We start from the raw sequence: 72,089 nt of genomic DNA, 5'->3' as shown, positions 1-72,089 counted from the left end.
CATCTGAATTCAATAATTAACAGGTGTGGCCAAATACTTTTGTCCATATAGTGTATATGTGAATTATTACATTTTTTTTGGAATGAGGAATCAGTACTTTTTGCAAAAAGTAATGAGAAATGTGTGTAATTGTATGATCATTTGAAATTACCATTTGCAAACAATCATTCTGAAGAACTCTGAGCCAACACAGTGTGGGCTAAGCACATTTGAACATAACCAGTGAAAACACAGTAAGACTGGTGTGCATTTACAGTTTTTTGCAATTGCTAAGACACAAAAACTGGTACTTGTGGCACAATTATTGAAACCACTAACTCATGTAGCCTATATATTGACCAAGTATGCTAAATCATAAGCACTTTGTCTGCTTTACACTAAGTTTGAAATTCTAAAACACACTTGCAAATACCTAAACACGGTTATCTACATTAGTCACATCATTCAAAACTAAAAACCTGTGTGTGTTGTTTGCTAAACACTGCCATTGAAATACCACACTCATTTATCAATTACCTGCACCCAGAATGCACATGTGAAAATGCTTGAACACTATAAATAGGATTCAGGCTTGCTCTTTGGTGTGCACATCAATGGAGACTAATTTTGGAGAGAGAGTTAGAGGAAGAAGTGTTCAAGTAGAGGAGGATGAGGACTAGGAAGAAAAGGAAGACAAGGAAGAGGAGGAGGATGAGGAAAAGGAGGAAGAGGAGCAAGAGGAAAAGAAGGAAGAGGAAGATGATGAGAAGGAAGAGGAACAAGATGAGAAGAAGGAAGAGGAAGAGGAGGAGGAGGAGGAGGAGGAGGAGGAAGAGGACACAGAGGAAGAGGACACAGAGGACAAAGAGTGGCGAGAGGACAAGTCAGAAGAAGTAGGAGATCCGGGCTACTTTGGTTGACCATGTAATCAACCATGGGTTGAGTCTACAGGAGGCTGGTCAGAGGGTCCGGCCTAATTTGAGCTGCTACACTGTAGCAGGTGTCATCTGGACATTTCGAAATGATAACAAGTAAGAAATCCTACCCTCTATATGATTTTACAGTATTTCATAAGAAGGAGATCTTAGACCCTAAACATTCGCATTCTGTTTTTGCAGAATTGCAAGGTGACCCCTCACAGGAGGAAGAAATCACCTGTTGACACAAGAACAGGAACAACACATCATAAACATGGCCATTGCAAACAACAGCATACTTTTGCGACAACTGCAACACCACATCATCACTGACAACACAACATTCAGCACATAAACAGCGTAAGTTTATCCACACTGGGCCATCTACTGAAGCGGCATCAACTTCAGATGAAACAGCTGTAGCAGAGTGTCATTTGAAAGAAACTCTGAACGAGTGAAACAACTGCGCCATGAATATGTACAAGTAAGTTACATTTTACTGTATTAGCCTGTTACAATATTGGTACTGTATTCCAGTTTACTGTTGTTAGGAGACAGTTTTGTGGAACGGCATGGTATTTGATCCGGAGACACGCAATGTGTATTTGAATACAAACGCTGGAGACAGGCGATGTGTATTCGAATACAAAGCGATGTCGTTACATCCGACCAGAGCCAAACGGCACCTCTTTTGAACCCTACGGAGCCAATTAGGTTACAGGGCTCAGGAAATATCCAAATAGAGAGGGAGCTGTTTAGCTATGCACAGCTCCACAAAACCAATCAGAAACAGCACCCCTGCTGGTCATCATAACTCATATGTAAATGTGCCTGCTGTTACAGTTTTTTTGAAATTTTGAAAACAGGGCCCGGTTTTTCAAAACACTTCACACAATTAGCACAACACTACACCAAAGTAGCACAACACCTCAGATCATTTGCAAAATGGAACACTTTAGTCAAAACTATACAATTTCTTATAAAAACCCTATTTTTTGTCATAATATAAACACATCCATCATATGGTCTGATTCTGTTTGAGTCAGTTAAACACTCCTGTGCTCAACCTAAAACACTTTTATCATTTACACAGAGAAAGTGTAAAAATAAATTCACCAACACTACATGACATCAATTGTGCAGACTAATGAAAATATTTATTTCTTTTCATATACTCTAGTCAGTCAATACTGAACATTTCAACAAAACATTCATAACAAAACATTTTCCAGTTTTCATACAGTATTACTGAACGTACCATTGCACTGTAAGCTTACAGTAGTACTGTAACATAAATTACGTATCCAGTTCAGTACTGAAATCATCTCTCTGCCTAGCTGGATCTGGCCACAGGGCCTCGTCAACATCACAGGCTATATTTTCATTTGCAAGGCAATGTGAGAAGAATCTACTGGAGTGACGAATCCACCCTTGTATTGATGCTGCATCAATTTGATCACATACTTCCTCCATAGCTTGAATGAGGGGCGTCTGGACATAGGGCCAGAGATCACAAACCTTCCACCACCATGCTGAGAAGAACTCCTCGATGGGGTTTAGGAAGGGGCAGTATGGTGGAAGGTATTGAACTGTAAATTGTGGGTGTTGATGAAACCAGTTTTGGACCAGAGCAAAACGATGGAAAGATAAATTGTCCCAGATGACAATGTATTGCATCTGGTCCCTTTGGTTTGCTGCTGTGATAATATTGTGTAATCTGTCTAAAAATGTAAGAATGAGGTCAGTGTTGTAAGGACCCAAGTTGGCATGGTGGTGGAGGACCCCATTCTGTGTAATGGCAGCACAAAGGGTAATGTTACTCCCACATTGCCCTGGTACATTGACAATAGCCCTGTGGCCAATGATGTTTCTTCCCCTTCTTCTCACTGTTGTCAGGTTAAATCCAACCTCATCAATGTATATAAACTCATGCGGGACATCCTCCGCATCCATTTGCAAAACTCTCTGAAACACAGCAAAAGATCACATTGTGTAGATCAATATACTGTAGGTCTGCTATACAGTAAAATTACATGTACAGTAAAAAGGTTATGTGTGCAGTACACAATACTACAGTCAGTGAACAAAACCTACCTCCACATTTTCACACCGCAGGACTTTCACCCTGTCTGAATTTCTTTCAAATGGCACTCTATACAGTTGTTATATATGATATTATATATTATATATTATATATTGATATAGCACATGCAGTAAGCTATGGATTTTCTGGACTTCTCACCTGTGCTCTTGATGAAATGTCCGAACTGTTGATGTCACTGTGTACCCGCTTAGGTTAGGCTGTACTCTCAGTCCAGCCTTCCTCAGTGTTAGTCCATGGTTTATTACACGGTCCACAAGTGTAGCACAAATTTCATTAGACAGATTTGGTTGTCTTCTTCTTTGTGCACGTCCTACCCCTCCTCCAGGTCTTCCTCTCCCTCTACCTCTTCCTCTTCCTCTTCCTCTACCTTGGCCTCTACCTCGGCCTCTTCCTCTACCTTGTTCTCTCCAGATTCCCAACTCATCCGCACTCTCCCCCTTCCTCTGACACCGTCTATTTTTCTTGAAGACAGGTGAACTTACCTGTTGCCTTTTTATAGTGCTTAAACCTGATTGGTGTGTCTACAATTAAGCACCTGTGTGTGTGCACACCTGGTGGCTGTATTTAACCAATTGGTTCATGGGTGTGTTCATTTGAAAGCCTTTGCTTTGAAATTGCAAGGAAATGACATCATGATAAATTTCTGTGTCAAATGTATACAAGTGTGTTTAATGTTTTGCAAATCACTGTGTAGAGTTTTGCAAAAAGTGTGAAGCAGACAATGTGCTTACAGTTGTGCAAATCTGGGCCGGTGTTTTGCTCCTTGAGTGTAAGGTTTTGCTAATTGTGGCAAAGTTTTAATTTTAGTGTGTAAGCAATCGTAAAAACTGTAACTGTATAAAAATTAACTAAATGCTATACCTGTTGAACTTCTGCTCAATGCTGATGTTCCCACAGCCGGCTGTGCAAATAAACCTTCCTGTCTTTTTCTACGAACATTGAATCTGCTTCTTTGTCGGATCGAAACACGTTTTGGTGCTCGGGACTTTTACTAACACTGTATTACTGTGCTACACTATATGGAATGATATCTGTATCCTTTCTGTCATACAATATGCTTTTTCCTGACTGTTTCAGAGAGTCATGGAGCTAGATGCTGCTGCAGACCAGCATGTTTATATACATATTGATGAAGTTGGCTTCAATCTAGCCAAAAACAGATGCCGGGGAAGAAACATCATCGGGCAGCGTGCCTTTGTCCATGTTCCTGCTGCAATTGGCCAGAATGGTGTCCTTCACCACCATGCCACTCTTGGTCCATATAACACAGCTCATATTATCATATTCCTTGACACCCTGCATGACATCCTCATTCCCAATGACCAGAGGAATGTGCCAGCGTACTCCAGGTTTGTTGTCATATGGAACAACGTACGTTTCCACCGGGCTGCTGTGGTCCATAATTAGTTCAACAATCACCCACAATTTCAAGTTTTCCACCTTCCACCTTACTCTTCTTTCCTGAGCCCTACTGAGGAGTTGTTTTCGGCGTGGCATTGGAAGGTATATGACCGCCAACCCCACCAACGTGCAACTCTCCTTCAGGCAATGGAAGAGGCCTGTGGCGACATTAATGTGGAGGCATGCCAGGACTGAATACCCCACTCAAGATGGTTCTTCCCCCGATGTTTGGCCAGAGAGGACATCGTTTGTGATGTTGATAAGATGCTGTGGCCATTGAAGACAGGAATGACTGTAATTGCAATATACTGTATTTTGTTTACAACCCTATCTTACTGAATGTTTTTCCTGGTTTTCTCCTGTTGGGTATGTAAAGTGTTACATACAAAACATATGTGTTCCAAAATGCCAGACTCTAGATAATAGTGTTTTATTCTTAGCACATCAGTGTGCAGGTGACATGTGGAAAGAGCTGTTTATTTGGTGTTTGTGTGTAAAGTGTGATGTAAAAATACCATTTTTAGAAGAATTTATACAGTTTTGAATAAAGTGTTTGCTTTTGCAAGAGATGTAAGATATTTTGTATTTTGTGTATATGTTTTTGGTTTTTGTGTGTAGAGTTTCGACAAAGAGGGCCCTAGTTTTCAGAAATTGTGTTTTAGCAATAGTAAAAAACTGTATTAGTGTCCATAACTTTGGGAAATACATTTCAACAAGAATTGCTTTTTGTAACACTTGTTGAGTTTTGAAGTCACTGATATCAAGGGAAAACACTGAAGAAAAAAATGTAACATTTCAATGTGTTACTCAGAGTTAAGGATGTAGTGTGTTGTGTTTGGATTGAAATTGGGTCTAAGGCCTTGACTCGTGTGATGTAGTCTAATACAAACACAAACCACAGAACTCACTCATAATGGGATGTCTGTATATCTACCTCCATTACATCAATACATATACAACAAAGCGAAAAGCTGATGGAGTATTCTGATGAGTGTGTGTGTGTGCGCTCTTTTTTGTGGTTGTCTTTGTGTGTGTATGTGTGTGTATGCGCGTGCGTGCATGTGTGTGTGATTTTTGTGCATGTGTGTGTGTGTGTGTGTGTGTGGGTGTGAGTGTGCATGTCATTGTGTGTGTGTGTGTGTGTGTGTGTGTGTGTGAGTGAGCGTGTGTGGATGTGTGTGTGATTTTGTGCATGTGTGTGTTTGTGTGTATGTGTGTGTGTGGATGGGTGTGAGTGTGCGTGTCATTGTGCGTGCGTGTGTGCTTGTTTGTGTTTGTCTTTGTATGTATGCGTGTGTATGCGCGTGCATGCACATGTGTGTGATTTTTGTGCATGTGTGCATGTTCATATGTATATGTGTGTGTGTGTGTGTATGTTTGTGGGTGTGAGTGTGCATGTCATTGTGTGCGTGTGTGTGTGTGTGTGTGTGTGAGAGTGTATGTGTGGTTGCGTGAGTGCCTGTATGTGGGAACCAACCAGGGTGACTATGTTCTGTCATTCCTGGGAGGCCCAAACCACATACATGTTGCAAATGACACAGTATGCCTGTAAGGAAATTCTGTGATTCTGTGAGTCATTTTAGCCAGTAATGTTTTGCTGTCCTCTGAGGAAGCCACACCTAAGCATAAAACCCCACTGTTTCTAAAGGCAGTTGCAGACAACTGATTTTATACAGGCGTTTTATAAACATTCTCATCAGTCATGACAGGAGGTCCAGATTAATCATGATATCCTGCATCACAGATTATCAATTACACAGAAAGTTAGTGGGAAGTTCCCAGCTGCAACACCCATGATAGTTCCAGTTAAAGCATATCTGAAAACCCTCTAGATACTCATGACACATCAGCTGCTCAGTTTTGGAGTTTTGTGGTTCTTTGTTGGCACTTTCGTATGCTGCATTTGTGTATGGCCATGACGGCATAGTTTAGCTGTCACCTTGATTTCTGTTTGTCACCATGATGCTGTCTGAAATACACAAAACTTTGCTCATCACACCTTCCATTGTTACAGGCATTTATTACAGTCCATTACACTTCCCCTGCAGGCTCTCTCTGCTTTTTCTCATTCATTTTTCCACTGATGGATACCATCAACGTCCTACTTTATTATATTAATACTATGCAACGCTTTAATCCAACCACATTCAGAGAACTGTGTCCTGTTCTGAGTGCCACACTATCAGAACCCCCTAAAAAGGAGTTCATAAAAGCACTGAGAATGGCAACAAGACTGGTGTCAAAGCGTACACATTATGAAGAAAGACGTACGTTATGAATACATAGATTGGTTTACCAGAACATGTAGTGGAAGCAAAGACTGGGGTTAGGCTAGGTGGAATGGCTTCTATTCATTATCGTCTCATAGTATAACACAGTCGCAAGAGATTAGAACCGGCAAGAGGCCCAACTCCCACCATCACTTTCTTATTTCATTACCTTCACTTGTATTTGTCCATTCTGTAACGGCCACAAAGTTCCTGATTTTCAGGTGGCAACCTTTGTTTCATTTTCGATCCAAATGGGGAATTCCATCAAATCACCATGGACTTTGTGCAGTTTATGTTTCAAGCCTTAGAGAACATTTTGATTACATTTCAGAGGGCACTGATGGCGTGTGAGACTTGAAACCACATAACACTCCCTTTACTTTAATTTAATGACAAAGCACGATTATGGTCAGATGTAATATTCCGAATCAAATCTTTAACAAATGTGTATCTTAAATACTCTGCATACTTCAAGATTATTTGTGTTCAGAGGAAAGCAGCTATAAATATGATTTTGCTTGGTCAACATGGCTACTTTTAATGTCTGTGAACTATAGTGGAAAGGAATAATATTTACACAGGATCCTGTCCTCTTCTAAACACGGTGTTACGCTTCTAAACACAGTGAGTGTCCCTTTAACTGTGTACATTGCCATGTGTTTACATTAGAGGTTAATCCTTTGGGATTTGGGTGAAAGCGATATAGAACGTTTTTGAGAAACAACAATGAATTATGGGTTTTTTTTCTCCTTTTGCACCCCCCCCCCCCCCCCCCCCTCCCTTTGCACAGGAAATTAAAGTGGAGAGGAGAACTCATCCCAGTTCAAGAAGACTTTCATTTCAATGGTTGATACGATTCTGTGCCAAGGACAAGTCTTCCCAGGCCGACCTTAATCAAAAAATGATTAATCTCTGAAGTTCAAAAATCTGGGAGACAATAGTCATGTGGAGTGAATGCACCATCAGATCAAAGGACTTCAGTGAGCCATCAGCATTTGAGGTCACGTTTGATTGCAGTGGACAAGAAAATAATTCTTGATCTGAAGGCTTCTGTTTCACTGACCCTCACATACCCCATCCTAAAGTAGCATTTTCCCTGAAGGAAAAATCAAAACAAAAAATCTGAGAGGGTTAAAGGGGGTCATGTGTTGGAACAAAAAATAAGAAATCACTGCAAAAATATTATAGAAAGAATGACATATCAACAACACTGCCAAACCAGGTTGATTTTCAGCATGGCAAAAATGTCAAATGACCTAATCCCTGGCTAGTGGTCACTGCTGGGGGCAGCAGTGAGCCATACTAACATAAGGTATTGGACCTAAATTTCTTCAATATCCAGATGCATAAATTGACAATTTGTATGTGCTGTAATTTGCTCTGCTTATGGGTTTCAGCTAAGCAAATAAATGTGTAATTGCCTAAATATGTAATTACCTGCGTGTGTCAGCTATGCTTTTTATCCCAGAAAGGGCTGTGTTGAGGTAAGGTGATGGAAGTGTTATTTTGTAATGCGTGAAAGGAAAGGCTGGCCTGACTTGCACGTCATCTGTCAACATTCCGCTGTATTCTGCGGCTTGGCAAACAGGTCATTGTGCAACTTCATGCGCGGAAATGACTGACAGGAAAACAGATAAGTCATTATTAATCTACTTCCTACCGATTTTAGATACATACCACACTTCATTCATATCAACTGAATGCACTGATAGAGAAATGCTCAAATATATGTGAAATGAATATACTCACTAAAATAATCACTTCAAAACATACTTCATAAGTGCCTCTCAAATAAGCAATACAAATTTGTAAAATTTGACTAAATTTGACAAAAAATTGGACTGAATAAATACATTCAATGTGTCAGGAATACCACAACAAATGGTACTATTGTACTGAAAAAGGCAAGATGGAGGGGTGTAATCAGGGCCCGGATCATGGTCCTGTGAGGCCCCTGGCCACATGTCTTTTGGAGGCCCACCCCCCGGCTTTCCTATATTGGTGTCTGCCTGGGGTCAGCTCACGCTTTAAGCACCAAGGGGCCTCACATTGTAAGCGCTGCTTGGCCCAGGGGCCCTAGTGGTCAGCTCATGCTTTAAGCACGGAGGGGCCCAGGGACCCCCAGAATGTAGGTGCCAAGGGGCCCAGGGGCCCTAGTGGTCAGCTCACTCTTTAAACACCAAGGGGCCTGGGGGCCCTCACACTATAAGTGCTGAGGGGCTCAGGGACCCTAGTGGTCAGCTCACGTTTTAAACACCAAGGGGCCTGGGGGCCCTCACACTATAAGTGCTGAGGGGCTCAGGGACCCTAGTGGTCAGCTCATGTTTTAAACACCAAGGGGTCTGGGGGGCCCTAGTGGTGAGCTCACGCTATAAGCACCCTGGGTCCTAGTGGTCAGCTTGCGCTGTGCGCACTGAGGGCCCTGGCATTCAACTTCCTTCGGAAGTCTTGGGCCAAGCACCGCACATGGCCTGAGGGTTGGAGCCCCCCTGGCATTCTGAGGCCGTGAGGCACTGGCCCCACTGGCCCGGTCCATAATTCAGCCCTGGGTGTAATACAGGACCGAGGCAGAGTCGTTATACAAACTGTTGCGCCAAGCAATCCACCCATCCTAATTGGCCCATGTGTGTAACATCACAGTTGTGGCGACAGAGCAAATAGTCCAATGAGGAAGACTACTTGTCTATGACAATTGGAGAGATGCGGTGAATGCTAAATTGTCCCAGTGAAAGGGCTAAATTGTCTCCTTATCGGAAGAGCAACCATAATAAACATCTTTAATGAAGGTCAACACTTTTACTTGGAAGTGGTAGTAGCTTTAATCAACTGCATTGATAAAAATAAAGTGCTTGTACTACGCCTACTTAATAAAATTAAGGCAACTATTTGCATCATATTTTTATTTTGCTCCAGAAAACGCAGTCTTCGTATCACCTAGGCCTACTCAAGTTTTTGTTCTTCAGAAATGCTTTCTTGAGTACAACCGACTTGATTTTACCAGTTCCACAGCCATTACTTTGAGTGTAGGATCTACTTAATTATCAGAGTTATTTCCACCAAATGTGGAAATACACCATCTGGATCGACTTCAGCTAAAATCCCCAGAGAAAACATCAGCTGCAACAAGTAATAATACTAAAAATGGACCCCTTTTTTTCTTTGTGCCAAATGTATTGAGACTGACTCAAAATGACTACCCCCACACACAATATTTGTTTAGTAGGTATGTTCATCCAGATATCATCTGTTTTATGAAGCTGCATATTCAGGTTAAGCGTATCACCAAGGGTTACATCAGCAGTGCCCAGCCTGGGAACTGAACCCATGTCCTTTGAGTTACAAGCCCTACTCCTTATTATCACGACAAGGTCTTAATGTTTCCAGCCTATATGTGAAATCCCTTTCCTGTAAGAGTCTCATGCCTCAGTGAAATCACCTCAGCCATCAAACCCTGTTAAATTCTGTCAGTGCTGATGTGCTGTCCTTATTGGGAGAGCAGTTATTATCGGGTCTTGAATCCACCCTTAAATTTTCCCTCTTCTGTTTGACCGTTGGGTAACCTGCCATATTTGTTTAATTCTACTTTAATGTGTTACTGTTTTCAAGGTGTTGGCGTGTGTATTGTGGCATCCCTGTTTTGTTATCTGGTTTTATTTTGTGAAGCGCTTTAGGATGACCCTGAGGATGAGGATTTTTGAGACGACAAGGTTTATGAAGATGTTATATATACGTATATTTAATACCCCTAGAAAAGACTGCCACGTGAGGGCAGTGTAGTTGTAAGGTTGGGTCCGGCTTCAAACGCTCTAACGGAAGGCTAAAGTTGGGCAAGTTACTAAACTAGACGGTAGATGGCAGCAAAACCTTCCAGCGATGAAAGTCATTAAGATGACCATCAATAAGCTGGCTGCCCTTTTAGGTAACAAAAGTTTATTAAATCAAGAGTTTGATACATATGGAAAGTTGGATGCATTCAAGGGGCGGAAGATGAAACACATGGCGTGCTGTCAATGCCTTGGATTCTCGCGGGCGCCGATGCCTTTCTCTCTCATACTATCAGGGGGGTGCGCCTGACAGGTACGTGACACCGGCGTCTACCGCCTCGTGTGCGGTGGGACTTGCGCTGTGAAAGGTGTACGCCCTCTGGCCCCGCTCCCCGACATGGGCTCATAGATGCGTTATTAGCGACGAATGCTCGGTGAAAAAAAGAGGCGAAAACAAACAAACAAACAAAAAACCAAAATGCAGTCATGTGACAAATGAATTATTCGACATGTGCAAATGGTATTACTACACGTTCACCTTACTCCGGACATCATCACTTACGGCAAGTCATTTTCACAACAGTACAGAATGCCCTTTAGAGGTTCATTCAGAGAGGCATCGATTCCTCATCACGTTTCTTCATCCTTGTTTATTTCCCTTTTTCTTGGTGAGAGCTCTTTAGAATGTACACAAACACACAAAAGATGTATATTATTATTGTTATTGTTAAAGGAGTGGAAAATTTACCACCTTTATCGCACTTCTCACTGTTTGATCATTTAACAAGATATAAGTAGATAACATACAATATCTAAACTTTTCGTAGAAAAGGGGAACTATAAACTGACTTGATACCCCATTCAGGAAATGTTCATGATTTCGTGAAGGAATGTTTTGCAATCGAAGAAATACAGTTTCATTTCTACAGGTCCTGCTTGAATATGATAGTATTTTGATTTTTGGGTGATCTTTGCTGTGGGAGAGTTTAAAAATTCATTGTTGCATCAGGTTCGTTAAGTTCTTCTCAGGGGTCAATTAGAAAGTTAACTCTTTAACACAGGCAAAGAGATAAAGACATTACAGCACATATGGGCGGAACATTAAACATTTCCGGTCATGAGGGGCTCCCGAGTGGCTCAGTCGGTAAAAGCACTCGTTCATACACTCGTTCGAGTGTAGACTGATTTCTGCGGCCCGGGTTCAACTTCAAACCCGACCAGCCGACAGTGACCGGGAGCTTACAGGCGGAACACCTTGGCTTCGTACCGCGGAGGATAGGGGTGGATACGTCGGCAGGGGCTTCGGTCCCATTAGCAACAGCGACCCCTGCTGGTCGATCGGGCGTCTGTGGTCCACGTGCCAAAGCTGCATAGGAAATGTCTTCTTCTGACTTGTGCTAGCTTAGCATGTGGACCGCAGTGCGAAAAGAAGCAGCGGCTGACATCACGTGTCTCGGCGGAGGGCACGTGCTTGTTCACGCTCTCCCGGATTGACAATGGGGGTTGTGCCATGGAACCGAACCGAAATCGGACATTCCAGAATTCGTGGAATTGGCCGTTCCAAATTGGGGAGAAAATGGGAAAAAAAAAACATTTCCTATCATGCATTCCAAAATATATATTATATTCAATGTAAAATTCCTTGAGGATAAAATAATAAAATTATTGCAGATGTCCCCAAATGCAATAACAACCTGTTTCTGTCTGTCGACAGACTGTTGACAAAGCATTTTAAAGTTGCTATGGCGCTGGATTATTACTGGGGGGGAATTTCACATCACACAGTGAAAGGCCACACACAACACCAGCCAAGCCTAACAATTTTAGGGATGATCAGAGATCAGCAATAATTAAAGGGATGATTTCCTTATGTTTTCAGACTTATTTCTCACTGCAAAACGAGGTGTGGCATCGCTTAAAGCAATTACATCCACGCCTCATCTACCTGCATTCCAGTACCTTCCCATCTTAATTTCCAGAGTCATTAAAATGTCTGCAGAGTAAGAGGAGGGGAGAAGTGATTTAGAGTGGGATGTGTATTTATGGCCAAAGATTTCCTTTTGGGTTTGAAACAATAGGCATGCATTTGGCCGTTGTTGCTGTGAAGAGGCCAGCGCTACCATAATTTTTGAGTTAAATAGGCTACACACTACACAATGACACTAAACTGAGCAAGTGCCTCTACACATACCTTACACACGGTATCCTCTATGCTGAAAATAGAGTTGTACTTTAATCCTCCACACTACTGATATTCTACCAGGACTGTAACATTAAAATTTTTTTCAACTAGCCTATGCAGTTTCGTGAAATTTCCTGCAACCCACAGACAAACAGAATGTCGAATGGAAGCAAGCCGAAATGTGGCGTATTTATTTTACACATAAGTGTATTTTACGGTGAATGCTTATTAAAATATCACTGCACAGCTACAGAATGATACTGATACTACACACCATGTTAAATATTCTTCCTTTATTCGTGAGCTAATTTAAATAGATAAGACCTCTCCCATGATCCTCTTGAGGATGATGTCGCCTTCGCTCTGCTGAAATAACCAATTACTTGGCAGTCTCTCCTCAGACGTCGTGCGCGTCTCTCCCTAGGCGCCTCTGAATTACCACTCCTTTCTCTATCTGCATTGTTCGTGTTTGAAGTATTTCAGAGCGACCCATCTGACAGAAAACATATTGATTTAATTAGGCTTTCCAGAGTCTGATACCCGCAGTCGTTAACTAGCTTGGCGTGCAACTGGCTAGCTTTGTTTGGACATTCCAACGAATCGGAGAGCTACCTGGCAACCCTGCGAGCTTTCTCTGCCAGCCTTTCCCAAAACCACTTCTTTCACACCACAGATCGCTAGACGAAATTCTAAGTATTCGCCACCTGGGAGCAAAGGCATGGACTTCATGAAAATTGTTCTGGACAAGACCGTGCATAATGAATAAATTTAATATATATGTAAAGACATATGTTCCTTTCTTTCTAAGGTGGTGGGGTGTTGGGAGGCTGGTATGGTATTTTTCAAATTCGCCACAGCAGGCGTGAACCACGGTGCACAAGGGGAAAATAAAAGTTCTTGAATCACAGTGGATGGTTGTTAGGGTGCTGATGATCTGTTACACCGATCTGGTAATTTGTTCCGTTTCCCTGATGGGGGAAGGGGAATGCACTGCTCTGAATCAGCGAGGAGAACCGGCTCACTCCTGCACAACAGTCACAACCTTCTTTAAAAGTTCATGACGGCCACACACGCTGATACTTCCGTTTGAAAAAGCTCATTACTTTCACAACAGGACTTGAACCATAAGGATACTGGTTTGCATGTCAGGATCTATAGGTCTTTTGCAGCCTTGAGCCTTGTACTGAACTTAAATTATTTCAATAATTTTCTGACTTTAAATCCATGATGATGAACCTGAGACCAAAAAATGTAACTTTATATAATGAGAACTCTTGGATTACCCATGGTGTTGATCTCTTGGGTGGACTAATTGTACATTTCAGCCTTCAGTATATTTAATTTATTGTGACATCCCTGGCTTGGCACTGCTTCTGCACTGGACTGGCTACTCCCATGAGCCTTTGCACAGTTGTGCTGTATTTTTGTGTTATGTGGGAATATTTTGGGGATGGAGTTGTTTGTTTTATTGGTTTGGGGTGGGCTTTGTGTTTCACTAAACATAGTGGAAGAGTTGTCATTGTCATGGTGTCACTTTGTTTTCTATGCGTTTCTGTCTATTCATTGCTCAGTTATGTGGAATTCCACTCAGTATACATGTATAAAAGCTGTGGGATTGTGTAAATTTAAGTTACCGCACAGGTGAAGTCACCATTATATTTTACAACACGTCTATGTTTTATACTTTAGATATTGTGCGTTCTGTATGGTATGTAATTTTGGTGATTGCTGTCTTGGTTCAGGTCTCTTTGTCAGTACTTCAGCCCCCTAGCTGTTGTTTTTGTCGCCTGGTCTGCGTTTGAGACCATGCCTGTGCCTTGACACTCTTCTGAAAGAGATTTTTTACTGGAACTACCTGGTAAAATAAAGGTTAAATTAATAAAATAACTTCATATCCAGGCATATAAATTTAAACAGATAGATGGATAGAATCCATTCTATAAATAGAATGTATAAAATATCAGCAACATTTCTTCAGACAAGAGATAACAGCAACAACAGCAGAGCATCTGGGAAGAGTTTTGACAAACACATTTCATTTTTTCATTCACTCAAGACATGAGGGATATGATTTTTGCAGCATGACCTTAACTAAACTTTGTGGTATAATCTGGACTTCCAAACTTTGAGAACAGGAGCCAGGTGCACTGTGGGAGCCAAGCAAAAGAAAAACTCATACAAAGTGACTACAGGGCTCTGTGATATATAAAAAAAAAAAGTGTTAGAGACGTAAATGTAAAAAATTGAGTCAGACCTTCCGGAGACTGGAAAACTTTCTCTGAACTGTAATCTTGGACTTTCAGACGGTGCAACATTGCTTTGTCATATCCTTTCCTTCCGCAATGAAAACTGGTTTAAGCTGATGGTGAAAAAATATTTGGAGCCAGTGTGCCAGGAACCTGTTTTTTTTCTTTCTTTCTTTCTTTTTCGTGTTTACTCAGTCAGTATTGGCTGGTATTAATGGTCTTGTCGGGACATGTCAGTGGGGGTAGTTTTACAAACTTGTCTATCGGACCCAGATGCCTGCAGGGAACATGTTTCTATGGAGAAATGTCTGAATTCAATCGCGCTAACAAGGTTTTTCCTTAGTTTTAATATCTTTGGACCCCTTAAAACCTCCACTCTCCTGAGCCCTTAGAAGTAGAGCATGTTAACATATAATTTACATTAGTTTTGTTATATTGAAGATTTGTAATTTTTAAAAATAGAATAGCTTTACACCTGAATGATATTTCCCATCTTAATTGCATGAGTAAGGTTTTGCTGACAGCACACTGAGCGCCTGGCACTGCCCAGTGTTATGTTGGCACGGTCGGATAGCACCTTGCTGACCGAGGCTTGAGCAAGAAAAGAAATTTGGAGACACAGGATGTGTTTCAGTGGAAGAAACTAGTCCCTGTGGGTTCATTAACATTGCTTTTGAATGGGGGGGTGGGGGGGGGGGGGGGGGAGAAAGTGAAGGTGACTGTCTGTCTGTTACGCAACAGTAGACCTCTGTGAGCACAGCTGAAATCCGGGGGAGTCAAAAGGAGGAAACGATGCGGCCGCAAACCCCTGCCCCCCTCCTCATCCTCGCCTGATCTGGCTGCTTTACATTCCAAACAGAAGTCATGGGTCAGGAATGTTTTCAGTCAGTGACGGGGGCCCTGGATTCTCCTCAAAAAAAAAAAAAAAAAAAAAAAAACAACACTCCAGTAAGTTTCCTTTGCTGTTCACGAAACCACAGAATTTCTTTCCCACTAGGGAGCGCTGTGAGGAAATGAATGCTAAATGCTTCCTTACACAGTTCACAGTCATGTCAGCACAGATGTGTCAGGTGTCATGGAATGATTCAGTGTAAAACTGGTTGAGCTGCTGAAATGAAACTTTAAAATTGGGCACTCCTGTTGTGGGTTTAATCTGTCCAAACACAACTCTCCCGAATGCCTAAGGTACCTCTAGTCTACTTTCCTCTCTTCTATTTTAAAAAAAGCACTCTTCACAAGCTTAGCACTTAACTTAGTATCTTACTGACCTCTTGTAATACTTCACAATAACTACTCTTAGCATAGTGATGCACTTATTTGGAAGCCCCTCTGGGTAAGAGCATCTGCTAAATGATGTAATGTAATGCCAAAGCACCTCAGAGAATCTCTGTTGTCAGAGGCTCCATGCATAGTGCCGTGATAAAACGAAAACCATGAACATGGGAAGGTGCAATCACATTAAATTCACCCTGTGAGAGCTGCTGACTTAGTGCATGCCTTCCCAGGGGTTCATTCTTGAATACTGACCAGCACACTCAGAACAAATAATTACAATTAATTTCAAGTTCCTGTTACAAATAAACATGAAGTCTCGGGAAAGCCTCAATGTTTACCTCACAGAGTGATCCTACGCGTCCTTTAACCGCCAAGGATGGTGTTTATGTGGCAGAATCGCCATGGTAACCAAAGGCAGACCACTGGAAGGTGTCCCTTCCACCTCCCTCCAGCCACTGATCCAGAGCCAGTTTTTGTGTTTATCTTACAATGGACTTAATGTTAGAACTGCATTTGGGTCAGCACTTGCGAGCTGACTTCCACAAGCGCCTCAGATGGACCCAGACCGAGTTTTAGAGCCCATGGTACGTGCAGGGCGCCCCGTAGCCAATCCTGCTTTTTTTCGCACGCCCAACCCCGCAGAAACACGTCATTGGGCAGTCACCTCCTGTTTCAGAATGTGTGTCTGTCCGTCATGTCTTCTCTCTCAACAAAGAAAAATAAATCCACGCCATGCTGCCATTTCGCCACACCCCTAGCCTTGCTGCGCAGACGGAATCCAAAACACGTTCCATCACTGCGTACATTTCCATGGCAGATGCTGTAGTGGCAGGGCTTTGTGACTCCATCCCATTCGCATGAGTCGTTCGCAAAGAGCCAGCTTACAGTGCAGAGTCTTTGCCTGGGTCTGAGCGTAGACCACACATCAGCTCCTTTACATTGCACAACTGTCCTCTCACCCTCACACTGTCAAGTCTCCGTCGCACCTGGCTAATGTTGACAGGTAGTGGTTGTGAGAAGTCCTACCCATAACATATATAATCACATCAAGGAAACTGCAATGGCTTCAACCATTTACCAGACATGTATCTATGGGCCCATGTATTAAGACAAGCAAAAACACAAACCTGAATGTGATCAGTTTTGTATTTTTGAGCAGCGGGAATACATGTGTAACAGATTATCATTCAAGAATTTTATTTGGGCTGTGCAAAAGAACAGTTTAACATATATTATTTTCTCAGTCTTTAGAATAAAACAGAACTGTATTTTAAGAAAAACAATATATATAAAAACTACATTTTATGAACTCTGATAAGCTGCTTGAATCCCTCGTTTTCGACAGTGCTAATGGGAAGCATGTCTTTTGCAATGCAATATGCAGTTGCATTTGTGATGTCTTTGTGTCTTTTGGGTTTTTTTTTTTTTTCGGAAGGCGTGGTGCTGGAAAATGCTGATACGATTGTTTGCTGCTGGGTAGTCGCGCTGGGTACTGGCCTGGTGCTTGTCGAGGGTCCAACAACACTCGTTTGGGACTGTAATTTCTTATTTTCTGCGTGTTCTAACGGGTGATATTGTTCCAAATGATGCAACAGGCTTGTGGTGTTGCCTGTCTTTGATGGCACGTGTCTTCGGCAGTTTACTCTGTTTTTCTCCGATTGTAAATAGCCAAAATATCTCCAAACTACTGAAGCAGAGTGACCTTTCTTGTCGTCACTTGTTTTCGTCCTTCGAGATGGTCATGGGCACCGCTTTTTCTTCCGTGTCGGTTAATTTCTCTTATTTTGCTTATTCCGTTCCATCTGCAAGCCTGTCAGCCACTATGTCTGTAAACAATACCACGTGCTGGCCTGAATTTATATCTCTCACCTGCAACCTAACTGCGCAATGCATACCTCTATTCCTGCGACATGATTGGCAGTTCGTGACTCATTTCTGTGATAGCTATCTAAGCATGGAAAGTAATTACATCGAACATGTGTTATATTTCTATCAAGGAAAATTATATCGCGATAATAACTGTTATCATTTTATCGCCCAGCCCTACGTTTGAATAAACCAGACCTGGTATTATGAAAGAAATTCAATCATTAGCGCTGTCAGGCGTATCGTAGCCCAGTCTCTGTTCGAGTAGTGGAACATAACACGACAGGCAGGCTGAGGGAGAGCGGAGGGGTTTCCTTCTATCTCATACAAATCGCCATGTCTTAATAGTCTAACCTGTAATATGCTATTTTTCTCCTACAGATTTGCACTGATTTGCAATACGGAACAAAGCGCGTCCCGTGTCTGTTCAATACGGAACATGTCTTTTAGTTTCCAATCACGGGATGATTCAGTATTTTACGCGACGGTTGGCACCCCGAATGCACACAGTCCTCTATATATACTCATAGCCTCCTTAAATGTCCCTCAGTGGTGGGCTTATATAATAATGACGTATAGCGGCTTATATAACATGTGTGTGCGTGTGTGTGTATCAGTGCTTTCCATATTTATTCATACCCCTTTTCTTAAAAATGATAAAACAAAAAGAAAAACTTTCAGTTGCGCTCAGTCACCATTATGAACTCCTCTATCAAATACACCTCTTTGATTATAGAAATCTGATTTCCCCCTCCTCTATTTTATATCCCACTTTTATGGTTTGTGATGTTTTGCCACTGTGCCAAGTTTGTGAGTTTTCACTTTGATCTGTGGAAGATTTTAATGCATTATTTACTTATTCATTGTTTACCAAAGGTCCGTACACACTCCGGCTGCGTGCCTGTTGCCATCACATAATTACACAAGATGGACGGGGAGGGAGCAGGTTTAGACTCAGCCAAAAATGAAATATGTGATATAAAATGGGATTGCATAACACGCGTTTACAGAAGTAAGAAGACGAAGATCAGCAGGTATATCCCCTTAGAACTCTGGCAACCCAGTTAGGTCCCATGCAATCAAAATAAATTCTCCTGTAATGAACATCACAAGGCTCTTCCACTATAGGAAGTCTACATCGCTCCCTGGAAAAAAGTTTCCCTTCTCTGTATATCTAACTTTCATCGATGTACGTCATCCTTGCGTATTTTCCGTCGGAGCAATTCAATAAGCAAACTGGTACGGACTAATCTAAACCACTTTAAAACCGGGGGCCAGCAGACGGTTAGGTCACGCTGCACACCCACGCGAACATCTCCGCTACACGCAATGCATTGCCTCAGGAACGGTCCAGCTCAGGGACTGGGATGAGAAGGAATCATGCTCAAGGGATGTTTATATGTATATTTAGGGACAAATACAATTCTGATTCCATCCGTCCTTTTTGTGGTACTAATTGCCAAACATGACATTTGTGACATTGAACTTTTTTCTCTAACTTAATCTAATCTGTTATTTATACAAATCAGAGCTGAGGGGCTGTAAGATAAAGGCTATATCCAAACTGAACACTTCATAGCTACCTTATGCCTAATTATAAACCAGGAGCAATACCCTGTGGTACAAATGCTCTATATTAAAAATAAAAAACAATTAAACAATCTATTGAATTTAACACAGGTTCTGACATATTCCTTAACAACCAATTTCTAAACCTCATCGCTATTGTTGTTTCTATGAATACCCAGGAAAGTATTTCACTTCCCCAAGCTATTGAATGTTCTTCGTCTGAATGAGATGTTGTTTAGGCTAGCGGGATGTCTGTAAATTTGTATGTGATGCCTGTTCATTGATCTAGTAATGGCATTAGATAGCTGGCTGGTTAGCTGTGCTTAATGGTTTAAACAGTAGACTATTAACAGCATTGAATTTGATAAAGATGTTAAACTACCAAGGTACCTAGGAAACTAGTAACAATGCTGAGCTGCAAGTGCTAGATAGCCAAGGTGAAGATTTAGCTTTTCAATGCTGCCCACCACAAGCTACCTCTTGTGAAGAGACCTGAGTCAAGATTAGTATCTGACAATTAGAAATATTTGGGTGTAGGCAGAAATTGTGCCACAGCTGGTGATACCCATTTTCTCATGCTGAATTGTGCGCATAATCTTACTTTGTATTGGTCTCATATACTAAAAAGGCAAAAAGAGAGAATCATTCTATCCAGCTTACAGAAGTAACAGCTTACATATATCTACTGAGTGGCCCGCCAACAGGCCCAAGGTGGCCATTCTGTGAATATTCTGTGCCTGACTGCACAGGACATTGCTGCGGGGGCTGAAGGCCTTCTTAGTCTCCTCCTTAGTGTTCCTGGTCAGAATGTGTAAGTGTAGAGAAAACAACATCTGCAACCTTAGAAGAAGAAAGTCCTTTTCTGTACTTAACTCCATATGTTTGGAATTCACCAATCAGATGCAGGCCACGCCTATTCAGAATCTCTGTAGAAATGTCTATGCTTGAAAAGTAACAGCTGCGTTCATCCTTCCTGTTTTTGTACATAGTTGATCTGCTGAGGTATGAGTCCCTTACAGCTGTTCGAATAGAGCTTTTTATTTGTCAAAGAAATATCTCTCTGACCATATGCCTGTTTTTCCACAATTGGCACACTCATACTGCTTTTTAATGGCACTCTTTGTATCAGTAGTATTAGAGCAGAGGAGGTATGGAAAAGGTGCAGCTACATTTTCAGTGTATTTTAACAGGACGAGTACTCCAAAAACAATTCATTATTTTTTAATTATATCTGAAACATTAACACAGAGTCCTCCTCTTTGATGCATTTTAGCGAAAGCTATACCAAATTCTGTTTTAAAACCACTTGCATGTTTATTTCCCTCTTTTTAAATCTGCAACTGTTCAAATGTCACCTATGAAAGTTCATTTTCCATTTGCCTGTCTTTTACACACATTGAGCGTGTACACATGGAACTGAGTGGAGAGTTCAGAGGGTATTTTTTGTCTGACTGAGGAAAAGGTGATGTAGCTTTTTTTGTGATAACAGCTTTTGTATTGTTAATTGTATTACAGTATCTTAATGCAGTGAAAGAATTCATTTTTGTCCTGGATCCTTTGGGAGAACATGAAGACAGTGACTCAGAGGATGCCAGACAAAAATTCAGGTAAAGGTTAAGATTGGTCTCTATACAAAATACCAAATAATTCTACCAAAACTGAATATACAAAATTGACTCATTATTGTGCATTTAGTCATTTCCCCTAAAATTCACTTGGTTTCAAATCTCTATATGGTATGGATGGGAAGCTATTGAATTTTGTGAATAATAAAAATTTCTTAAAAATATAAATGTTAACTTTTGTCAAAATCCATTTGGTGTAGTAAGAGCCATATTGAGTGTTCTTCAAAATACCCTTGGTTTCAGATCTCTATCTCATATGGATGGGAAGCTATTGAATTTTATGCATTATAAAAAATTCACTAAAAATATAACTTCTTATATTTGTCAAAATCATTTGGATGTAGTAAGAGCTATATTGAGTGTTCTTTAAAATACACCTATTTTCAGATCTCTATCTCATATGGATGGGAAGCTATTACATTTTGTGTATAAAAAAAAAACTCTTTTAAAATATGAATACTTTATTTTTCAGAATCTATTAGGTGTAAGAGCCAAATTAAGTGCTCTTTAAACTACACTTGGTGTTAGATCTGTGTCGCGTGCAGATGGAAAGCCATTACATTTTGTACAACAAAAATTCTTTAAAAATATAAATATTCCTTTTTTAAATTTCACTGAGTGTAATACAATCCACATTTCTCGCCGTTATGAATGCACTTTGTTTGAGATCTCTATCTCATATGGATGGGAACCTATTGAATTTTATGTATAATATAAAATATAGAAATATAAAAATCGGTAGCTTGATGATGGTCCCTTAAAATCGAACGCGAATTGGTAGTGAATTTCCAATATAAAACCAACTTTACTTCCCTATGTTGCAAATGAGTTTTGACTGACAGGGCTTCTCTCGTGTACGTAATATTTACTTTAAAAAAGTTAATTTTATATGGCTCATAGATTAGGAAAACGGAGGAGGTAGAGGAGGTAGATTGGGGGGGGGGGGGGGGGGTTAAATGGTTATTTATTTATTAAATATTCTCTTTTTATGAAAGGCTTAACAACTACCCTACACTGAAAAGCAACACACAGTAACCGACTAATCTTAAGGTTTTCTCAAAGGTTTACATTCTGCAGTCACGGTTAAATTCAAGTGACTGTTGATTTCAACAAGATGTCGCTGATGTATGCCTGCCGACACGACACATACATTCCCAGTGCAGTTTACCCAGCTTACCTCGTCAAAGTTCCCTTATGTTTGTGTTCCTTGAGACATCAAATTTATTTTTCAATAAACACCTTTAAAATCTTATTTTAAATCTTAACGCCACGTGTACGCCTTCAGAACCTATGGGCTTGGACAAAAGAATTATTCAATAATAATAATAATATTAATATTAATATTATTATTATTATTATTATTATTATTATTATTATAGTAACTTTCGTCTTTTAGAGTTTTTTCCCCTGTCCCTTTCCTAAAACACTAAAACACCACATTCATTCAGTGTTTGATCTGAAACTTAAATAAATGAATAACCAGGGCAGCTGCAGTTTTTCCAAGACAATGTTTTGGATGTAGTTACCTTAATGGCTTTCCCACAGTCTGTTGAGCATCTGCTCCCAATCTAAAATAATAATACAATATATATTTAAAAGACAATCAGGCTCCGTGGCGAACATCTGGCAAAGCCATGTTCTCTGCGGATCTGGGATGCCTTTATATCGAAAATGAGGACCACCCCTGACTTCGGTGAATCAGCGCCAAGTAGATAAATGCAAACGGTTTATTGTGTCAGGAGGATGCAAATAAACCCGCAACTACGCAATCAGACCTATAGCGTTACTTATGACACGTGAGTCATTTGGGCAAATGAGGTTGACATAATTTCTTTTGATTCCCTCTGCTTGTTTTGATTATACAGTAGGCTGAGGGTAGTCTTGGTTCAGGTTTTTGATTGACAGAGTCATATCCTCATTAATCATGCCTGTGACATACCCTTTGAGGGTGCAGTAGTGGTGTGTCAGCCACTCAGCTTTGTCATAGTAGAATCAGAAATAAAAATACATGACGTTTTCCAAATATTACATTAGCCAATATTCTATTTCTCATAATTGCATAATTTCAGAAAACACTGATTTTTACAGTCATCTTTGCTGGTGGACCCTTGTGGTCAGACATTGGTTGGTACCAGGTAGGTTTGGGGAAAGTGCGGCTTAATTCCTTGACTTTCTAAACGGGAAAAAATGTCGGTTTTCGCTCAACCTGCTGGTCCTGAGGGAAGGAGCCGTGATGCGCGCGCTTTTCGATTTACCACTACAGTCAATTAGTTACGGCAACATCTGAGTCACCTAACCATCATTGTTTGTTTTGTTAAGACTCTGCATTCCCTTTCAATTAAAAAGAATCACAGCTGACAGAAGCGATTAGAGTAGCCTAATGGCAGAATGGACGTGGTATTTAACCACTGAACCAAAACAATTAGTCACAAAGACTCGCCATGCGTGGCTGATTTTAAAATCCCATACCCTTACGCGTTTAGGCTGCATACACGCTGCGATGACATCATCTGCTTAAGTGGTCACTGAACTCCTAGTCAATTCTCCCCGGCTGCGCCAGACCAAAGTTGATTGTTTTTTCATTTTTTTTTTTTTTTTAGATCTGAAACACATGTTCAGGAATGAGGGAAAACTACTGAGGTAACTGCTTCCAAAAAGTCCTCTGTGGGAAAAGACCGATGTGTGTTATTTTCACCGTGTTTTTTCCCTTGGCTAGGCCCTGGTCCACAAAGAAACACGCTGAATGCCCAGAAGAGCAATTTGGCTCAACAAAAGTTCTGAAAATATAATTTAGCTCAAAGTCAAAGTAGCTCTTACAACCTTGTATTCTTCTTCCATGGTATTTCTTCCTGAAGATTCACCTCTGCTAAAAAATCATTTCTGATAAAGAAAGTTGAATGACAGCATTTCATTTTTCTTACTGATGACACTGAATGCCACAGATAGTTTTTCCCTATTGTCAGCAACTGGAATGTTTTTGAAAGAAGATGAACATGATATGTTTGTACAATCTGTCTTTTACACCCAGGAGACTTGCATACGTAAGGCCTAATGTATCCCTTTTGGGATGTTCAGTAGCAGATAGCCTTCAGTTTGGCTAAGAGAATGTGCAACAGGAGGTGCAACACATGTAAAGCTACTGTTGTCCGCAGCTTCATGTTCATTTGAGTCATCATACCTCTCAATATGATAAAAACAGGTCAAAAATCATCAAGAGAGGAGTATAAAGCTGTGAACTTTGGGAATGACATAGATGTAATCATATGTATGTGTCCACTATATTATATTTTTCATACAGATGCACATACACATAATATAAATACATATTCATAAATACTGACGAGTACCCTACAGCTGTAAATAAGTTGTGATAAAAAGCAAACATGAAAAAAAAAATCATTTTAACTCAAATGAGGGTATAGATAAGCTCCCACGTTGTCGTAATGAATTTGTCATGCCCCTTGATATATTGTAATAGTGTATTATTCACGTAGAAACTGAGTGTTGTTGTTTTGAATTTGACTCCCCTCCCCTACAGTTTCTCTGAAACCCATTGCGTTACCACACGAGGCGGTGGCATGAGACTGCCGAAAGCGATGACAGTCCCATGACACCAGGTGACGGGTGACCGTGGGAATGGAGCAGTCACTGTCCCGTGGTTCTTTGCTGTGACAGTGGGTGTGTGTACTCCACGGGCAACAGTGCACAGGCTGAACACCTGCTTGCAGGGACGCCAGGGGAGTTCGCCGCCAGGATGGTCTCGTTTGGAGCTGCCCCTTTGCTCCAGGGCAATGCCGTCAACACCTGCATTCATCATGTGGTTATTCCTGCCTATTAGACGGGCTGTTCAGTGTAATGATGAACCATAAACATGCACAGATTTGGAGCAGGAGATCGGGTTTGATAACCCAGTCAGTGTGCTTGGGGAACGAGCCAGGGCATGAGTGCTTTGCCAGTGTGCTGTCATTCCAGAAGGTGAACGTGTGGTTGTCTCAAAGCATTCTCCCAAAGTGTTTCCACATTCAGTCTGTTTACTAAACACCTCCTGAAATAGTGGGTGGGAATTTTGTGTTTGGTGAAAGCAACTGTTCGTCATTCAGACAATGCGATTAAGCTGCCTTGGGTATTCTTTTTATGCTTTTTCCCTTGAATGCAACCCTGTTTGAAATTGCCTTTTGCACAGTAGGCTTGTCTTAAAGAGAAAAACTCATACAGTAGTGCAAGAGTACTGACGCAAAACCAATGCAATCCTCCCATACACATGCATGGAGCTATCAGATGTTTTTTTACACTACAGGTCACGTAGTGCACCCCAGTGATGTAGGTGCCAACTGGAGGATAGGCACCATTCCCCTAACATCAGCCAAGCAAGCAGGCACCTAACGAATCACAGGGTGACTGAGAGTGGTGAAACCCTAGCCCGCCTACCCATCCCTACCCCTGGTTGAACAAAGCCAAGTGATTATACTGGGTGTACTGGGTATTTTTAAGGCAGATGCTATTGTTGTGGAGCACCCAACAATGTCTGTGGGCATGTTATAGATGTTAGAATAATGCCAAAGTAAAAGCACTTGTGGCCTGATTGTTGCAGAATCAAAACCAGGATGGGGCTTTGTTATTGTACCCCTGAGCAGGGATTAGTAGTTTGAGTTGTTTCAGAAAAAAATGTTATTGTATGGATGAGTAGTATTATGCAACTATATGTGTAAAAAGTAAGTATTTTAAAATGTGTCACAGTGCATTTTGAATTACACAGGGAATGGACATTATGAAGTCAAAATACATGCAAATTCACAAGCTCAAAGTAATTTAAGAAAAAGTATGGTAATTTCTTCAACTAATAACATTGGTTAATAGCCATATAAGTATATAACAGACAGCACACATTTTTTAGGAGTCTAGAGCCTCTAATGTTCATGGATGTAGGGTGGGCACTCCCCTCTTTGTATATCTACAGTTGAGGCTTTAAGTGGGCTTGTCGAATGAGTTATGATATATGTTTGGCGTTGCTATGGTACTCAGTGTTGCTATGATGTCGCAAGAGCAGGAAATCCGCTGGCTGCCTTTTATGGTGTTTGAAGTGTTCTGGTAACATGAGATGCTGTCTTGTTCTACAGCAGTGTTACTCTTTATCTCGGCCGTGTGGATGTCGTGGGCACAGTGTAAACAGGAGCATGTGCACATCAACACAGGGGAGGGTACAGAGAAGGATGATGCTTGCATCGGTCCGACACACTCAGTCGTGACTCACATCATAGTACTTTGTGAGTGCGCTGTAAGGGTGTGTTCTGAAGGGCTGGGTCTCACTGCCCTTTTTCATCCTTATAGGGCTTCCCTGTCACCAACTCTTCCTTCTAGGGCTTCATTGACCCCTAGGTTATATGTTGTTGTCCATTGGACTTGCTCATAAGTTTTTTCCAAGTGGCAGCCCTATGGTCAATATCGGCTTTGTGAAACTCATGGCATGCAGTTTTTGTCGAGTCTGGGTCACAGAGGTGTAGATTCAGTTCTGTGGTCATTTGTGAGACTCTTTTTTTGTGTTTTTAAGCAACTATCCTATTAAATGTCTATATATCCCCTGTCAGTGAGGTCAGACTTGCAACCACTGTTCCTCTTTCCTGATGCAGTTTTTTTGCTTGCTGTATGCCATCATGATTTTTCATACTGTTCCCATTGAAACATTAAATAATTTTGCTGTTTCTGCAAATGATGCATCTGAAATTCAGTATCAACTATTTGACCTTTTTCAAAATCTGTTAAATCAATCATATCCCTTTAGAAACTCACATATTGAAGAGTTGATTATAAAGCACCTTTTATAGCAGAAACATATTAATGACATTGACATTAATATGAAACACATGCATAGACTCCCTTTTAATTGTGATTTAGTTCAAATGAGTTTTTTCATTTGCTGTTTGCATTATTTTGTCTACTCCTTGTCTGTATATGTAGCTGTATGTACAGTGTCTGTATGAGGTTCTTTCTTTTGGAAAGGGGATTAACCTACAGCACTTCCTTAATCATGCACTATCTACCTTCCCTGCATCTGGTTAACTTCACCACAGTCCCTATTGGTGACATAAGGAGATAGGAGACCTACACTTTCCAAATTACATCTGACCCCTTCCTCCCCTCCTCTCCCTCATGATGGAAAGAGGAGAACTGTCACACTCAAGCCATGTCTCCACTCTCCTGCTCTGCTCAGTGTGTCTTCCCCCAAACCTGCAAACATGGCTCTCATGCCTTTACATTATATTACATTTTGCTTACCAGACACTCTTATCCAGATCGACTTACATGATTTACCTGTTATCCGGTTTGACAGCTGGATGGTTTCTGAGGCAGTTCAGGTTCAGTACTTTGCCCAGGGGTGCAGCAGCAGCAGCCCACCTGCTGGGGTGAGGCAGGGAGGGGTTGGGGAAGGGAAGGGGAGGGTGCCTTTCTGAGGGTGATTGACAGGCCAGTACAGATCAGTATGTCTTGTTCCGTACCTACAAATGTGCCCCATTGACTTGTGGTCATGATTTGCAGCTGTGACAGACGAGGTTCACTCACCGTAAATCTTCTGTGCTCATTTTAAAAGAATGCAGAATGCACACACACACACACACACACACACACACACAGACAGTCATGCACACACATACACCCACCCACCCACACGTACACTATATGGACAAAAGTATTCGGACACCTGACCATTACATTGTAATGACATTGTATTCAAATACATATACTTTAATATGGAGTTGGTCTCCCTTTTGTAGCTATAACAGCTTCCACTCTTCTTGGAAGGCTTTCCACAAGATTTTGGAGTGTTTCTGTGGGAATTCATGCCCATTTATTCTGTAGAGCAGTGTTTCTCATCCCTCTCCTGGAGGGCCCCCTGCCCTGCATGTTTTAGATCTCTCCCTGCTCCAATACAGCTGATTCAAATGATCAACTTGTTATTAACTCCTGAAGCTGCTTAATAACAAACTGATCATTTGAACCAGCTGTGTTGGAGCAGGGAGAGATCTAAAAAATGCAGGGCAGGAGGCCCTCCAGGAGAGGGATGAGAAACACTGCTGTAGAGCATTTTTGAGGTCAGGCACTGATGTTGCACGAGAAGGCCTGGCTCGCAATCTCCGTTCCAGTTCATCCCAAAGGTGCTCGATGGGGTTGAGGTCAGGGATCTGTGCGGGCCAGTCAAGTTATTCCACACTGAACTCATCAAACCATGTCTTTATAGTCCTTGCTTTGTGCACTGGGGCACAGTCATGTTGGAATAGAAAAAGGCCTTCCCCAAACTGTTGGACCTGCCACAAAGTTGGAAGCATAGCATTGTCCAAAATGTCTTGGTATGCTGAAGCATTAAGATTGCCCTTCATTGAAGATAAGGGACCTAGCCCAAACCCTGAAAAACAAGTGTGGCCAAATTTTGTCCATATAGTGTATATGCAGACAGCCACACACACCCATACACACACACTTCAAATGAAGATATCTGAAAGAAATTAATGTATTGGCGAGCCAAGTCAGCTAACATGTTTGTACATGTTAAATATACCTCCTGTCAAATAACCATCTCAAAACACAGGGTTTATAGATGATTGTAAAGGTTCACAAATTAGTCCTGATTATTTTCTGATCACTGTTTAGATGTCATGGTATATTTCTGGATTATTTCAGCTTGTTTCAAACTGGGCTCACTTGCCTCGTTTGGTAATCGGCCAATCAGAACTTGTCCTGTGGAACTTTCCATGACCACTGCTGGATGTTAACCACTCTAAGAGAAACCAGGCCTTGGATCAAAGTGCTATAAATCCACCAGGAGCCAGGCATTAGTAAACTGTGGAAAGTGCAGTGCAACACGTCGGAGCAACACACTGGGAGTGATTTTCATAAAGGAGTACGACCTGTGGCTGCCATGGTTTCCTCTCCATGGCCAAGCACGTAACGCCTCACTGCCTAATGTGGTCATTCATAGGCTGCCATGATTGTTCATGACCTTTTATCAGGACCCATGCGTGCACACATGCACGTACAGGATTAAACATTTCCTCTCATCATTTCTGTTGGTCACCTTAGCACTGAGCACATGACAGAACTCACAGTATTGACCTACACCTATCCATGGCCACGTACACAAACAGAGAAGCAACTGTAAATGTATTGTCATATAAAGGTGCCTTCCATCAATCTATGAGATTATTCAATCTATGAGATTATTCTACCAGCCCACATTGGTTCTGCCTCTATTCAATCTAACTGCAATGCACTTTGTCCTTAATTGCAATTTATCACATTTAAGCAGGTGGTATTTGTTTATGGGATGCCAAATACAACATGCATTTGAAGCTAAATGAAAAGGTAAGGGGTTCCTCCACATCTGTGTGATTTTAAATAACTTTTAAAATTATATAACCTTACTGTGCTAAATGTTCATCTCAGACATCTATTTTCGTCTTACATCTACAATTTATGGAGAGCAGCGTGCAGACTGAATTATTTAAAACTTGAAATATTCATTAATATGGAGGAAAATGCTGAACATTTCCCCATATGTGTATGTCATAATAGCCTGAACAGTTGCTTCATTTGTTGAAAGATGTTCTGTAAGAGTTGGTTGGTTGCTTAAATTTGTTTCTCGAAGTTAAGGACAAAGCGCATGGCAGTTAAATTGAACTAAGGCCAAAGCGCAGTACGCATGACTGGCGCAATATATCTACTTTATGTATATTTTAAGATTCTACGGTTTTCCACACAAGAATCCAGGACCATTAGTAGTGGTTTGACGTGGTAGACATAAACCATGGCCCATTTTTATCTAAAGCCACTATTATTCATTAGTATAACGGAATTCTGTTAAAGGATACAGTAGGTTTACAAAACTGAAATCAGTTCATATTTAAGCCCATTTTTTAAATAATTCATACATTGCCAAGCACTTCATTTATTGTTCTTGATGTCAGTTTTGTTTTTTGAGTTCTGAGGTTATCTCAAACAGAATAAGTGTCATAATTAAACTCTTTAGGCTAAAATTGATCAAAATTGATTTGGATTCCTCTGTATTGCATGAGCATGTTCATAATCCTAGAAATATAACAGAAATACAGAAATGAAATATACACACTAATAGAAACTTATTACAAATATTTACATCAGATTTCAGTAGGATCTAATGATAGATGGAAAGTAGAATAGTAAGGAGTAGGTTCTGTAATCCAGAATTTGACAGTTCAATTCTCATGTGGGGCAGTGCTGTTACACCCCTGGGTGAGTCGCTTAACCCAAATCTCCACACGTGCACAGGGTGAGTTGTAGGCTATGCAAATCACTCTGATTAACGAACATACCGTAATCCAGCGCCAGATTTTTTCAGATTCGTGGCAAGCGTGGTGCCAGCGCACGTCTGCGCTGATGGCGACACGTCGCCTTAGCGCAGGCGAACGTGGCTTTTTCCCTTCCCCAGTGTTTGAGCTCCAGTGGAGACAGCCAAGCCAGGGCAGTGTTGTGCTTGGAATCACATCCACATTCCTTCACAGTCTTCTGGAGCCTCAGTGTTTGTGTTGGATCAGAGGAACCGACACGAAACAAAGATCTCCAAGCCGCAGGCCTCTTGGAAAATTTATTCCGAGGGCACATCAAGGGCGATTTTTTAATCGTCAGTTCTTTGCTTCACAAATATTATTTCTCAAAATTATGTTGTTTGAGCATGAAATTAATTTTAAGCTTTCACGGAAAACCAGGATGTATTTGAAAATATACCCAAGGGAAGTGTTAGCATCCAACCAAACACTTTCCCCGGCTGCATTTATAATTACTGCTCCTCGCAGTCTGCAACAGCTGGACTCAATACATGGTGGCTTCCTAAAGCAGCACAAATATGTACATTACAGCATGGTGTGATGCATTGAAGAAATGCATTAAAGCATGGTTGCAGATGCTGTTCATTTTATCAACCATACTCAGCAATCAAATGAAAAGTGAAAAGTTTATGTCATCTTAATCTCTGGAAATGTTAAAAACAGTAGGCAGCATGTTCCTCCTGACACAGAAGGTCTGTTTAGGTAAAAGAAATAGTTCTATTCTGTCTAATTCACTATATCTGTACGGATCAACTCTATTTACCATATGTTCAACTCTTGCAGGTTCCTGCTCATTGCTTTTAATGTTTGATTTTCTGTTCATATTCATACAATTAGGAGGGACTTTTTTATTACTATGAAGGTCTCTTCATAGTAATCAAAATGTGTTCTGATATAAATTTTGAATTCCAGATTAACGTGAATGTGCTCAAAACTACAAGACTGGGGCTGCTTTGGGGAAACTAACAGAAATGGTTGGATAAGAATTGTAACAACAGCCTACATGTTTAAATTTGAAGCGCATTGCCTTTAGATTGAATGCTGGTCAAGGAGGAGTGAAATAACGCTTCTTCTGAAGCTCCCTGCCCACCTTCACTCTCTTTACCTTGTGGGTTTGTACTTTATATGACGGAGAAAATGCCAAGGGGAAATTAGAATCATATCAATCAAGTATCTGTGTGGGATTCTTGCACCGAAAGAGAGCGAATGCGATTCTGAAAATATTTAAACTGTTCCTAAAAATGAACTCTTCTTTCTTTCTCTGCATTTTTGTTTGTTAGAAGGTCACATTAAAGATGGAAACTGGAGTCTGACATTTATGCTGTTGTTATTTCTGTCTTTACATTTCAAAAACCTGCAATTTCATAAGTGTGTGCAGACTTTATATCCACTATACATTTTTGGAATTAATTTCAGCTGGAAATTTCTCCCATGAGATACCTTTCTTGACTCCCGATACACCTTAAATAATCATTACAGATTTCCAAAAAAGGCACAGTGCTATTTCCTGCTTACATTATTTGCATTAAAGATATAAGCATTAAACATTACATTACATTTAGCAGACGCTGTTATCCAGAGTAACTTACATTGGTTACAGTGTTTTTACAATGTTATCCATTTATACAGCTGGATATTTACTGAGGCAGTTGTGGGTTAAATACCTTGCCCAAGGGTACAGCAGCAGTGCCATGGGGGGATCAAACGACAACCTTTCAGTTACAAGCCCGGCTCCTCTGTACATTAAAGTATCTGTGCATAAGAAGTGGCAAATATAGGGAGTGGCAGAAATGCACACTTTGCACAATGTTTGGTTAGGTGTGTTATTAGCGGTTAATTACAGTTCATCCCACATGGGTGGTGAAAGATTCAGATTTACAGATATAAGAAAAAAAGATGGAAAATAGTCTGCCAACAGGAGATGATCTCTGTGAGTGTGTTGTAAGATTTAGACCAAGGATAATGAGGAGCAGAATGCTAATTAGTGGCAAACAAGAAAAAAAAATTATGAAATGAATTTACACAGTAAGAAGGGGACAGTGAATAAAAGTGAGCAAAGAGGAATATTAGGCACACAAGGAGGAGAGGAGAGAAACTTTCCACAGTAGCTGAAGATTATGTTGAGCCTAAGATGGAAGGCCATGAAAGAGGAAGTTGCCACAATTATGATAGGAAAAGCCCCACATGCTCAATAGCTGGGCTGGGCCCTATGCCTTTTATGGCAGGCATGTGAAATGACACCATTGAGAAAGGCCCCCCTGACATTACAGCACCCATTACAGTTGACCATTTTGACACCTTCCTGTTGAAGATACTGGGAATCCAGTCACACACTGTGACAATGGGAAGAATGATAATATTAATGATAGTGGTAATATTAATTTGGAGCTTGTCTGCATTGTAGATGTCTTTTCTGGAATCCATGCATTTGAAACATTAATGACTTTATCACAGAATATTTCTCATTGACTAGTACACCTGAACCATGATTTCAGAAGCAAAGAAGGCAATGTTTTTAGAAAAGACAAATGGCACTTTTATTTTAATACATTATATGTTCAAAGGCAAACTATTTGAGTCTATTAACATTATGCAAGACTGGTCAACAGGCAAAACCTTGCTTTAAAAAGTCAAAAAACAAAAACAAATAAACAATAAATAAATAAATAAATAAATAAATAAATGGTCCACTTTTCAAGATTCCAATGTAGAATTCTGTCCTTTCAAGAGGAATCTTCACAGGTTTAGCTGTTATATATGTAAAGTCAAGTATCAGCTATACTAGTTATACAAACAAAATGCATAGACAGAATTCGCACTGGTAACATACATAGTTTTCAGTTCAATCTGCAAAAAATCCAAAAATGTAAACAGATCAATTCAATCAATGAATTAACCATGTATTATTGACATATTATATTCAAAAATTCAATAGTGTAATAATACTGTCAATAATATAATGATAATATAATAATAATAATAATATAACATTGTCTTTAATATTACTCATTAGCATTTCTTTTACAAAAGTTTATATAAGTAACAGTGCACCTCTCTAATTCACGGCCATGGAAAAATACAATCAACAGAGAATCATGAAAGTCATAAATAAATAAATAAAAATAAATAAGAAGTCCAAATAAATAAACATGTTTGAGAGAGGACTGCAGCCTCCCCTTTAGTGGTGTGGCTGATTACAGCTCAGAAGTCCTTTCTTTTAGTAGGATGGTGGGGTTCACCTCACCCTGGCCTGCATCTGCCGTGCTTGCATTGATGGTGGCCGTACCCGCATCCTTCACGTCAGGCACATGGAAGGACACCATTGGGCAAGGTCCCCGCACGTTGCGGCACACCAGGTTCTTCAGGGAGGCGGTGTTAACGATTTCGAAGCCCACCTTCCCGCCAAAGGTGCTGGGCATCCAGTACTCAGGGGAGCAGATGGGGTTTCCCATCAGCCCTTTCAGCGAGTACGGGGCCCCCATTTCCACCATGGTCTCCCCGAAGACGGCATTGGCCCTGGGCTTCTCCACCAGCAGGCCCGGGTACAGTTCCACCGCGTCAATGTCACCATAGAGGTCCTCCAGCACAGCTGCCAGCTCTGTCTCACCTGTAATTTGAAGGGAGAACTGGTGTTATGATCACTCCATCAAAAATCTACTTTTTATTTGGTGTAGGGCCCCTTACAATAAAATTCACCCCGGCATTTTCCACTTTTTCCAGGAAATAAAAACTAAGAATAATTTCCTGACCTGTCTCAAAAGGTAATGGAAATAAAACTTTGGAAATATGCGGAGAAAGGTTTATCATATATACGGGTCATTATGTCACATTGTCTGTGACAGCCAGGCCACCATGGAGTGCCATTTGTCTTAATGGACTGGTAGCGCTCTTTGTTGCTGCAGCCAGAGACTGTTTAATAGAATAATTTAAGGATAATACTGTCTGCAATATGAATTTGGATATTAAGAGACAATGTTATGATGTTACTCCAGCTTTCCATGAATGATGATCTTTATTAGAGGAAATGTTTTGAAATATTAAATCTTGTGTTTTTGAAATATGGGAACCACATAACAAAAATGTCATGAGAGAAAGCACAAAAGACATTAATTGTATATATTTTATGAGTCTTAATATGAGAGTTGGAAGACAAAGGTTTTTTTATGTGGCTGCCTGATTGCTGTGTCTGCACAATGTTTGAAAAAACAGACACAGGGTCAAGTTTCAGGTCCCCTTTCACAGCCCACACCCCCCCCCCCCCCCCCCCTCCCCATTACCAGCAGTCAGGGATCGGTAACCACAGCAAATAGCGTGCCAGAAAAAAATCTCCACTGATGATGAAGTTCGGGCCTGACCAAACTCATCCAGAAAAATGCAGCTGGGAACCAAGCCTGCTCTGACATACAGGAAAGCCCTTAAGATAAGATAAGCCCCATCCTCCTCAAGCATTTCATCATCCATTGTTTACACTTCAGGGACTGCAGTCAAACATGTGACCTCCCTCTTTGTGTATGTTAGGGGTATTATCTAACTGCACAGTCAGGAAAAAGTATACGGTTTCTGTTAGAAAGAGTTCAACCTCCCACAGCAAAGGGAATCTTCCCTTTGTTTGCGCAAAGCACTGCCTCTCACCTGTCAGGTCTTGGAAGGAGCTGTATGGCCTCATGGCAAACCGTTTCCGGTATGCATTCAGCGACTGGTAACGCATCTGCCGGCTGTGCTCAATGGTGTTCGCCGCCACCTTCACGACGGCAGGAGGAAGATTCTGGCCACCAGCAACCTGTAGAAAGAAAGAATAATGGTCAAAGGCTGGTACCAGGCAATGTTTTTTCTTTTGTTGGCATGACACAGTACCAAGGTCAAACAGAGAGGTCTAGGGTCACTCACCCTGCCAGCAACCTGCTTGGTGAAGGACTCCACCAGATTGCTGATGCCATGCTCCATGACCAGGGAGTTATTGAAGACGAACTGCGGGTAGCTGTAGACCTGGTCCTGGATGTGGAAGTTGTCGGGCATCAGAGGGTGCCAGTGATAAAGCGTGTTGAACTCGGACGCGATCCGGTTCTGGTACTGGAAGCGCTGGTTGAACAGCAGCTCCGGGTCGAACTTCAGCTTGAAGTGGTAGCCACTCAGGTGCTGCACGTAGTCCTCGATGACAATTTTGATGGTCTCACCTGTGGATCAGAGAGTGACAGTGCTTGATCAGGCCCTGCTCGGAGTCAGCCTACTTGTATGCTCATTGGAGGAAGTGAAACTGTGTATGCTGATAAATCATCCACCATTGCATTAATAAATATCATTGATCATAAAACCATTTCTGATGCACTTTTCTCATTTGAAATTCACAGATTGAGCATCAAAACTTGAATCTTTCAGACGGTGATGGTGGCTTACCGATCAGGATGAGGCGGGTGGTCTGGAAAAGGCGCTCGTCGTCCCAGTCGGGGTGTTCCTGCTTCAGCACGTCGCAGACGCGGTTGTGCTCGCGCAGCCAGATGGTGGCGTACATCATGAGGCCTGGCACCAGGCCGAAGGCCTCGTGGCCCACTGCGAGGCGGTGCTCCGCAGGGACGTTGGGGGGGTAGTGCATCTCCACTCCAACCTGCTCCACCGTTGGGGGGTACACCTCCCCGTCCACGACCTGAGGAAATGTGCAGCGACACCCATGTCAGCACATTGCAAAGTCACACACAGATTCTTAACATTACTTCTCAGTGTAGACATATGAGGGAACGCCAGCCTATTTTATGTCCTTTTTGTGCTTCATTTAAAGTCATGCTTTCCCTGTCTTATAATCACGTGTAGCATACTTCAAGCTGGTGGCCAGAGTGACCATGAACTACTCCAACAGAGCAGTTCAATGGCCTCATTTTTGGTGAACAACTAATGGTTCTGACCAGCGAATGTGCTGGTATGTGAATGCTCGTACTGGCGTGCAGCTCTTTACCTGATGCTTCAGCTTGCCATCTTTGAAGAGCCTCAGTCTGTGCTGCCTTTCCAGGGTCTCTCCATAGATGTGGCTGAGGTCCACCTGAAACCAAAGTCACCCAATGAGTGAAAACAGGAAGCACGACATTGCATTTCATACTTAACATGGTGCTAATGGGATTTAAAGTAGGCCAACTGGACCTTTAGCTCAAGGTTGCCTCACATATAGCATTGAGCATGCATATCTGGACAGCCTTTTGGAAAAAAAGTGGTTGAAATAAACCACTGGAATAGTTTTCAGTTGGACGTACCAGGCACAAACCAAAAGGGCTGTAAAACAAGGCATACATGCATTTGATGCATTCAACCAAACACTTTCCCTAGGTTTTATACACAGGCTGATGACTTTTACACTCAGCGACAGTGACACTCACCCCGTGTCCCAGACCTCTAGTGAAGGCTGGCCCCTTCTTCATATCCGTCTTGAAGAACTGGTGGGTGAAATGCTGGGCGAAGAACGCGAACATGAGGCTGGACCCCTGCGGATCTGGAATGAAGCGTTTCCTCAGCAGCACCTTCTCCACCACCAGCTTAGCATCAGGAAGGGCCCTGCCCCCTGCAAAACACGGCCACAAACAGCAGCTTAGACCAGCTCTTCCTCAATGAACCCTTTATGGTAACCTTCAGCGGAATGGCTCAGATTCAGCATAGCCATAGCACACCTTTATTTATAGAGAATGAATTTGAGCAAGTGTTGTGGTTTTCCCATGCTCAAAAACAAATAGGCCATCACTGAAATTGTTGAATTTTTAATACATATTTGTATGCTTTGTATGTTAACATTGATAAAACTGACCTTAAAAATACTTTTTGCTATTAGATAAGGACAAAATCCTTGGCTAGAATGAATTAGATCCACTATTTTTGTCATATAAATTATAGGGTATTTCAAATCACAACTTCACACTTTTGGAGCAGATTATCAATTTGCAGTAAAGAATACCCCACACCTTAATCATCCTAGTCATCAATGTTGGAAATTATATTTTGTAATTCCCAAATGAAATTATATGAAAAAACTATGAGCAAAATATTTGTACACTAAAATAAACTTTGGAAAAGCACAGACATGCACAATTGCCTGGGACAAGGTTTTGGAAGTCTTGCATAAAATATGTGAGGTTGGTAATTTTTCAAAAGTCTCAAACAACTGGTAGACAGGGAACTCACCTGACACTCCCATTGGTGTTGGGCAATCCTTAGATACTGGTGGAAGTGTTCGCGTGTAATATGTGAGATTTGAGTATGCCTCCCAGCTTTTATAACTGTAATCGACGTTGTAGGTCGGGGGGCTGTCGATTAAATGTGACCGAGCTGTGACACGAGGGGGAAAATACAATACGATCGTTAGTCTTTCTATTACAACCATTTGCCCAAACACAAAACTGGGAACAAAGACTTGAACTTGAACTTACACGTCAATACATAACGCATGATAGCATCTCGGAGGAAGGAGATGTTGTTGATGATGTTCCAAACTCCTTCGAAATGCGTCAGCAGGTAATGTATGGTGTTCGGACTCGGCTTCAGCGTGACTTTTAGCCATGTGAAAAATTCGGCTGTCGTAGAGATAAAAATAGTTATTCTCAGATATTCAACCCAGAATTCAGTTACCCTAGAATAATAATGGGTGTGAGAATGCTCCTGCCGATTGAAGGGGTGAGTATTTTAATTAACTGTATACTCACGGGTGGTGCAGTTCTGTCCATAATATCCAGTTCTTGTGCAGTCGCATTCATATGCGTCCGCACCTCGCGATGTGCAGACACCCCTGTTTTGACATGGTTCCGCACAGCAAGGGTCACCTGCTGAATGAACACAGGACAGATAAAAGATTAGCAGGGGGACGACCGATGACCGCATAGTAAAAAAAAAATAAATAAAATCGACACATATATGTTATCTGAAGTAGCTGACACTTTTAGTTAATGAACAGCTAGTAAAAGCGTACCATGTTACTAACACGATTTACGTTTAATTGATGCACTATTCACTAGTCAGAAAGTGACTAAATGAGAAATAACGGTAAAGCTCGTTATTAGAGCTTGGTATAACCTAAAGTCCAAATGCGAACATAGTACATAAATACTTTCCCACTCGAAAGTTGGAGTTCAGTGGACAACGACATTTTTGGCAAATGTATTTTACAGCAGTAGGTCGCAATACCAACAGCAATTGAATATACGTTTAGAATAAAGCATCAAAAATCGTAACTTATTTCGATGCATGTAAATATGAATCGATAGAGACATGAATACTTGAATTGATCATATTTTCATTTACATAAATTAATTTCTAAAACATTTTATTGATACGCTGCAATGTTTGTGAGCAATATCAAAATATCAAAACCTCTACAAATACATGTGCCCTTGTAATGCCTGTGTTTGGAACTGTAATGACGGTCGTTATTATAAAATAATGTTTTCTATACGGTACGTTTAGCCGTGCCAAAAAATGCTCTTACCTCCTTCGCAGACAAAGAACAGCACAGGGAAAAGTAAAACCAAAGCGACGATTTTGTTCATGCCAGTGCCTGGGTCTCCTCTCGCAATTTTTTTCTGAGGTATGCTTTCAAGATTTTTCGAAGTGCTTCACACCGTCGCAGCTCCTCTCTGTGAACTTGGGGTTGAACGACTGCTTTTTAAATCCTCTAACGCAGCGATTGCGCAAGAATAGACGTTGCCCAATCAGAAGCAGTGATTATGCACCCTCTGGAGACTACCGAAGAAATAAGGCGCTGATTAGCGGAATTAATGAGTCTGGGATGAAGTAATGACTCCTGATTTACTTTTTTTTTTTAACTACAGTGATTCTTGATCGCTGTTATCGGGGTGCCAAGCTGAGTTTTCACTCCTTTATCTGTGATTACTAATTAAAACGGTTTTATACTTACTTTTTAAAAAGACGAATTTCGGTTGAAAATTCAAGTGAAAGACCCTCAATGAGAACAGCTTTGATCTTAATAGTTATTAAATTTCACATTAACTGTTATCTTCTTCGTAGACTCTATCCCCGTTCGTCGTCTTGATACTACCGCAATTATTATTATTATTATTATTATTATTATTATTATTATTATTATTATTAGTAGTAGTAGTAGTAGTAGTAGTAGTAGTAGTATTGTGGGACATAAAGTGAGCATGAATCACATGAATCACTAACGTTTTAGGGGTAATGTGATGAACGCTACAGTAGACTTAACGCTTCGAAGAATACTATGTATAATAGTACACAATAATACTATGTATGTTCTACATCAAAGATACAGAAAAGGTCAGAATTTTACCAATAATTGAGATAAAAGAGTCAGCGAAAAAACAGTTGTGCTACTTTGGCTTTCAGGGGATAGATGTACACATTAAACTACTGTGACACCTCAGCATGAAAGTTTAGCCAGCGTAAGGTAGTATAAGATGATGTTAGATCATTCTAATTCAAAGTAAAACGCGTGGAACCAAAATGATTTGGAGAGGTATTTGTTGATTTAGGTTGTCTTGACATGCTTTCTATCAAACTTTTTTCCGGTAAATGTTGGACCACAAAAAAAAAAAAAAAAAAAAAAAAAAATCGAAGAAACTAAGGCATTTCATTTTAACACTGTAATTTTCCATTAGCCTAGCAAGCGACTTACATAGTTTACATGTTTTACATGTCATTCATTTTTGCAGCTGGATATTTACTAACCAAATTCGGGTTAAGTGAAAGAAATAATAATGATTTCTGTGTGTGTGTGTGTGTACACACACAAGCATCCAATCATCAATATATGCATCATCAATATATACACAATATATACATCTATATATACATATACATATACATATATATATATATATAAAATATTGATATATACTTTATACGAGGTAATGGACAGAACATTCTCCTTCCTTCGTTTTACTGTGGAATGAATGAATAAATGATGTGATGAGATAACTCCACTTTTCTTGAAAGGCTGTTAGATTTTGTGAGCACGCTCGCCAAAATTGAGAGAGGTCGCTGAGTGCCCCCTTGTGGAAATCGATGAGTACTTCTTCATTTCATCATCTTTTGGAGCAGATGACCGGCAACTTATAGCACTGCTTGCGAGAACAGAGCGTCGTGATTAATTTGAAAATTGAATTATACAAAAACTTTTGCTACTGATTTTTAATCATGACCATTGGAAGGATAAAACTGTGCAAGTCAAATGCACAAGTGAGCAAGCGCGAGCTATGCACCACATTGCTTTACACACGTCACGCCAATCTTGCGATTACCCGGGGGTCGCCCATCCTCTTTTCCTATGATGCCGAGGTTCTCGCTGAGAACCAGTTTGCAGACTAGTTCCCAGTTAAGCGACTTCAATGTTCGTAGGCTACGCTCAGACTTCCTAAAACTCAGGCACGTATAGTCGCGCTAGGCTTGGAACCAATGAGGGTGTGCACAGCTATTAAGGAAGACACGTTTTAGCACCTCCTTCCACCCGCTCCATTTCTCCGTTCTAAGTTCTGCACTTGCGAAAGGAATGTAATTTATGCTGCATTTCTGCCTTGAAACACTGTACAAGGTATGTGGATACAATTTCTCACGATTATACGTCCTAAAATCTGTTTCGAGATCACCTGTAAGCGTTAGCCGTCAGATTTTGAATCGAATGAACTGACGGGAAGTTGAAGGACCATTGCCAGAGAAGGCATCGGTACCGGATTACTTGTGGGACTGACATCTGCCGCAGGTACTTGGCTTTGTGGAATGAAGTCTACGACATTTAGACTATAAATTGTCATAAATACCTAGCAGGAAAATAAGGGAAGACTTAGATAGGGAAATGTGAAATGCAGAACCGTAGTAGTAGTTACAACTCAGGCTATCATTTCTGCCGGATAGAAAGAAATTCGAACAAAGTAGTCTGAGTTTATTATGTAACCTTGGAAGAACTGCTGAGGGCATGCTGTATCCCATACGATGAAAAACAACTTTGCGTTCAGAGGAGAACCATACGCTTCCATTGAATACATCAGGAGAATATTGTTTCCATTTAACATTATTTTCTTAATCATAGGAGGTTCATTCATAGGAGGTATGCAATATCTCTGAAATGCTTGAAGTCGAAGTTATTTTTGAGTATAGTGAATAGTATAGTATAGACTAATTGTAACGTAAATTGTGTCGTACAGATTACCATAGCCCGACAAACCGTGTAAATAGAACAATAATTGGTTTATTGGTTTATTTAATTGTTATCGCACAATGTCTTACATAGTCGATGGCAAATTTCCTAGTTCTTTGGAAAAACGGAAGTGAAATCTTTAAATGTCGTGTAGCATTCTGTATCGCGCGCATTAGCTGGAAATTATCCACCGTCAAAGACAACAAATTTAAGCAATATGCATTTGTCATCGTCGGTGTCGCGTTTCTCAGCAATGTCCTTCGACAGCCTGTTACTCCGATTAATCTGAGAGGATAGCATGCGCGACAGATAACGCCTTTACAAAGTCCTACATCTTTATCAAACCACTGTAGGGACAGACCGGACTGTTTTGGGTTTAAAACTACATAATAAATTCTGTTTTCCTCTGAACATTATTAATTTTCTTCTCCTTATTACTGGTTATGCTATTATAGTAGTAGAATTAGAAGTAGTCGTGCAATAGTAGAAGTTGTACTCACACGTTCTCATCATTTGCAGATACCCTTGTCTATGGTGATTTATAATGCAAATGCTCAATTTATCTCATATTATTTACTTTAGAAAAGAACGGGTCAACCTTCATTCTGTGTGTGTGTGCGCGCCTATCCTTGCGCCTCATAATGCAATATAGTACATGGGCACACGATAAGCCCTCTCCCCGAGATATTTTCTGAAGCAGAATGAAAACACTGTTGTCTGTGCCCCCCTAAGATTTTCAGGTGACATAATTCATCTTTTTCAATGTCAGGCTACGTGGCATTATTTTCCAATGCATACCGCATTACTTTCAAATGCATACTGTGACCTTGAGTGTTCATTACTCCGTATCTCATGAGTGCTAAAATTGTGTGGTTTTGTTTAAACTCATTACATGGTGGTTGCCGTTGCGTGCACCAGCTTCACAGAGTCACGTACTGACTCTTATCGGAGCTCTGAAGCTGCATTTCCTGTGTCATTATCACACTGAATACATGCAGTTTAACTCAAATCCAAACTGAGCATTAGAATGAGTCATTTATATCTCCTCACGTATTCATTCCTATATATACTTCTTGCTACTGTTTTGTGCTTCCCTTTCATTCAGGAAAAAATTAAGTCTTGCATTTCTTGCAAAGGAAGGGGATAATTAATAAACAAGAATCATAAAGCCCTAGATTTACTCCAGTGTAGGTAATGGCTTTGTTCAAATGCCACCTTAAGTGGTTCTCTTAGAAGATCAAAACCAGGGAAAATGTTTGGTTGGACTTGTCATTTGTAACCTAGGTTGGGTACTTGGAATGTGCAACTAAACGGCTTTCCAAGGAATCCAGGTTAAAATATTTGCTGACGTTTTCTAAAATGATTTTATGCATGTTTTTGGAATCACTGACTGTACATTAAGCTGACCTCACATCAGTCTCTGCTTTCATATAGAAGTGCTGAAGCCAGATGAATGCACTCCTCCAACACACTCACTTGCAGTCAGAGGCCATGTCTTTCACTACAGTTCACATAGTATGCCAAGTCGGTGCTCATTGGAGGATGGCTGTCACACCACTGATGTCATCTTAACAAATAGCAGGAACCTAATTCATCGCAGGGGTGCCTGAGAATGGCCAGATGAGGAAACTCTGCCCGAACTAACCCCCCATCGCCCAATTTGTTTCTCTGCTTTGGGCTCCCAGTCACCATTTGGCAGATGACAAAGCTAGTTTCAAACCAGTGCTGTAGAGCTGAGCCTTTACGGGCACCTTGCCAATAGAGTCACTCAAGCCCCTTTTCTGACATTTTATCAGAAACCTTTTTGTTAATTTGAAATTCTAGCCAAACATATGTTAAATGGTCACTGCAAGGAAAACTACTAATGATTGTTCTAATTTGAAGTTTTCTGTATTGATATATCTTCCTAGGGCAAGTAGATGCTACCTGGCACATCGAGAAGAGCTTCCCAAGTCTAAGGACCTGCTGGGTGCCCAAGTTCATCGAAGAGAGCCACTTTCCAGAGACTGACAATGTCTTCCATAGATCCCTATCAATATATCATAGTAAGTCAAGCCCACCCAGTCATCAGACTTGTCTCTATGAACACTGGTTACAGTGATGAGTAAGCATATGAGTGCTTCGCGTCATTTTTGTTATAGAAGCCTCAATCCAGATCAACCCAAGGAATAGAACAGGGGAGTTTTTTAACTTTACCCTTTCCTCCCTCTGTGTGCATCAATGGGTTGAACTCTCTCATTCTTTATAGTGCGAAGACTTTAGCTTATCACATGCAGCCAACTTCAAAAGTGTGAGCAGTCCTGTGAAACAGCACTTTGAGAAGCCTAGGTGGTTGGGACCAAACACTTCCCATTCACATCAGAATGCCTTTGTTCGTATTCTGAAGGCAAGGGCTCAGATCTACCTGTATTAACTAATGTACGCTAGACACGTGAGCGACACCTTTTGTCCGAGCAGACACCACGCCGATTTTAACGAAGAGAAAAAAAATGCCAGAACATTGCTGACTTGTTTCTTCTGTGACAGAAATGTCAGGCCAAGGGCTTGCTCATGTTCCCCTTATTGTGATTCCCATTAAAGCCCACTTTTTAAAAGCAACTGACTTTGTGGTGCGTTGCCATTTGGTCAATTTTGGGGTCACTCGAGTGTGGTCCCTCCAGCAACTTCCAGGTTCGACAGTCTGAGTCTCTGCAGAAGACCCCTACCAAAGAGAGAGATCAAGTGCTTTGTTCACAACTAACAATCTTAGTCATTCTCTGTATCTTTCACCCTGCATTATCTGCGTCTGACATCTTAGATCTTAATTTTGGTATGTGCATATCCTGTATTTCAGTGTGAGTGGTGCCGCAAGCAGAAAGTGAAGTGGCTTTTGAGAGCATGTTTCTTGTCTGTTGGTGGCTCTGTCCCTCTACAGCTGACATTACTCTTTTAGAGGGGAGACTAAATGCTGAACGCTCTGTGACTGGAAGCATGTCTCTTTCTGGAAGGCCCAAACTAGCAGTTCCTTGATAGTTTGCATGCCTCATTACTTCTCAAGTATTCTATCACAGTTTCAGTCTGAGGCTCTGTCTCACTGACATTGATTTCCTTCTGATAAAGATAGACTTCCCACAATGCTTTGCATCTGGAAGCCCCTCTATCTGCCCCAACATTTCCCTGTGGCATAGGTGGGTGGAACATTTACAGATCTGAGGGACACTTTGGGAATGGTGGGTAAGAATGAATTATCTAAGCTTGAATATGCAAATGACAGCCCGTTGCAGGAGTGTATGAATGTGCACATGCGCGTACACACACACACGCACACACACACACACACACACACACACACACTAGTGTATTAGAGCATATTGGCTGCTGTCAAATATCTAATACATTGATAATATCTACTGTTGATACCAGTTCCTCTTTATTGGTCAGCTGTGTGGCAAAGTGCAAATGTCTTGTTATCTGATTCAGAGTCTGAATACAGCTTTCCTGTGACTCACTTCCACAGTTACAGACATGGATCTCTGTGTAAGATTTTGTCCCTTGGTGATACCGCGTTCTGTCTTCCAGGTGGAGCATCAGTACTCACACAGATTCAAAGTGACCGTAGTACGAGCAGAGAATGTCACTAAAGGAGCTCTCGGTGACCTGTGTAAGTATGTCCTACATACTCCAGCCAAATTCCTGTATGACAGTCACAGATGAGCAGCTGAGCTACTGTACTTAGAATTCGTGCACTGTATTAGAGCTCACCCAGTGGTTATCTCTGTTTATAAAAGCCTTCTGCCTATCAGATTGCCCACTGACACAATAGGGCTGTGACACAGTGCATTGGTTTTCAGAAAGATAAGATTTCTTCCTTCTTCTGTGGAACTAGATGTGGAAACATTTTTTAATGAGCAAAGACACAATGAATTTGCTGTCATACCCTGGACACACAATGGGTCTCTCACCACTTATAAGCAAGCTGCTGGTGATGAACTTTGTTTTGGTGGCTGTGCAAAGATGTCTGCGACTCTATGACTGCTCATTGTCAGGTCTCACTTTTCAATGTATTTGTCTTAGCACATTACAGATTTATGAATCGTGATGATTTCTGAGGGTTATATGTAGTATATAGACATATGTATTTAGGATATGATTGACAGTTTCATAAAATGAATCCTTTTTTGTAGAGACAGACATAAAAGGAAGGCTTTGTTTTTGTCAGTGCAACGCAGACACAATATTGAATGGAAAATATTTTGCTTTGTGTGTCATCAAAAGGGAAATGAAGGTCAGGTTGAGAGTCAGGCTAAACCTGTTGTGTTGTAATAACACAGTAGTCATAGGGTTAGTTTCCTCTGATCAAAGAGGTTCACCTGACATCAGCCTGTTTGATTTGCTTCAGGGTTTTACCTTTGAAAGGTCTAAATATAGTTCTGATTGCATATTTGTGCGTGGGTGTGTACTTTGTGTATGTGTCTGTGTGTGTGCACGTGTGTGTGTGTGTGTGTGTGTGTGTGTGTGCGTGCGCACATGTGTACCTGCAGTGGATACTCCAGACCCATATGTGGAACTATTCATTCCAACCGCCCCTGAGACCAGAAAACGGACACACCACATAGACAACAACGTGAACCCACAGTGGAATGAAACATTCGAGTTCATACTGGATCCCAATCAGGAGAACATTCTTGAGGTGAAGCTTTAGTGTGGAGTCAGAACATTACCTGATTTAACCAATCACGAACACCTAGTTCTCAGTTCGCCATTGTTGAAGCATAAGCAAAATGCCAAAGACATGGTAATGCCAAGATGTACTCTCCTTTAAGCATCCACATGTGTACAGATAACTGATTAGACAATTTATGGATCGGAAAATCTGAGAAAAGAATTGTTAGTTCATTATGGCGTCCCTCTAACAAGCTGTTGAAACTAACTATAATGGTGCTTGTATTCCTGATTAACATTGAGTCACTTCAGACTTCTGCACAAGAATCATTTCATCTACCAGACACATCTCAAAGCATAATGGAACATTCTCAAGTCCTCAAAATGTCTCTTTTCCTTGTTAATGTTTTTGATGATCATTGTGTCCTTGTTTGTGTCCAATCAGGTAACATTAATGGATGCAAACTATGTCATGGACGAGACTCTCGGGTCCGCGACATATCCCATCTCAAAGATCAAAGTGGGCCAACCTGAGCTTGTCCCGTTCCGCATCGGCAAAGTAAGAGGCTGGGAATCCTGGCTTTGTTTCAAATTAGAGCATCTGAAGTGTGATTTCAGTGGTGTTACAGGCAACTGATTACATTTATTTAAGCCGGTGTTACACTTTACATTATGCACTTACCTTGACTTATCTTATAAAAGGTAGAAGTGAATTCACTGGCATAAAAGGCAAAGCAGAGCTTCAATGTACACCTGCATTATGCCAATGTCCTTCAAAGGGAAGGATAAACTAGGTTTCAGGAGTTTTCTTCTTTGCGAGTCCATGTACTTCACAGTAGAAATCCCTTCAACTTTGGCTATGAGTGCAGGTCTTAGAAAAGGCTTGCGCTTACATCTGCTTGTGTTACTGGGCATGATGTTGTTGATCTACGATGCTCTGCTGTTGTTGTACGTGGTGGTGATAGGATTGGTTGGTTATGTAGGGCCGCGTGAGTAGATGCTCGGACGGTCCTACCATGACCCCACAGTTTCAGGAGTCAGTTGTAGAAATTAGTTTAATTCATGGCAAACTATAATGTCAATTTTAAGACGCATATTGGCCTAGTCCATATATATTCAAATGACAACAAATAGCTAAATGCATGTGTATGTGTACAAATAAGCACAAACTCTACAATCTGTCATGACTGCACACATTTGCAGTACTGTGACAGTTTGTAGCGAAGGGCGAGAGCAGTCACCCCGCCCAGCCTTGAACCCAGGTCTACGGGGTACCAAACATGCGACTTTGACCGCGACGCCAAAGAGCCCGCTACACAGTTATATAAAGATATACAAATTTTCATGTGCATAGAATGTTGACGGAATAAATGGATTGAATTACACAATTCTGAAGTGATAAGATCTGGATCTGAATCTGAGACCAGACATCCCTGTGCACGTACCAGTATCTGGCATGAAAGCTCTCTGCCTAAGAAAAATACTCCATTTTGAGAAGAGTTTACAGTAATTCACTGCGTTCTAAAGGCTATCAACCACAGAGTGCTCAAGCAAACCCTGAAATGAAAGTGTGAAGTGTTCATGGACTTACAGAAAGTATGAGTTGGCAGGCTGGCTGCTTGAGGGTTGAGGTTACTGTTGGCTGAGTGGTGAGGGTATTGTCCTGTCACTGTGCCCTAGTGTGTACACCATTACAGTCATTATGTCGTATGTGTGTATGTGTTTATATGTTGACTTCAGTGTCATAATAGTGGCTCTGGAGTACACAATATTATTCATTTAAAGCCTGTTTAAATGCTGGACTAACATTATTAGCCATCTACTGGTTTTCTGTAATGCATGCTGTCATATGTAAGTAGTCTACTACTAGCCTTAGTTGTTACTAACAGCAATATCTGACTTGTCTTACAGTAACCCCCCACATTTGTGTTCCCTCACCAGGTGACTAAGGTGTATCTAGAGATGTCCTTGGAGGTTTGGTATGTATTACATTTGGAACGCTCTCCCCTGTATTTCAGCAATGTTTGGCTCTAACTTTGTCTTACAAGTACTTGAGAGTGTTTCTTTCAATATCGTTGCGGGCGTCTTGTTTTCCATCAATACTGGTGGTTGCTGAACTTTCCCATGTTTGTCAAAAAAAGCAATAAATGTATTTACTTGTCATTCAGAGTTAATGATAAATTTCAATTGAGGTTGTTTCTGTCAAAATGCTTTTGGTGTCAAGATGAGTTCAGACACCAAGCAGTTTTATCAGTTGACAGGGAATACACAAGACCCAATACAAAAACTTCAACTGTGGCAGAGTGCAGAGTAAGTTTGTGAAAGAGAATGCAAAGAATGCTGGATGCAGTACACTTCTCAGATGCATGCTTTGAAGCTTTGTGAAATTTGTGTCCTACAGAACTGCAACTGTTGCTGTCTACAAGTGTCATCTCCTATCACCATTCAAAATGAAATACAAATTACCTCTGTGCATTTTTAGTAGGGTGTTTTTTTTTCATTGTTTCCAGGACCTGATTTGCATGTTTTTTTCATCTTGAAAGGACAGTGTTTCTATGGCTGCCTTTATTTCCTGTTTCAGAATACAGTCAGATTAAATCCAAACCTAGAAGGAACTCGCTGATTTCAAAGATGTAACTGCTTCGTTACAAGCCCAGCTCTCCTTTCCTGGGGTTTGCCCCGAGCGCATGTGACTTGGCTGCTCTATCTGTCCGCAGCTCCTCCACAGACCTGCGCTTTAGCATGGCTCTGTGTGATAAGGAGAAGCTGTTCCGGCAGAAGCGGCGTGACAGGGTGATGCTCGGGATCAAGAAGCTCCTGCACATGGAGAAGGGCCACTTCCTGCCCAGTTCGCTCCGAGAGGTATGTACAGACTTCCCTGGTCCCCCGCGCCATAGCTGCTCCCACTGGAGGGTCTGGCTCAGTAGACGGGAGGGAGACATGTTTGGAGGCCCCAGGCCCCGTGGTTCGTGGTCACCACCATTCGTGAGCCCTCTCTCCATCTTCAATGTCTGCGTACTGCTTAGATCAGGAAGGAAGTAAAGTTTGATTGGTTCCCCCTTTTTCTTAAATGACTGACCTCAGCATTTGACTTGCTGGGAGGGGCTGTTACACTGTGCAGCATGAGAAAGAGCCCCTGTCAGCATTTTTAAAACTGCGTTCCATTTACTGAATCCTATCCCCTGCTGTTGCTGGCTGGTTTCTGGCAGAAGGGTGGTGGTGCAAGTCTTTGTTGGAGTACATCATTTGTTTGAAGGTTTACAACATCCTCTCCTGTCTCTCTGGTGTTGCATAGACTTTGGTATCTCCCCCCTAACCTCTGACCTAGTAAATAATGTCCTCATGCAGCAGTGCACGAATCTGGTGTTATGTAATGGAGGCCATTGTTAGTGGAGCTATTTGGCAGGCCAAATAACTGTGTCATTAAGGTGCACTGAACTGCTATCTGAGCAGGCAGCTGAGCCAGCCTTAGGAACAGAAATTTTGCCAGTCAGTGTGCAGTTAGAGGTGGGGGGAGGTAACACATACAGTATATTGGAAGTGCCACAGGTGCTCAGCAGTTAAAAACCCCTGAGGAAAAATAATACATAGCACAAGGAACTCAAATTTATAAAACACAGAACATGGGACATACAGTATATTAATCATGGTACACATATTAAAAAAGATACAAATAACCACCACAGTTATATGTTTATACATGGTATGTGTGTGCATGTGTATATGTGTATATACATTCTAGAGTTGAGGACAATTCCATTTCAATTTAGTCAATTCAAGAAATGAATTGAAATTCAATTCATTAATTGAAAAATCTTCATAGAAAATGATGGCTAATTTGCAGTGCTTTAGCTGAATTTTGTTTCATATCATGAATTGACCTTTGTGGCTCTTAAGGGCAGACAGAGAAGAGAGGGATTGAATTACGTATGTGACTGTGGCTGTGAAAGTGTGTGTGTGTGTGTGTGTGTGTGTGTTTGTGTGTGTGTCTGTCTGTTTGTCTGCAGGTATAGGTGTCTGTGACTGTGTGTGTGTGTTTGTGTGCATGTATGTGCGTCTTTGTGTACCTGTGTGTGTGTGTGTGTGTGACAGCTCTTTTTCCTGTGCATTGCAGGTGCCAGTGATTGCCATCGTGGGGTCGGGTGGGGGGTTCAGGGCCATGGTGGGCTTCTCCGGGGTGATGAAGGCCCTGTACGAGTCTGGGGTGCTCGACTGCGCCACCTATGTCGCAGGACTCTCTGGGTCTACATGGTCAGTGTTTCCCTCCTGTCTTTTGAGCGCAACCAAACACTTTCCCTGGGTTTTACTCTAGGTCCTATAGGCCCTTCAAAGGCTGTGTTAAGCATCCAAATTTCTTGATGTTTTATTTTTACATGGCAACTGACACTGGCAAGACTTGCTCCACCAAAAAGTCCTGTAAAGATACTGCAATAAATTAAACTCCAGGGAATGAGTTTGGTTGAACATACCAAGTAGTCATATGTCAGTCTGTTGTGAGTCAATTGACTATATGCTTGTGTACTGAATTATGTACTGGGCACATCAAGGTAGGCCCTTCTATTCTGGTTTAAATTCATTTTAGATATCCACAGTATCCAAATAACCATGCTTTCCCTTAACAGTTAAGTTGATGTATTTATTGTTGCATACCTCTACTGGGCAATTAGCTTATGTGTTGCAATCTATTACAAATATTAATGATCTGATAGAAAAATCTTTTTTCCAATTAAAAACAGATATGTGGAAGCTAGCATTGGTTAGGAGTAGGAGGACTCAGGTCATTTGATTGGTGGTTCATGAACAGAGTTGCTCTGCAGGCTGCCCTATAGCAGGACATGCATCTGACAGGTGTGTCATCCCCCCCACATCGCTGTCTAGGTACATGTCAACGCTGTTCTCGCACCCGGACTTCCCTGCGAAGGGTCCACGAGAGATCAACCAGGAGCTGATGAAGAGCGTGAGCAGCAACCCGCTGCGGCTGCTCCTGCCGCAGCACATTAAGCAGTACATCAAGTCCCTGTGGAGCAAGAAGGCGGGCGGCCAGCCCGTCACCTTCACCGACATCTTTGGCATGCTCATCGGGGAGACGCTGATCCCCGGGGTGAGGCTCCACCTCCCAGACACACCACCCTCCCCACCTCTTCACACCCAATCTCCTTTCACTTTCCTCACTCGTACCTGAAACTCTCTCTCAGTCACCCCCCATCACCCTGTCCACTCCCCTTCATACCACTCTCCTCAGGCCCCAAACCTTCCTCATCCACTCCCATATCAGTCACCCTTGCTCCCACCCCACTCACTTCCCCTCACACCCCTTTTACCGAACTGCAAACCCCTCTCAGGCACCCCAGTACCCCCCTTCATGACCTAGTTATGCCTTTACTCATTACTGAGTGGAAGAGCCTTCACTGCGCTTACAACGGCGCTCTGTGGAGATGACCAGGTAGAATATCTCTGAGGTAGTGTTACAGAGAAAACATGGCTGCTGGGGTGATGATGGGGTATTGGATAGTGTTGTAGAGGGATCTGGAGTCTTGGGAAGTGTTGAAGGGGGATCTGGGGTATTCGGTAGTGTTCTGGAGGGATCTGGGGTGCTGGCTCTTAATGTGCTAATAGATGGTGTTGAGGAGTACAGGGGTACTGGCATTTTGTGAGGCCATGCTATCTGTACACACACACTGACCTGAGTGCTTTCTGCCCAGTGTATGGATTTCCTGCACTGTGGCATCTGATCTGGTAGCTGCTGCAGCTGCAGCTGCACCGGTGCAGTAGCAGAGCAGCTCTGGTGGGGGAGGCGTGGCAGACAAGGCCGTTTGGAGAGAAGGCCAGTCGATTTGGAATACGTACTTGGATATTAGACTTGTCTCACCATGACAACCCCACACAGCATCAACTATGGAAAATAAAGGCAGTCTTCTAAGATACTTGTGCACAGTCAGTGGGTATTGTTTGCAGTTTACAGTGGAGTGGGTGCTCATTGGAGGATGGGCGCCACTCCAGTGACATCATCTGAGCAATTTACAAATCACAGGTGCCTAAAAGCAGAGTGACAAGGGGTCCTAGACAGCCCAGCTACCTCTATTGCTGGCAGAATCATGGCAGTTATTGTTATGCCGGTGTAGGTCATCGTTGGCAAAGGACATGGCTGGTTTTGAACGCAGGCTGTAGGAGTGTTGGGAGCTTGTTGTGATATAATTTCAACACTTCTGGGGAAGGAAAGAGAAAACAACACAAAAAACAATACAGAGTCACATGACTAATTTCTGCAAGCCCTCTGGGCAGCAGAGGTATTGCCTTTCACTGTAATGAAGAGCTGTGATGGTGCAGAATTTAATACACAAATCAAGAGCCTCTTGCCCTGCAGGCCTTCCTGCCCTTGCCCCTTAAACTATGTGCCTCAGCTGACTGTGGGATCTCTGTGGGTGTGCCTGCATGCCAGTCTTCTCGTTCTTTGTACGTTGCCTCTAAGCTAAACTTACGTTCCCCTTTTTGCTCCCCAGCGCATGGACTCCAAGCTGAGTGACATGCAGGAGAGGGTGAATGAAGGCCAGAGCCCCATGCCACTGTTCACCTGTCTCCACGTCAAGCCAGACGTCTCAGAGCTGATGTTCGCAGGTATGTGAAAGGGCGCTAAATCAGTACTTGATCTGACAGTTATCATGTAGTGTGCCTGATTCGAATGTTGAATGATCCTGAAATCAGTAAGTGTGTAACAATGATCCCTGAGAACACACCAGTTAGATGGCCCCTTTGCAGCTGGTTAAAGAATAATGATAGAATTCTCTTTATTTGTAAAGCATCTTTTATGTCATATACCTTTCAGCCCAAAGCGATTTACAAATCAGAAAACAGTGATAAAACTGAGATCAATTAACAAAGTAATTCAGTTTTAACAAACAGATACAAATGACAGGAACAAATTAAAATGAAATACAAAAGGTAATGAATAAGAAAGAAGAGTAAGAGGCAATAATTTAAAATGAAGGGTCATGGAGTAAACAACTAAATAAAAGTCTAAATAATTCATTTTGAGAAGAACTTGTATTCTGTTCAGCAAAACTTGACCCCTTTCCTAACGGGACAGCCCCAAGTGCTTCTTTCAAGCATTATTAAGAGGATATAGTTCCCCAGTATTACCCACCAGAAACACTGAATGTTTACAATGGGTCTTTGTTTGTAGCCTGTCTGCCTTGGAGCAGTCCAGCATAGCAGAGGGTATGGTCTGTTTATGACCGTCAGTGAGGGACACTCTCTGACTCGTGTCGCCCTGAGCAAACTCCTCGCCCGGCACTGTTCGAGGATGGCACGGGCTAGCGCAAACGTTTGCAAGGACTCGAGTTTGTCTCTGTTTAAACTCAAGGAGTACACCATGAATGTCGCCCGTTGGCCTGCCACACATAAGAAGGGGAGCTGATTGCACTAGCCAATGATAAGGCTGTTACCCTTACGGTATATTCGTTAGCCACAGGAAGTTTTACTTTTGGGGGTGTACAATTACATATATAGAAACTTCTCACATTGCTCGCAGTCTTTGTATAATCAGATATGACAGGAGGAACAAAAAAAAACACATTTTTCACTGCAATAGCCACAAAGTTGCAAACAGGCAGCCAACAGCATTTGCACAGTGTCCTCTGATAGGAAACGATGGGCCTAGTTCACATGCTTTCTCTTTGCCTGGTTTAGTGCCTTGCACACATAGATACAAGTGCTATTCATGGGTACATTTGTCTACGTTTGCATATTTGGAAGGCAGGCAAATGTTCACCAAAACCCCTAATGTAATGACTGACTTCCTGTGAAAATGCATTTCTGTGGAAGCTGTCAGTCTGAAATACACAAAATGAAATGTTGCGCTGCCACTGTGCCTAATGTTGTGGTTGTCCACAAAAATAAATAGTGCAATCGATTTATACGCAGTTAGTGTTTCTGTCAGAGCAAATATATAAAGGTTATAATGAAGTGGATTTTACATTGGTATTTGCATTTTGAATTAACTCAGCATTGAGGGCACTGGTTTTACATTTTGTTGTGGTCTAAGACAAGGACACAAATTAAATTACACTTCAATACAGTTTAAAATACAGTTATAAATACAGAAATTATACTTAGCCATGTCACTTCTTCAAAACCTGAAGTGTAACATGTCGTTCTTTCTCACTATGATGTAGTGGGTATGCGCATTGACACAGTAGCAGCTGGCTTAACAGTAGAGGAATTTCCATTTACACTGTTTTTTCCACACTCTGATGGTACTGCCCCCTCTAATGCATGAGCAATTAATAGGAACATGAAAGTCAGCCCCCAAACCCCACCCTCCAGAAAAGGCAGGGAGGGGTTGGGCAGGAATGTAGCTAGCTTCCCATGGGCATTGTTGTCGTGTGGGTGAGTCAGTGCAACATTGACATAGTGTTGAAGTAACATTCCTGTCTGTGTTGATTTTTGTATTCTGGACAGCATGTGTTCATGTCACACAGACAGAAACTTAAAGAACGTAACATACAGCAAGAGGTCGCTGTAGCAGGGCAGGACCACTCTGACCCCCAGGGACTCACGCTCCACTGGGTGTTTGGTATGCTTTAGCTCTGAATAATAAATCTGTCATTGTGCGGGGAGGTAGTCAAGGTAGCTTGTGTTCCAGATGCAATTCACACAAAAGGTATGATGAATCATGAATCATGAATCATGATATCAGAAACATTACCGGTCTCTTACTCACTGAAAGGTAGTGTGCAATCAAATTCACATTTTCTGATGTCTGTAATTAAAAAGTTGAGGCCAAACCATTTTGGGGTCAGACTGAATTGACCCCTTATGCTCTTTTTCTGTAAGTTCACCTGTGGAGATATAGCAGACATTCCTTTCCCAGAATAAACAGGACAGCCTCCAGAAATGGATCCATTTGGTTTAACCCCTCTGCCTGGATGCCCTGTTTGTGTTTGTCTTTGTTGTGATTGGTAGACTGGGTGGAGTTCAGCCCATACGAGATTGGGATGGCAAAGTATGGTACCTTCATGCCACCTGACCTCTTCGGCAGCAAGTTCTTCATGGGCAGTGTGGTGAAGAAGTACGAGGAGAACCCCCTGCACTTCCTCATGGGTAAGGAGGGCATGCCTTTGGGCCCCTGACCCCAGGACAGCAGTGATTTATTCACGAGCCTCAGCTCAGCGTAGTCGCTGTGCAGATTCACCGATCTATGTGTCATGTGGATGGTGCACAAAGACAATTCAATCAGCCCATATGTATGGTATAAAGATCAGTGGATCTGCACACTGATCAGTGGATCTGCAAACTGATGACCATGAATGAACAGGAGATTGCAGGGTTTTTTTTTTTTCAGAGATCAGGTGATCACACCACAGAGGAAACTAGGCTCTCATTAGTTTACCAGCAGAAAATCTGCTTGGCCACACCCCCATCTCTGTGGGAGTGTAGTCCGTGGCAGATCTGAGCTACAGACTTGTTCTTGCAGAAATGGGGCTTGTGGCTTAGTAACCGGATTGGGGTGTTAACTGAGTAAGTAACATTTCATAATGTGAGAGAAAATTCTGTGTAAGCAAGGATGCTCCACAACTCCACATTAACTGTTCTTTGTGCACAGAGGAAAATATTAATGGATTTTCAAATATCTTTTATTGCAGTGCAGCACTTATTGTAGCATGATGTACAAGTTATTTTCAGTAATAACTAAGCAGATAGTTGCCTGGTAGCAAGACAAATGATGAAGTCTGCTATAATTTGCATAAACATCATACCACCTGCAGCTCCACAGAGATAGGGCGCTGTAAATCTGATGTATTGGGTTTGCTAATGTATTACAAAAAGCCCACAAAAAAGTAAAGCAGCTCCTTTTATAGGCCATAAGCTTTAATGAGCTGAGAAACATGAGAAAGTGGTCATATAATAGTAAACTTTATTTAATATTTAATGTATGATGATCCTATGGATAAAAAGGTGCAAATGTAAATAAATTACAAATGTACTGTATTCATACCTTGATAAATTGTAACAATGATTACAGAGCAAAAATGCATGTATGCAATCAGAATTTTTACACAGATAAAATTAATATAATTTAGTATAATTTTAATACTGCTAGTAGTGCACAGAGCATGTTTGACAAAAAATATCAGAAAACACAATTATCCACTTAACTCAGACATTTTAAGTATTGAAAAATAAAGTCCTTTCCATCGACATCTACCTTGAGTTTCCATGTCCTAGGTGTTAATAGATGTTTCTGGAATAGTACATAGCATTTATTGCCTGTGTTACCACCGTGTATGGAGGAAACAAACAACAGCACGCACTGTCATAGAGTGCTCTGTCTGAAGATTTCAGGCAATGGGTTGCTAACCCGGGGTGACAGCTCTAACACAATCACAACAAACTGAACCCACCAGCTTCCTGTCACCACCTACATGAACACTTGCCACCTTACTTGAATGAGGCAATAGAGTTTTGCCCCAACATGCTCTGAAAACAAAAAGAGTCTGGGATGCAAACTTAACTGCTGAGGGCAACGATTTCAGATCAGGAACAATAGTGAAAGTCTATTACCTATTGAGAAATGGCGTGCAAAGAACCTACTTTTTGACGTCTGGGGTTCATGCCAAATTTCCGAGGCAGAAGCCTCCGCTAAAGCCACAGCATATAAACCTGGACCTCATCAAAGAGTACAGGAAGCACTTTCACTGAGTCAACAAAAAACTGCACCAAATTCAAATTGCGGAGGTGTGAGACAATGCCACCATAGTATTTTTTTTTAATGAGTCATTATTTTCAATGCCAAAGCACTGTCAAGTATATGCAGTGTATAAATGCTTACTTTTCCTTATGTGAACCAATCGTGATTGCATCCTCGTGTTTCTTCTGTTAAAGAAGTTTTTTCATAATAGTTGATAAAAATTATGAACATGCCTTCTGGCCACTGAATGTGTATGATGTACTGGAAGTGATTGAAGAAAATAATTCATGCATGAAATTATTTTAACATACCACTATGTAAAGAAAACCAACTTGACAAGTATTTAGCTCTGTATTTTAGTTCCCTTGACACTTGTGTGATGGTTTGAGGCTTTTGTACCTCTTTCAGTTTGTAAGCAATGTGACAGGTTAAGACTGATATCTGAAGAGATGTTTGATTTTGGTTGGGCCCAATGTGTTTCACAGGGGTGTGGGGCAGTGCCTTTTCTATCCTTTTCAACCGAGTCCTGGGGGTCAAAGAGACCGCGGCCGGAGGGACCATGGAGGAGGAGCTGGGTAAGACAGACTAACAGGTCTAGCACCTTCCTAAATATTCAGAAGAGTCAAGTTAGGTCTCCATTTTTTCCTTAAACAGAAAGGCTACAAACTAGTTTGGCTGGACAGATTTACGGTTGCAAAATACTCTCGCAAAGTCAGGCATTGATCCCTTTGTTCTGTCATTATAGGTTGTGATCTGTAATCTGTTCAGGTTGTAGCCATCAATTAGATGCATAGAGTTAGAAGTTATCTGTAGGAGCTTTGTGGGATTGTGGGGGTGTTTCAGACAGGTGAACCTAAGCAAACACACACAAGACATTTTGCTCAGAATTCCAATAGCCGACTTAGTAGGACATAATGGGGATTGCTCAAACTTTTTGACACGTGTATGAGAAATGCATGGTAATTTCCGAAGCCGGTTTAGCTACATCAAACACTCAGGGTTGTTTCTTAAAATAAACATAGGCTTTGAGAGTCTGGGTGTGGCTGAGAAGATATTACTGATAGCAGCTTCCTGTGTAAGGCTAATCTGAGAGCTATTGCTGTTGCCACAGTGATGTGGCAGATCTACACAGCACCATGAATGCAAGCTCACGCTTTCAGCAGTCACTCACACAGCGCAAGGGTCCTTAGTGCACCGGCTCGTTCCCACAGCATTGAATCGTGGGTTTTCCATTTCCACCCCGCAGAGCAGATAAAGCCGGAGCACATCGTCGGGGAAGACAACCAGGACAACGACGAGGAGCCACGAAAAGGTGAGGAGGCCCTGAAGCCTGCCTGTCTGACTGCATGGGTGCACAGAAGTCTCGGTGGTGTCAGCGGAGGTGGGAACACCCCCCCACCCCCTGCGCACGTCTTGTGTGGTTAGACACGACTGCAAAAATGGCCCTCTGCTGTTATCACAAGAGATTCAGCTGGAGGGGGTTTTGAATAGTGTGTGCATATCCATCTTGTGTTTGCATGTCTCTGTGTGAAATAGAGTGTGTGATTGCATGTGCATGCGTGTGTGTCTGTACAGAGGTGCCGTAGTGACAGCCCTCTCTCACTCTCTCTCTCTCAGCTGGCACAGAGAATGCGGAGGGGGAGGAGGAGTATCAGCGCCACGCCCAGGCCAGCTGGGTGCAGCGCACCTTCACCTCCCTGATCGGGGACTCCACCCTCTTCAACACCCGTGAGGGGCGCGCTGGCAAGGTGCACAACTTCATGCTGGGCCTCAACCTCAACACCTCCTTGCCCTTCTCGCCATTTGGGGGCCTCATGCACCAGACCTCCATCGAAGAGGAGGTGGATGCCGTCACAGGTGAGCCCCACCGGCCATTGCGTTGAGGCCTTTGAGTGTTGGCCAGTGGCATCCTGTACAGACACACTCAGTGATTAGCTGCTAGAAGTTCACAGTGTTTACAAGGCATATAGGCAGTGGCTCATAAGGTCAACTGGAGGTATGGATAGAAGGAAAGAACTCCACGTACAGAGTTAAGAAAACCTGTTGGAGCTGAAAAAACATCAGAGGGTATAGATACTACAGGAGAGACTGGAGTTACAACATTGGTACTGGTTTGCTGTTCAAATGAGGAAAACCCCTGAAAGTCCCCTTTTTTATTCCAAAAAGTAAATGCTGAATAAAAACAGTATGGAATAAATGAATATATTGATCACATGTACATCACCTTTCCACATAATTCTTTCTTCCTAAAACAGTTTAATCATTGACTGAATTTAAAATTTTGTTGTTTCATTTTCATTTAGAATTACTCTTCAGGGTGACCCTTGTAAATATATATTTAGCAACGTTTAAACACTTATAAACACTTGGTTTCATCTGGCTAACTGAATGGATAGACAGGCTGAAGGTTTGATACAGGGGTAAAAGTGTGTTTTTAATCGTTTTTTCAGACCCAGATGAGTTTGACCGCATCTATGAACCCCTGGATGTGAAAAGCAAAAAGATCCACGTGGTGGACAGTGGCCTTACCTTTAATCTTCCCTACCCCCTGATCCTTCGGCCCCAGAGGGGAGTGGACCTCATTATCTCCTTTGACTTTTCCGCCCGGCCCAGTGACTCCAGCCCCCCTTTCAAGGTACTCATTAGACCTGCGACTATCCCACAATCCTCTCTGTCTGCAATCAAAAAAATTATATACATGCTGCATCAAGCAGAAGTCCTCATTATAGAGCATGCCATCTGACGTGCATGCACAGTGATGTCTGAGGTTCACAGGATTATCGCACATTTCCAGGAGCTTGAAACTGGCAATATGGTTTGACTCCAGAAGCCCAACAAAAAAATATGTTGTCAATACACGGTGAAATCCAAGCCACCATAAGCGTAATGTAATAAATGCATATTTAAATATATGTTAAAATGTTTGTCATATTTTTGCAAAATGTGTCAGTTCCTTGTGTTTATTCAGTTGATGCATATATTGAATATATTAAATAATACATGTTTTACATTTACTTTTTTACACATATAAATTAAGTTGAATATATGAAAGTGGTGATAGTTGATATATTTTATTTAACATAGGATGTATATTTCATGCATATTTAAGTAAAGTATATTTTACATGTATATTTGAAATCGATTCATTTTAAATTTTGGGATTACATGTTTTAAAGTAAGCATTTTTCTTATGGGAAGTAATTGTGGAATTGTCGACTTCTATATGTTTAGGCAACATGTGTTACCTCAAAAAATGCTCTGATCACTGTTTCTGTTTTTCCATGTGCACACTCTTTGCTCTCAGGAGCTGCTGCTGGCTGAGAAATGGGCACGGATGAATAAGCTGTCCTTCCCCAAAATCGACCCCAAAGTGTTCGACCGGGAAGGCCTGAAGGAGTGCTATGTCTTCAAACCCAAGAGAGGAGACAAGAGCTGCCCTACCGTCATCCACTTTGTGCTGGCCAACATCAACTTCAGGAACTTCAAAGCGCCCGGTAAGAGCAGGTGTGACTGGGAGGGCTCCTGATTGGCTTGTTTGGCGCAGGCTAGGCGTCACTCTCCAATGATGACCAGGGTCCCATGGAGGTTGAGCAAAGTGGTTTAGGTCCACCAAGAATAGGAGCAGGCAGGTCAGCCAGTACCAATAAACCTTCAGAAGACTGCCCTGATGCCTCTTTAAAGACAAAAAGTAACATTGATACAAATTACATAAATAGGATTGGCAACAGGATGACCAGGCCCCACCCTCTCGTACACCTGTGAACATCAGCTCCGGCTTGACATGCAGACCGGTGAACAGCGGCATGGGGATCTGGCCTTCATCCACCTTCTCCTGCATGCCAATCAGCTTGGAGTCCCATGCGCTGGGGAGTAAAAATTGTAAGTTCAACGTGGGGGCAACGTAGAGAGAAAGAGAAGACTGGCATGCAGGCACACCCACAGAGATCCCACACTCAGCTGAGGCACATACTTTATGGGGCGAGGGCAGGAACGCCTGCAGGAGGAGAAGCATTCCATTTCAGTATTAAATTCTGCACCATTGCGGCTCCCCATTACAGTGAAAGGCAATAGCTCTGTCGCCCCGAGGACTTTCGGAAAACAGTTAAGGAATTCCAGGTGGGTGGTCCACTTGAATCTAATCTGTACTGTCTTGTGTCTTGTGCTCAGCTCAGTAATGATGTGGGTGTGATAGTTTTTATGGTATTGCTCTCACACTGCTACCCACCGATAAAGAAGAGTTGTGACGTTATCTCTTAATCAAAACAGGTATTTTCTAAACTGCCTGCGCAGTAGACCCTTTCCAGATCCTTTTTTAGCCGTGAATTAACACCCACACATGTCTGGAATGTTCAAAGAAGTGAGGGGATGGTCCGTGATGTTTTTTTTACGGGACAGATTTACGAGTCGGGCTGCAGGTCCGTGCAGAACGGCGCTAGTGCTCCGAGTTCGTCTCCCTCCCTCTCCTGGAGCTGAGACTGCCATAAATATGTCATACCTAATCCTGACAGCCAGCAGCCTCCTCTCCCGCACGGAGGTGACCTGCTCTCTCACCAGTCCTCTTGCCCTTAATGTCCAGTGCTTTCGATTCCAGTGGCGGAACTTCCCAGCTAGTTCTCACAGCCACCGTGACGTCCGAATCCAGGAAATTGGATTGCTGCATTGATGCCTGATTGAGTCATTAAAGGGAGGTTTCAGGGACGGGATTATAAAACAAAGTGTGCTGTAAGTTTTGGAGGCCTATCTTAGTTTTGGGTGGCTTTCATGTAAGCCCGCACATATCGCAGATATACACAGGATGTGATGGGTCATCTGTTTTGTACTCAGAGCAAGAATGCTGCAACTGTGCTAGGCCAGCATGGAGATTCAAGGCAAGCAGACTTCCAGGCAACAACAGAGAGATAGCTATCTGCTTCATTGTAGCCATCGCAAACATGGCCGTGTGATGCAAATAAGAAACCAGCCCAAGTTTCCCATTGCCTGTGTCACTGATCTCCCCAATTCCATGACAGCTTTCCCCGCTCGTTTTATCAGGTGGATTATTTTCAAGCCGTATCTCAGAGGACATTGGTCACATGTGCCACATTTACATTTACATTAAGTCATTTGGCAGGAGCTCTTACCCAGAGTGACCTACGAAAGAGCATTCAGTAGGGTTTGGCGGTTAGCTGCACAGATGCTGAAAGATAAGCACCATTCTTGGAAAGCAATGCCATCACGGGACACCTTGCCACAATCAGTGGCAGATTTAGGTATGGGTGGCACCTTGCCGGGGGCAGCACAGGGCGCCCGCACAAAAAAATTTGCAGTGGTGACATTTGCGTGATCGTTTTTCTGTCACTCATTGCATGTCACGTCAATGATATCATGTCACCGTGTGGGTCAATTAACCTTGTCCAAGTGGGCACCCTGATTCTAGTTTGTGAGCTAGGCGGGCTACTGCCTGGGAAGGTCTCCCACTGAGAAGTATGAGATGGGGAGGGGGAGCAGGGTAGGTTGACCTCAGGTCTCCCCACTGGAAGCCCGAGGTAGGGGGAGTGGGGGAATCTATCAAATAGCGCACCTCTAACTTTGTACAGTACTAATGCAATTAGTAAAATCAGTCACACTACGAAATGCTACCAAGTAAACCACAATTCATTCATAATACTGTGAATTTATAGTTTCACAGACATACTGTTGCATTTTTTTTTGGCTTGTGCGAAATCGTTAAGAATAATATAAAACCAGTCTGCACACCACCAAGGTGGATTGGTTTAGTCTTAACTGTTGGTTGACACTGTTGAGGTATGGGTAATGTATTGATGCTCGAGTGCCAAATCAACACAAATGGATAAGAAAAGGTCTAAACCATCAGGTGCCCAGTTTAGGAAAAAGAGGAAAGAAGAAAAGGAGAAATGCAGCTATGTCATCTCTTTATGAGTATAATATTATGCATGTAATGAAATAGGCTAGTATAACACTTATGTTTGTTTGCCTATGTTGCTGTGTTGCTAGTGTGGCAGTGCTGAAGTGAGTAGCACGTGTGAGTCATGCATAAAGCCTGTGGGGTAGCGGGGTAGCAGGTAGCCAAGCAGTTGCAGCGGTATGTCACTCCCTGAGACCTGGTTAACTAGCGTTGTTGCCGATTGAGGCAATTTGCCTTTAGCTCAACTGGCAATGACGCTGGCCGTAAGGGGTTGGCAGTGAGCAGTGAGAACCTAGGTTCAAAACTCGCTCACTCCCTGACCCACGTAACATCTGGTTAACATACACAATGCAGTCTACACCCGTTGCACTTGCTATGCTATTACACATGGGGAGACAATATTCTGTTTTCTGTCCAACTAGCTTACATAACATTGGATATAATTTCACACAGTTTCATCATGATATTGCGTGTAGCCTGCAGAAAAATGATTACAACCTAACTAGCACATTACTGATTTGGTTAACTTTCATTGAGGTGACATCATAAAGGTTTTTTGTGATTGTATTGACTTGGTCCTGAGCTCAGTAAGGGGAATTTCCAATGTTGTAGGCTAACTTAAAAGACGTCTATATTATGCTGATATTTTATATATTTTGTGATATATTGAGTCTTTTGTGGTGTCTTATGCCTAGAATTAGCCAAGGAAGTTGTATGGTTCATTTGGGTCCTATTCTGAAAGTTTGATAAATTGTGCATAATGACAGGTATATTTAATTGTGTAAAAAAAAATATTTAATATTTAATTTTAGTGCAGAATGGTGCTTTTTTTTTGTTGGTGGGGGGCGCTGAAGGGGGGGTTCGCCCAGGACGCCATACAAGCTAGAACCGCCACTGGCCACAATGGAGTTAAGTGCTGTCATAGAGTGTATAACCTTTAACTATTACCGTACAGCCTTAAGCTTAAACTGCACAAAATTAAATGCAGGTTTATATCCTCACAACACATTTACCACTGAACCAATGCCGCTGCAAAATCTTTTTTTCCTTTGTCTTTTATGTTTAAATCATGATCAGTTGCACAGCCACTAGCTTGTATGTACAAGCTCCTCTCTAGCTGGCTAGCTAACACAGAAGGGCTGTATTTTAAAAAAATACATTATTTGTCATTTGTGTTATTTGCTACATATTGCTGGACTCGAAACTCTTTGTTGGGAATGAAACTCTAATCTCCTGCTCCACAGTGTGGTGACATTACCTCATCACTAAAAGGTCACGGCACTTAATAAGGTCAAAATGTCCTAACGCATGCTCTCACAAGCGATGTCACCCTGTCTGACAGTCATGATAGGAAAATATTTAACATTGTTTTGACGTGTCCTGACATTTGCCTGTGGTCCAAAAATTCTTTGTAGTCTGGATGTACTGTGAATATACATGTCTGGAATGCTCATTGACCAATCAGCAGGCAGAACTAGAACTGTTTCAGAGTGTTTTGCAAGTCCCCACCCATCCATCTGAGGAGGATGGCCGTGGGTATATGGAGGTAGTCATGAACTGACCCCCCCCGCTCCTCCCCCCCTTTTGCAGGAGTGCCGCGGGACACTGAAAAGGAGCGTGAGTTTGCCGACTTCGACATATTCGACGACCCAGAGACGCCCTACTCCACATTCAACTTCCAGTACTCCAACCAAGCCTTCACCCAGCTGCACGATCTGATGGAGTTCAACACTCTCAACAACATAGAGGTCAGCCTGTTTTCACCATCAGTCTTAAAACGGCCATCTCTGTTACGTGTTGCCCTCTCTGAGCTGATAAATGATAAATTTAAACTTAATGTACATTTTAGTTGCCCAGTACACTGAGCCAGTGGTTAGAGAAGGGTTGCTATGCTGAATGAAAGAATCCCATTGATTCAGTGCCTTTCATCCCTTTCAGAGGAACTCATTTGATGGAAGTGGTTAGCCTCTATTGCATTTCTGATGCAGATACTATAGCAGATGATGCTGATCTACAAGAAATGGATGATATTTAAAACTAAGGGCACCTGCAGAGAGGGAAAGCATTCTGTGCTCTTGCATTGCATGCTGGCATTGAAGCCAATGTCTGTTGTCCTCCAGGTGATCAAGGATGCCATAAAGGACAGCATCCTGCACAGGCGTGAGAACCCCTCTCGCTGCTCCGTCTCGCTCTCGCTCAGCGAAATTGAGAACAAGAAGTTCCTGAAGAGGGACACGGGTGTGAAGCTGGAGCTCCCAAAGAAGCAATGACGGGGGCAGGGCTGGGACGGGCCACCCCGTCGCCAGAGAGCCGCCCTCTCAACACCGATGCTGCTGGTCTGGCACTGCACGTAGCATGGCGCAGTGTTTGGATTTTAGAAAAAAAATGTCACCTACCTGTAACGTCTTTCATGCGCATCTTTGTTGTAAGAGCAAGGGGTTAAGCTTAATGCCAGTAAGTCTATGGGCGGCATTCCTGCAACACCACAGAGGTGGCCGTGGTGTTTTCATGGCTGAGTTCAAAAGCAAGGGTTGTCTTGAAGGGAGGGATTTGGCTCTGCCTTAAGTCTGAAACAGGCCTATGGTTTTATGTTGTTGATGCTGAGCCACACTACAAGGCCTACTATTAACTTCACAGATCTGAAAAACTTAACTTAATCGTAACTTTCATTTACTTTATTTTGTCAATGTCACAGATAATGTCTCCTAGACGGTTAATTTCAGACACTGGGCTGAGTTAATTTTTCCAATGCGCTCACCAAATGCTTTTGGGACCACAGTACATATGGCAATGGTCAGTGTCTATAACAGACCTATTTAATATCCTAGTCCTTCCTCGAAAATGCAGAATCAAATCCAGGATTGAACTTCCAAGTTATAACTGCCAAGTTATACACCAGCTCTGGATAACCAGTTCTAATTGCCTTGGAAATAGTTTTTGTGGGTTTTTTGTTATTTGTTTTTTTTTCCTGAATGTGTTGTTTCAGGTTTCCTGCACATTAAGGTGGACTCATTTCCTCCTCTAATATCCAAACGGTGCTTGTCTCTGTAAAAGCACAGACAAAAGTCAGGATGTAACTTCAGCCCTGCCGTTTCCCCTGGGGGGGGGGGGGGGGGGGGGGGGGGGGGGGGGGCATATGGCGATGGGCTGACGTGAGCGTTTCGCAAACCTGCGAAACCAGCGGCCAGACTGGGAATATTGATTTACAGCGCGCAGTGGAATTTTACGCAGATCGCCCGCACCTGGAGTTCTCTTTAAGAGAGCTGCGCCGTTAACGCCCTGCTTTCTCTGACAGTGCGATGACACGGTAGAGTCATCTCGTAAGCGCGCTGCCTTTACTTTCTCGCTTATAATGTACGGCAGTTTCATTTTTAGAGCATTCCATGTTTACCTGAGAGAGCCACACGTCCTCCCAGATCATTGCTAGGGATCATATTTAGATTCTTTCCGATGTAACCGCTAGATCTACAACGCCGTTCATTCAGAAAGCACACTCTTCAGTTTAAGAGAGGTAACTGAGCGAAACAGGCTCATATCTGATCTCTGCTCCCTTTAGAAAAAAAAAAGATTTTCAGAAGTATGTTGATATGTAGGTTCAAAATACATAAACAGTAGAAAATATTTTTCATGTTACAGTAATTCTTTTAATTGTACTATATTAAGTAATTTAACAACAGTGTTTACATCTATGCAGATCGCTTACTGTTTTGAAATAGGTGTCGTAAACATAGCTCAAAGGCAGCCTCTGCTATATGTAAGTGTAAACTATTAACATTTTAATGGTGGTGATTGTATTTATGTCAACATAACAACTTATTTAGTAAAGATTGTGTGTATCCTATTTAAATGTAAGAATGAAACATTACCTGCTTATCTCCATATATCAAAGCTCTGTATTATATTAAATAAAGAATACACTTCAAACTACGCGTGTGAGCTATTATATTGTGGATTGGATTTTACTTGTATGTCCAAACTTATGACAAAGCTTCAATGTTTACACAAAGCTTTGAGTTAGTCAATTTATTTTGAACAAAACATTTCTGTCGTTCAACAGTAGCTGAATAAAGGCAGAGTAATTCCAAAGCCTGGTTTCACGGTACGAAATGACTTACCATGATAGAACAGCAAGTGTTGGGGAAATAGACCGCTACCAGAAGCCTCAGAGACCTGTCATCCTAAAAAATGTGTCATGCCCCAGCGAGATTAATCAACAGATTTCAAATGAAACTAATTTGATTATTATTTAGCTAATAGTTGTATTATTAATTTACTTGTACATTTAGACTGTTTAACGTGAGAAAGGAGAATGAGCTATTGTTGTAGCACACCAAATACAATTCCGTTTACATGTGCTACGCGGTGCTGTGGTATGAGTGCTGGAACAGCACAGACTACTGCAACGCGCGGCATCAAAATATTGCAAAATCTCATTCAGACCCATGCTTTAGAATGACTATGCGTATGTGGAGAGAAGTCATTCGGGTCTCATTCTCATAAGTCATTCTTCTTAAGAAATTAATGCGTATGCATGTGTAACGGGTGGGATCTTGCGTTGTGTTCAACTAGATGTTAGGTGGGTCAGCGAGGGAGCGAGTTTCGAACCGGTATTCTCACTGCTCGCTACTAACTCCTTACGGCCAGCGCCGTTGCCATTTGAGCTAGTTAACAACGCTAGTTAACCAAGGGCCTCATTTATAAAACGTTCTTACGCACAGATTTGATCTTAGAATGTGCGTACGCTCAAATCCACGCCAACGTTCAGATTTATAAAAACGATCTTTGACGTGGAAAGTACTTAGCTCCACGTCAGGTTCCAACTTGGCGTACGCACTTTTCCTTGTGTCAATGTTGGAGTACTACAGGTATTCGGAAATCTAAGAGCGCTTACCAGGGTTTCCGCTATTATTGTTTTCTTGCCGGTCCGGTGTCCGTAAAGAATTTATTACCAGACAAATTTGAAACTTACCGGTCACGTTTCAGTAATCTATGTTACAAACGCATAAATATAAAGAACACCTAGGTTGACGAAAGAATGACAACGACCTCAAACCAGTTTGACTATTTAATGAACAGTAACGATTAAGCACAACGAACAGTAACGATTGAGCAAAACCTCAACAATAGCCGCTAAAATGTAGCCTACGTTTTGTATGAGCATTTTTACCGGATATTTTGACCGACAAGCTTTTAATTTATTGTTTTTTGTTTGTTTGTTTGTTTTTAATAAATTTTACCAGACAAAAAAACTGAAAACCTGGCGCCAACATGTCGTCTGCCGCCTTATTGTTTCCTCATTATTATTACTATTACTATTATTATTATTATTATTATTATTAGTAGTAGTAGTAGTAGTAGTAGTAGTAGATGCTGTTGTAGTTGTATTGCCAGATTGAGCACATTACTTAGGGTATACGTAATGGTTTGCACAATAATTGACACATCCTTAAAGGAAATTTATTTAATATAGGCTACATATTATGGTTCCACACGTGTAAAACATTTCGGTCAATCTATAGGCTATAAAATATCCAATAATGCAGTGGTTTGCAAGAGCAAGAATGGCAGCATTGGCAGTTCTCGAAGATCGGGCAGACGTCTTTGCGCATGATGACGAGTGGCAGATAAGCAGGTACCGTTTGCTTTGTGCCCAGATGGCACGTACTTGGTTTTAGTGGTAACGCCACTGACTCCCAAACAGCGTCCCTGCACGCATCTGCACCTCCCCCAACAGGACCTCGATTTCGGCCTCGCTAAAAATAAAAAATAAAAATTCTTGCAGCTCGCCATTATCAAGTAGAGGATTTGGGTTTTGATTCGAGCTTCTTTATATGCTAATGAAATTAATTAGGGGGCGTTTACAAGGCGGAGATCTAAAACCATTCCGCTACGCACAATTTCAAGATCATTTGTGATTTACAGATTTCACATCTGGGACAGTGGCTGAATCACACGCAGGCACATTTCAGAAACGATCTTAGATCAAACGTAGGATCGTTTCTACGCAAACTTTTTTTTTTTTCTTTTTTTTTTTATAAATGAGGCGCCAGGTCTCACGGAGTGACGTAACCGCTGCACCCGCTCGGCTACCTGCTACCCGCTACCCGCTACCCGCTACCCGCTACCAAGGCTTTTACGCAGGACTCACACGAGCTATTAATTTCAGCTCTGCTACACATGGGTCCCTACAAGCCTGCCCATTTGGCTTCGCTGAAGCTCCAGGCATGAGCATGTTCGCACTTCCCGACACTTTTTTTCAGGAAGTCTTTTCGGCGTCATACCTCGCAGAATATCGCACCACCATGCACCAGCTGCCGCGCTAGAACAGGAGACCGTCACACAGACCCTACTCTGCAAGCCGGGGGAGGTTCTCCCTCGCGAAAAAACGAGTCATTCGGAAAGCGATTCTCGTCATTGGCGTATTCTGCGAGTCATTCTTTCTCACAGCTCTGAGCTGGACAGGAATGAACACAGTGAGTGTGCGCTGCTCGCCCATGCGTGGCTACAGGACACGAGGAAGAAATGCAGACTCTGCTATAACGCTGACTCATTTTTCACTTGCTGGCAGAGGTTAAGACCCAACTGTCTAGACATTAAAGAGTCATTTACGGTGTGTAATGCATTACTTCTACATCCGGTTGTGTGCACATCAGCAGCAGTATAACTATTTATCGTGTAGTATCCATAGACTGTACGGCGAAAGGAAGACCTATACGCACATTTCCCCAGTAGCCTATGCATTAGTTTATGAAGGTGTTCTCGTTGTATTTGAAAACTGGTATCTTTTTAAATACTATTTACATCAGCCAGGTCATGACTGAAAACGAGTCGTCTCTTTTCCTGAATATAGTTTAATTTTCTGCACCTCTTGTTAGGAAGCTGATGTGATCTATTTATTCCCTGAAGCAGGACCACCACTTACAATTGATTTTGCATCTACAGTAAAATGAGTGGTGTCTGAGAAACTGGCTGGAATACACTGCATCCCCACTGTTTCTTCCCCACGTGTCTACTCAAAGGCAAACCACTCCACAATGAATGTCATTCAGAACCCGAGCGACAGAAATGTCTTCAATGATGAAAGAATGACGGGTGACTGTGTATTCACATAATTCCCGACTCCTGTCTCCTTGTGCAGCTCCGGGTACTCTGAAGCTTCACCGTTTTCAAACACATACAATATATATGCATGTATTATACACCCCGCCACCACCCCAAACACTGGTGGACTCTATTGGCTGCCTTTCACATAGGGAAAAAATGATTGAGTGCCCTCTAGGGTGCTCCTTCATACAATAAATTATGATGATGTGCAGGTTAGAGCAAGAAAATTCAATAACATGTCTTAATGAGTGCCCTTCTAGTGGGGAAAACGTGATGCAGTGCCCTATAAGGTGCCCTTACAATGGTCTAAATGATGTTCCCCATTGGTACCCTTCCAATGGAAAAGGGTGCCATTATGAAGTGCCCTCTATGCGATCCCTGCATGACAGTGTCCCTTTCCAGTTGACAAAATGGGATGCAGTACTGTATAGGGTACTCCTACAGGTGAGAAAACATGATGAAATATCCAATTAGGTGCTCCTCTAATGGAGAAGTGCCCCTCCAGTGGATAAAATGTGAAAAAGGGTGTGCCTACATGCGTGAGAATGTGGGGAAGTTTCCTAATAGATGCCCCTCCAGTGCAGAAAATGTGATGTGGTGATAGTTGATAGGTGTGATAGGTGCCCTTTCTATGGGATAAACTTGAGGTTCCCTACAGGTGCCTTTCTGATGAAAAAAAGTCTTGAAGTCTTAGATGCCCTTCCAAGTGAGAATACACAATGAAGTGCCCTTGCAATGGAGAGAAAAAAATCCCAGTGAAGAACATGAGATGCAGTGCCCTATAGTCTCCCCTACAACGTGCTCTCTAGGGCAGGCTTTCCCAAAGTGGGTGCCTTGATGACAGTCTAGGGGTGCTGCCAAATACTTTGATAAGATTTTGAAGTTACCTCTCAAACCCTGCTTACATTCAAAACACATTGTATGGCCCCTAACAAATCTTTTCTGCGTCAAAACTGTGCTAAGGTGCCTTAAAGACAATGATGTGGAATAGGTTTTCCCTAATCTGACTATGCTCCTCAAAACATATCCTACAATCCCAGTGACAACTGCTCCAGTAGAGCGATCATTCTCTAAACTGAAGCCAATCAAAACCCAGCTCAGAAACTGATGTGGGAAAAGAAGGCTCTCCGATCTTCTGCTGCTGTCAATTGAGAGGGATATCCCAGTTGACCATAATGAGGTCAGTGACATACACCATATGGCCAAAAGTATCTGGACACACCTCCTAATTATTGAGTTCAGGTGTTTCAGCCGCACAGATTGTTAACAGGTGGATAAAATCAAGCACATAGCCATGCAATCTCCATAGACAAACCTTGGAAGTAGAATGGGTTGTACTGGAGAGCTCACTGACTTTAAACTTGGCACTGTCATAGGATGCCATCATTGCCACAAGTCAGTTTGTGATATTTCTGCCCTGGTCAACTGTAAGTGCTATTATTGTCAAGTGGAAGCGTCTAGGAGCAACAACAGCTCAGCCACGAAGCAGTAGACCAACGGTCTCTGGTTGCAACATCAGCACAAGAACTGTACGTTATGAGCTTCATGAAATGGGTTTCCATGGCCGAGCAGCTACACACAAGCCCAACATCACTATGCACAAAGCCAAGAGACGGCTGGAGTGGTACAAAGCACGCCGCCACTGGACTCTGGAGCAGTGGAAACACGTTCTCTGGAGTGATGAATCACGCTTCACTATCTGGCAGGCTGATGGATGAATCTGGGTTTGGCAGATGCCAGGACAGCGCTACCTACCGGAATGCACAGTGCCTACTGTAAAGTTTGGTGGAGGAGGGATAATGGTCTGGGACTGTTTTTCAGGGTTTTGGCTAGGCCCCTTAGTCCCACCGAAGGGTAACATTAATGCTACAGCATACAAAGACATTTTAGACAATTGTATGCTTCCAACTTTGTGGCAACAGTTTGGGGACGGCCCTTTCCTGTTCCAGCATGACTGTGCCCCTGTGCACAAAGCAAGGACTATAAAGACATGGTTTGAGGAGTTTGGTGTGGAGGAACTCCAGTGGCCTGCACAGAGCCCTGACCTCAACCCCACTGAAC

The 72,089-nt window shown here is 42.0% G+C and overlaps 2 protein-coding genes across 3 annotated transcripts; one reads left to right on the top strand and one right to left on the bottom strand.

Annotated features, from left to right (window-relative positions):
* Positions 1-33,576: 33,576 nt before the first annotated feature.
* Positions 33,577-39,141, bottom strand: ptgs2a (prostaglandin-endoperoxide synthase 2a). The gene is made up of 10 exons (XM_036553785.1): positions 39,007-39,141; positions 38,228-38,347; positions 37,955-38,098; positions 37,710-37,853; positions 36,914-37,095; positions 36,499-36,582; positions 35,946-36,192; positions 35,439-35,725; positions 35,184-35,331; positions 33,577-34,158 (listed from the first exon to the last, which is right to left on the bottom strand). Exons 1-10 carry the CDS (start codon positions 39,065-39,067, stop codon positions 33,746-33,748), a joined length of 1,830 nt encoding a protein of 609 aa, XP_036409678.1. The 5' UTR covers positions 39,068-39,141; the 3' UTR covers positions 33,577-33,745.
* A 1,776-nt stretch (positions 39,142-40,917) lies between these two features.
* On the top strand, positions 40,918-66,590 carry pla2g4aa (phospholipase A2, group IVAa (cytosolic, calcium-dependent)). Of its 2 annotated transcripts, none has more exons than XM_036553783.1 (18): positions 40,918-41,088; positions 43,602-43,736; positions 45,250-45,331; positions 46,212-46,360; positions 46,778-46,891; positions 48,274-48,311; positions 49,050-49,194; positions 50,447-50,583; positions 51,211-51,433; positions 52,833-52,947; positions 55,294-55,431; positions 57,505-57,594; positions 58,266-58,331; positions 58,637-58,876; positions 59,470-59,654; positions 60,324-60,513; positions 64,515-64,672; positions 65,045-66,590. In XM_036553783.1, exons 2-18 carry the CDS (start codon positions 43,704-43,706, stop codon positions 65,192-65,194), a joined length of 2,253 nt encoding a protein of 750 aa, XP_036409676.1. In that variant the 5' UTR covers positions 40,918-41,088; positions 43,602-43,703; the 3' UTR covers positions 65,195-66,590. The 2 variants fall into 2 exon arrangements, with proteins under 2 accessions (XP_036409676.1, XP_036409677.1); XM_036553784.1 differs by having other exon boundaries at positions 40,918-41,256.
* Positions 66,591-72,089: the final 5,499 nt, after the last annotated feature.

The sequence above is a fragment of the Megalops cyprinoides genome, chromosome 20 (genome assembly GCF_013368585.1).
Source record: "Megalops cyprinoides isolate fMegCyp1 chromosome 20, fMegCyp1.pri, whole genome shotgun sequence".
In the NCBI taxonomy this organism is placed as follows: Eukaryota; Metazoa; Chordata; class Actinopteri; order Elopiformes; family Megalopidae; genus Megalops; species Megalops cyprinoides.
Note: the sequence above shows the minus strand (reverse complement) of the source record. Positions and strands in the feature narration are given on the sequence as shown.

Coding starts and splice junctions, on each gene's coding strand:
- ptgs2a (XM_036553785.1), bottom strand. CDS start 39,067: ATGAACAAAATCGTCGCTTTGGTTTTACTTTTCCCTGTGCTGTTCTTT. Junction 37,854..37,954: donor CATGCGTTATGTATTGACGT/GTAAGTTCAAGT, acceptor CTCGTGTCACAG/CTCGGTCACATTTAATCGAC. Junction 36,193..36,498: donor ATGGCAAGCTGAAGCATCAG/GTAAAGAGCTGC, acceptor ACATTTCCTCAG/GTCGTGGACGGGGAGGTGTA.
- pla2g4aa (XM_036553783.1), top strand. CDS start 43,704: ATGTCTTCCATAGATCCCTATCAATATATCATA. Junction 43,737..45,249: donor ATCCCTATCAATATATCATA/GTAAGTCAAGCC, acceptor TCTGTCTTCCAG/GTGGAGCATCAGTACTCACA. Junction 45,332..46,211: donor AGGAGCTCTCGGTGACCTGT/GTAAGTATGTCC, acceptor GTGTACCTGCAG/TGGATACTCCAGACCCATAT.